The 71,801-nt window shown below is 46.5% G+C and overlaps 3 protein-coding genes, 1 long non-coding RNA gene and 1 pseudogene across 20 annotated transcripts; 2 read left to right on the top strand and 3 right to left on the bottom strand.

The window, feature by feature from the left end:
• Positions 1-23,534: 23,534 nt before the first annotated feature.
• Positions 23,535-29,270, bottom strand: LOC125543067 (putative pentatricopeptide repeat-containing protein At3g15930). Of its 2 annotated transcripts, none has more exons than XM_048706316.2 (3): positions 26,645-29,270; positions 26,346-26,439; positions 23,535-24,290 (listed from the first exon to the last, which is right to left on the bottom strand). In XM_048706316.2, exon 1 carries the CDS (start codon positions 28,816-28,818, stop codon positions 26,929-26,931), a length of 1,890 nt encoding a protein of 629 aa, XP_048562273.1. In that variant the 5' UTR covers positions 28,819-29,270; the 3' UTR covers positions 23,535-24,290; positions 26,346-26,439; positions 26,645-26,928. The 2 variants fall into 2 exon arrangements, with proteins under 2 accessions (XP_048562273.1, XP_048562274.1); XM_048706317.2 differs by having other exon boundaries at positions 26,346-26,418.
• Positions 23,820-26,437, top strand: LOC125543070 (UDP-glycosyltransferase 73D1-like). Its single transcript, XM_048706320.2, has 2 exons — positions 23,820-24,298; positions 24,452-26,437. The coding sequence occupies exons 1-2, from the start codon at positions 23,820-23,822 to the stop codon at positions 25,446-25,448; spliced, it is 1,476 nt and encodes a 491-aa protein (XP_048562277.1). The 3' UTR covers positions 25,449-26,437.
• A 3,894-nt stretch (positions 29,271-33,164) lies between the features above and the next one.
• On the top strand, positions 33,165-34,803 carry LOC125543069 (UDP-glycosyltransferase 73D1-like). Its single transcript, XM_048706318.2, has 2 exons — positions 33,165-33,646; positions 33,807-34,803. Exons 1-2 carry the CDS (start codon positions 33,165-33,167, stop codon positions 34,801-34,803), a joined length of 1,479 nt encoding a protein of 492 aa, XP_048562275.1.
• Positions 34,136-38,645, bottom strand: LOC125543068 (putative pentatricopeptide repeat-containing protein At3g15930 pseudogene; annotated as a pseudogene). Its single transcript, XR_015618273.1, has 2 exons — positions 36,044-38,645; positions 34,136-35,831 (listed from the first exon to the last, which is right to left on the bottom strand). The product of XR_015618273.1 is annotated as a putative pentatricopeptide repeat-containing protein At3g15930 pseudogene (transcript).
• A 357-nt stretch (positions 38,646-39,002) lies between these two features.
• On the bottom strand, positions 39,003-47,185 carry LOC125543066 (uncharacterized). Of its 15 annotated transcripts, none has more exons than XR_015618268.1 (12): positions 47,098-47,185; positions 46,661-46,729; positions 45,557-45,790; positions 44,885-44,994; positions 43,357-43,477; positions 43,054-43,263; positions 42,631-42,713; positions 42,319-42,530; positions 41,773-42,216; positions 40,799-40,866; positions 39,977-40,294; positions 39,003-39,885 (listed from the first exon to the last, which is right to left on the bottom strand). It is a non-coding gene; the product is annotated as an uncharacterized LOC125543066 (long non-coding RNA). The 15 variants fall into 15 exon arrangements; XR_015618264.1 differs by lacking the exon at positions 42,631-42,713 and adding an exon at positions 41,022-41,161; XR_015618265.1 differs by lacking the exon at positions 42,631-42,713 and adding an exon at positions 41,054-41,161.
• Positions 47,186-71,801: the final 24,616 nt, after the last annotated feature.

Genomic DNA, 71,801 nt, shown 5'->3' with positions numbered 1-71,801 from the left:
TTCCTCCATGGATGACTCCCACGAAGGCACGCTTCATGGCCGGTTTAACCCGGGTGGATTGCGCACGCTGAGCCGTCTCGACGAGGTCGGTGCAGATGTCCGGCTCAGGGCCCAGTTCACCGATCTTGCCAATGAAGATGTGAATGCTACCAAAGGGGACCCGGTACCCGTACTCAATTGAGCCGGCCTCGGGGCCCCAGCCTGCGTCGTCGATGTAGAGCCTGCCGCGACGACTCTTAGTCATCCGGCCTACAGCATAGCCCTCGAGTCCTTCAAAGCGGCCCTCTAAGAACCGGAAACCATTGTGCGATAGCCCCACGGTGGGCGCCAACTGTCGTGGTTTTGACACGGCAGATGTCCTAGAGAAAGGACTTAGTCGTGGAGCCATCGCAACGGATTAGCTTGAAGGGGTTAAAGCGGACACAAGGACGCAAGAGAGTTTATACTAGTTCGGCCCCTTCGAGGAAGGTAAAAGCCTACGTCTAGTTGTGATGGAATTTATGGGGTTTCGATGACTAGGGAGCAAGCAAGCTTCGCCTATGTCTCGAGTTGTTGTCTGTCTCCCTGAACCGCCGCCGGGTCGTCCCCTTATATACACGGGTGACGCCTGCCGGTTCAGAGAGTCCCAACACCAGTTCATACTTGTATCCGGGTTGGTCTCTCCTTGTTCCTAACTTATAGTACAAGTATATGCACAAAGCCGGTGTGCGGCTACAGGTTGTAAACCGACTACGGGCCCTGGGCCTTTATCTGCCTCTTTGGGCTTTAACACCTTTGAACTACTGATGAATTTAATCCGGCCCAGGTAGGCCGGTTTATGCCCAGTAGTAATATCCCCAACAGGCGTCCCATTCGAAAATATCAAACGCATGTCTTGCTAAAATCAATGAGCAAAATTTGACAAGGTTGTCCCATTCCAAAATATCAAATGCCTACGATTGTGGAATGGGCAGGGTTTGCCATCAGTTCGGACATTGACATGGCACCTCGTGCTAAATAAACCAGTTGTTCTTTTTGTGCAGTTCCACCAAAATCAACCAAATTCGCGCGTAGCTTGTATGATTTCGCCCTTATATGTTGCAACACCTTGAACTTATCGGCACCTCCTTTCTTGTGGTGGAAATGAATGATTCGATGTATTCATGAACATTTTGTGCAGTTCCCATTGAAATCAAGCTGAGCACCCCTGTTTGCACAAATACAAAAAAGTGATTAGTATAGAGCAAACTGTACTATGAATTGATAGTTTCAACAGGCACATACATGGTCCATGTACAGCACACTTTTAGAAAAATGGAACTCACCAGAAAGAATCCTAGAACAACATTGTACTCGCGCATCACAGCAAAAAATGGAGATTTTGTCAGTCCTTCTGAGCTGAAGTTAGTTTGGTCTTGTGGGGAGTAATGTAACCATCCTTCAACTGCTCCTTCTGATGATAAGATAGACAGGGCTTCTTCATCCTGGCATAATCGGAACTAGTCACTTCACGTACTCCATATTCTTCTTCAGAGGAAGATGATCTTGTTATGCAAAGACAAGAGGACTACTAAATGCTAGCATCACTGTTTGCTCGAAAAAAAGGAAAGGAAATATTTAAAACAGCACAGATGAGGCACTTGTCAAGGACAATACCACTTTTTCATGACAGTATCTAAACAGTAGGACAACACCAATAGAGATGACAAAGCTCAATCATATGGATGAAATCAGTGGGCGAGTACCAACCTTTGTCAGGAGGATTATTGTGTAGAGCATACAGATGAAGCAATTCTCCGGAATCATCTGTTGCAATCTACGATGGTGGCCATGCTTACTATATACTCCTCGATTAGTTTAATGTTTCCAACATCTTCTTGTGCAGTTCCACTAAAATATATGGTATCTTCAAAGAAGATCCCTGCTTGCACAAGTAGAGATAATTACATATTACATTAAGAGTGGCATCAAATTAGTGGCAAAACAATTGCTCGTTCCAGCCATAACAATAAATTAAGATGCAAAACTATATCATTACTTGTGTCATCACAGTTCCAGTGCTTCATTACAGCACCGAGAGTTGATTTTTGTTTTTCTTCCCCTTGTTCTTCCCCTTCATCACTTGGTTCAATAACAAACAAGCTTCGCCTTCAATGTAAGATTTGGCATGTCAATTAGGGAGCACAAGTATAGTACTAAACTTAATTTTCTGATGAAAGTGGCAAAATACAGGCCAGCAATTGTGAAATATCCTTATCTTACCTCAATGGGATATTACGGTGCACATACAGATTGGAAGTCTTGTCTCCATTTGTGCAGTTCACTAAAATCAAGCAACATTATCGTACAAGTAGCACAACATATGAATGCACACTGCAGAATCATGTGAAAGAAGGCTAGTACTGACCTCTCATGATGCGGAATTCAAACAACTCACAAGAAGAAGATCTGAACCAAATTCGCCTTAACGGATAGGAAGTAAGATCTCCTCTTGTGCAATTCCACTAAGATCAAGCAATCAAGCAACGTTGTCGGTGTGACATTTTGGTTGAACTGCACAAAACACTCTTAAAACAAAAGTGTTTTGTGCAGTGCAACAAAAGGTCACAATGGCAACGAGGTGAAGCAGATAACCCTGTTTACACAGAGGTGCAAAGGAAACAATTAGTGGTCAATAACGGTGGATGACATAGAAGCCAACAAAAAGAAGCATCTACCTTATCTAAATGGGAAAGAAAGCAAGACAGTGGCATTTCTCAAACGGTGGCATTGATTAATATTAACATAGAGATTATATTAACAATAAAATTCGTTAAACATGTAATTTGCTTTTAACTGTGGCATTGCATCAATTTTCTAGCGGCATTATTAGAGGGTGTTTGTTTACAGGGACATTTTGGTGTAGGGACTAAAAAAACTGCGTGTCAGTCCCATCTAAACCAAAGAGGAGGGACTTTTAGGGACTAAAAGTGGGCATTTGGGACTAAAGAAATAAGGCCCCGAGGGAGTCTTTTTGGGACTTTTTCCAACAGTTGCCCCTGCCACGCATCGCACCTTGTCTCTATTAGTTCATTACTAGGGGTAACATGGTCTTTTAGCATGTCATTTAATAACCTCTAGTCCATGTTTAGTCCCTGGAACCCAGCAGGTAGGGACTAGGGAGTTTTTAACCAAACAGGGCCTTAGATTAACAACGGCTAATGAGTTGCACGGGACGGTGGACGCACCAGCACCATGTGCATCTACAGATGTACTGTGGTCATGCACAGTCTGTTGCAACAAAGAACAAGCAACCAAGGAGCATATTTATGTTGGTCCCAGTTTTGTTATCTTTAGACGCCTTTCCCTATGTGAGCGTAGCAAATCTAGTCCTGCTCAAACTCTACAGCCTTGTCCCTTCCTTTCCTTTTTGAACTAGTACTTTCGCCCCTTCCTTTCCTCTTTGAACCACGTCCTAGATTTATGCGATACAACTTTCCCCACTACTTTCCCCCATTCCTTTCCTCTTTCAACCACGTCCTAGATTAATGCTATACAACTTTCCCCCTTCATTTCCTCTTTGAACCACGTCCTAGATTCATGCTATATACAACTTTTCCCACTACTTTCCCCCACTCCTTTCCTTTTTGAACCACGTCCTAGATTCATGCTATATACAACTTTTCCCACTACTTTCCCCCACTCCTTTCCTCTTTGAACCACGTCCTAGATTCATGGTATACATGCAGCTAGAGCAATGCATGTGGAGTAAGTAAATTATACCTTAAGGTTCTTGGGGCGTGGTTCGGTGGGCGACGGGACGGCGGCGAAGAAGAAGGGGTCGGAGGCCCTCCCGCGCCGCCGCTGGGTGGAAAGTGAACAGCTGCGCCGATAGTCCCTCGCCGACGGCGGCAGCGTTAAGCCTCCTTCCCTTCCCGGCGGACGGATCCTGCCGGCTCTTTGAGCAGCAGTGAGGGGAGAGAGAGGCCAATGAAGTCTTGTTTAGATCTGGAGAGGGCGAGAGAGTGTGAAGAGAGCAACTACAAGCGATGAGGCTCCAGCGGGAGAGGGCGAGAGAGTGAGCGAACAGGCTAACCAGCTACACAACCCTCCCATTATGTTCAACGAGAGGGAAATAACCTTTTATACATTCTTGCATTCGTGTGACAAGCATGCCGTGTTTTTTGTGTGTGTGTGTGGGAGTCATTGGGATTTCAATCATAATCGTGTCATGTGGCTTTGGTGGTAAGACTATCCACAGTGGTGTAGAAATAATGCAGCCTTAGTCACCTTACCTCTCTCCACGTAGTACGTTGGGTCCCACCAGTCAGAGGGTGAAACAAACAAATTAATAAGAAAAATTAAAAGCACCGGCGGTGTATCTTACCTCACACATCTCGCTACTGCTTGGGAACACTGTCCAATTGATCCCTTTGTTCGCTCACGTACTATTTTAAGTGAATCCTTATTATAACATGCACACAAATTTTGGCCACTTGTGTTCGACTTAAGTCAGTGTGCCACCGTATCTCGTATACTTACTACTCCCTCCGTCTAGGTGTAATAAGTCATGTTAGAAGGTGCAACGGGACCAAGGTGCGTGCGTGTGCGTGTGTGTGTGTGTGTGTTTAACACCATGTGTGTGTTAGAGAGAGCGACAGATCGACCTACTCCTACAGAGAGATGTTGTGTAGTGTACGATTTTAGCCGCGAGAGTCGGTGCATCCTCTCGTTTCCGGGCGTGTCCGGTAGGGACATGCGGACAGCTGCCACGCCCGCTCCTAACCAGCCTGGCCCACCCAAAGCCCCTCCATCGCCCACGCACGCTTCCCGCCCGAAACGGTCAGCGCCACTCCAAAGAATCGGTGCCGCATTCATGCCCGGGCAGAGCGAACGCGACCTATCACTGGCGCAAGAGTGATGGTTGCTTCGTCCGTCCAACTTACTGCTGGGTCTATGTGATTTGACGGCTCATTGGTCTTTATTACTGAGGTGGTAGGACTGCTGGATGTCCCATGCTTTCGGCGAAAGGAGGTATACTACTACTACTAGATTACAATTTTCTCCATTCTTACAGCGGAGGCGTGCAAGAGCAGTGAAAACACGCAGGCTCAGTGATTACATGGCCCACCTCACACTACTATCACCGTGCGACACCTAACTCTTTACATAGTACTCCCTTCGTTCCTAAATATTACTAGATGAGTCCCCGTGTGTTGGCGTGGAACAGCGGTATATCTCTCTGCGCAAAATTATCGATTTCATAGAACAAAAAAAAACTCTATAACCGCATGACAAATGTGGTAGCCAAACTAAATAAACTCCCATCATCATTTAGATCATCCCACGTAAGGAAAAAAGATTAGCCAACTCCTGAACTCCTACTGCATAATGGGATTATATTTTTCTTTTTGACATGTTAATGGGACTTAAAAGCTCACTTACATGCATGCTACCGGTGCATGCTTGCATGCAGACATGTTGATGTGATTTAAAACCAACTCACATGCATGTGGCACGGTATTTCTGCATGCTTGCATGTGGCTTTGTGTGGAGCCTCTCAACGTCAAGATCAGACGGCTATTATGGACTGATTTACTTCATCTAACGGCTACATCAATTTTGATGGCGTGGCTCAAGGAGAGGATAGAGAATTCCTAGTAGTGGGGGCTAGCTATTACTAGTAGATATAAGTATTTGTAGAGATTCCACTACATACGGAACAAAATGAATGAATCTACACTTAAAATGCATCTATATACATCCGCATGTGGTTCATGGTGAAATCTCTACAAAGACTTATATTTAGGAACGGATGAAGTACTAGTATAGTATGTACTGTAATTTATCAGCGAGATAAATTTGTACAATGCTATGAAGCTTACAGCTTCTGTTACATGTATCTTGCGTCCAAGGTTGCCTGTTGCAACATTTCATCAAATACAAAGGAGACTAACATGCATGCTATTGCATCTCAATGATTGACAGATCATAGCAAATATGTACTCCCTCCGTTCCAAAATAAGTTTCTCAACTTTGTGCAAACTTTAGTACAAAGTTGTACTACTACTAAAGTTGACACATATTTTGGAACAGAGGCGGCTAAAGAAAAAAACGATCCATGCAGTCCCTAGCCCTTGAACCGTGAACCTTGACCAGGCTTCAATTTGCTGGCAACGTTCGAGCTTCCTAATAAATGAAGTTTGCAACCTTTTGACCATCGGATCATTTTGTGCAGTTTCACCAAAATCGAGATGAGCATCCCTGTGGCAAAGAAATTGAACAAGCGTGATTAGAATAATATTACTGGGACTAGTTGATGAGACATAAACCCATCACAAATACACTACGTAGAAGCCAGTAGACGTATGTGCGGGGCAAAGAAGTAGAGAAATATCCACAGGGAGTGATGTGGGCAGCTGGAGCAGTGGTGCAAGCTGGCTGTAAAGGGAGTTGTACCTGAGGGACGTAGCTCAACCTTGAGGAGGGCGGCGGGAGGTGGCAACTGCCCACGTCGCGGCAGTGAGCAAGGGACGAAGGCAACCTCACCGGCTTTGTGAGAGAGAACGGCAGGGACCCCTGATCGGGACGTGCCGACAGTGGGTTTTCGCCGTCGGCGACGGCCACCGCATCTACACTAAGCATCCACCCCTTCCCCAAGCGGACGTGATCCGCCGGGATGTTAGAGATGTGGCCACAGTCGTTTTGTGCGTGAGAGTGTGAAGAGAGCAACCCCAGCAAGCAACCGTGTAGGCTGGCCCGTCCTGACTATGTACTCCTTTTCTCTCCATATGAACCTATCATATTGTGTACGTGCCACTGAAGAAAAAAAACTTTATTTATAAATGACGCGGCACCTACTACTCGTTCTCCTATAACCTTGCGCTTGGCATCTCCAAAATATTGACCTTGCGATTGGCTCTTCGCCTCTTCGGGAAGTCGAGCAATAATGGTAGTGCAGTATATATCGTTCTGGCTATATGAGACCGAATGAATTGCTGCACGTCCACCACGTGGGCGAGGGTCGAGGGGCGAGGGAGAGTGCTACATATGGAGCAAAATGAGTGAATCTACACTCTAAAATACGTCTATATACATCAGTGTTTGGAGTATGTACTAGTAGTTCATATTGAAATCTACTAAAGGACATATATATTCCAAACAATATGATATAATCTCTATAACCAAGGTAGTAGGGACGAGGAGTAAACGGAGGGAGTAGGAAATTTTTCTCCTCGTCCTGCGAGCCACCGCGCGCATGGGCGAGGGAGCGGGCGTAAGGCGTAGTAAGCAAGCTTCACCTCATCCTGCGAGCCACCGCGCCCGTGTGCGGGGGAGACGGCGTACTAAGCAAGCTTCTCCTCGTTCTGCGAGTTGACGGGACACATCAAAAGTACTCTAGTGTATAGAGCCTTGCCTCTAAGGTAGGCCCCACATGGTTTGCCTCTTTTTTTAACATAACACGTCAAGTCGCAATTTGTTTGTTCACCCGTGGTAGACGATCCTCCCTCCACCAAGTCGACAACCAGTACACGTGCCAAATTACCATGTGGGTTGCCTTTTTCATACAGAAATGAGCTCCACCGTGTACCCGCACGGGTGTGGTTGGGAAAGAGACGGGAGTACGTGCGCCGTGCATGCACCTCTTCTCTTCGTGCATGTTCCCCACCTACGTGGGTGTGTGTGAGAGATACAAACCGCGTTCGTGAGTGTTTTTTGTTTTTGGGTGGGGGTGGGGTGGGGGTTGATTTCGTGAATTATTGGTGGGAATATGTGTCCATGACATCTCAAACAAAATTTTGCATGCAATGTGTGTGAAATGGAGGCCTATCCATATCATACATAGAAGGTCGGGCAATCCACGAGAAGAGAGGGAGGGGTCATAGCTATCGATAGAGTCGAAGAGAGGATCAAGTGGGTGGGTGTGAGATCGATGAAGAGAGCCATCGAAATTGTGTGTGTGTACAAGTCAAAGATATAGGGCGACTGGCCTACCGGAACGTTAGAGGGCACACGTCAAGTTTGTGTGTGGCAGGGAGACATGACTAGAGCGCTCGATGTATCGGTGTGGGGGGGGAGGGGGTGGTGGGAGGGGTAGGCAGAGGCCTAACTATAGAGGTAGAACGACTCGTATATGTATTGAGAAGGAGAGACCCAGCTATGTCTTGAGGGAGATCGGTCGACATCCATACATAACTAAAGGACGGGAAATATGATGGGAGAGAGATAGAGGAGAGAGAGAGGGGGAGGGAGGGCGAGGGGTAGAGTGTTGGATGGGTGATGGAGTTGCTTCTCGAAGATGGTGGGAGAGGCCTACTAGACAAACTGAGGGTGGAACTGCAATGTTATCAATAAGAGTGGGGATGTGTTTCTGTGTGTGCCTGTGCGTGATAGATCTGTCGGGACGCATCCATGGATGATGAAGGGGAACCATGTGTTTGGTAAGCAAACCTAACTAGATCGGTAGATCAATTGTTGTTTGTCGGAGGAAGGGAGAGACACAACTAATGAGGTAGATTGATTGACGTGTGGGTAAAAACGAGTTATAAGGACCTAGCTAGCTATATGCATAGCGAGAGATCGGTCGGTGTACGTCCATTTGTTAGAGGCTAATAAGGCCTAGCGAGACGGATAGACAAAGAGAATGGAGCTAGGAGGTGGTGCGAGAGGCCCAACTACTAGCTAGATAGGGGGAGGAGTGTGCGGTTGTGAGAGAGCGATGAAAAGAGGGGCGAGAGTTTACACGTGTGTCTGACCGTATGAGAGACACGAGGCAAGGACGCATAAAGGAGGAGATTGAAGGTGTGTTTGTATGTTGTAGGCAGGCATCGCTGGAGAGGTTTATCGATCGGTGTGTGTCGGAAAGGAGTTGTGGAGACTCTGGGAGAACGACCTAAAGAAAAAAAATGAATGTGTTTCCGGTGGATAGAATGCTGAGGGAGGGGGAGGGGGAGGGTGAGGAGGGCGTGTGCATGCACGAGAGAAAGTTAGTGGTAGCTACAAAGGTTAGAGGATTGTGTGGGTGTAAGAGACTAACAGAGATCATAATTTGATATGAAAGCGGATTCATATATTTGAATAGGAGATCATAGTGTTTTAAACATTGCATGCATGAATATAGCGGTGATACACGTGCTGTGCACATGTTATACCATAATGTGATAATGCATGGTGTTTGCAACTCACAGCTAAATGCCGAACAATCTAAACCATACTATACATCAAACAATCTCACATTTTATTTGAATTTGTGATAATGTGTGGCGTTTGCAGCTTACAACTAAATATAGAACAATCTAAACAATACTATATATCGAACATTCTCACATTTTATTTGAATTTGTGGTAATGTGTGGTGTTTGCAACTCACATCTAAATACTTGTAGGCGTAGGGGGTGGGGCACCATACATAATGTGATAAACACATTATACATATGAGACATGGTTTAGATTATGAAGATCTAGCTAGAGCTAGAAATGTAATGTGATTTGAAATCAAAATAAAGTGGATTCAAAAAATCTAGTTCGAGTTCATATAGTACACATAGTTCATATGTAACTCGAGACTAATCATGTGGTGTGCTGTGAAGATAATACACAAACGATGGTTTAACTTGACAATAATGATGATTGTAGATCTTATTAAAACAGAGAAACGAATTCAAATGCTTTGACTTCACAACAATCATTACTGTAGATCTTATTCAAATAGAGAAACGAATTCAAATTTAGTTCATATTGAAGCGGTAGTATATACGTTTGGAATGCACTAAAACGTTCATTTGAGTAGTAGGTTGCATGCATTATACACATAGCAAAATATTTTAATTGAACATAACATGAATTCAAAGTTTTGAATGACATTTGTAGGGCGCATTGATTTGGTACAGTACACGTTAGGCTTCTCCGGAAATTTCAACCCGCGCCTTGTTAGCCCGAAATATTTAAGATATATCTTTGTCTCGTTGTGCTCCGACAACTCCCTCCATCTCAACCCGCGCTTTGCTATTCTGAAATTACAACGCGCGCGAAAACTCCCACCTCCTATGAAAGCCCAACACGCGAAATGCCCGTGGTACCCCTGAACCGAAAGAACCGCCTCAAATCGGTGGGGGTACTTTCATAACTTACCCCACATTTCAGACAAGCGCGTCTCTAAGACATGGTTCCCCACTGCCATCCCATCCGCCCACCCATTCGTACACCGAGGCCGCGAAAACCCGTGACGAAACCCCACACCCTGCTCCGTCCGCCACCCACCCGGAGCCTCTTCCCCGACGACGACGTCCACAGCAACACCTCGACGTCCCTCATCCACCGTACTGGATGAGGATCCGTCATCGATCTCATTGTCCCGCCGGTTCAGCCACCCCGTCCTCCACCTCCAAGGAGCTGCCCCGACGTTCCCCTCGTCTTTTGCGCCAGCTCCATTCCCACACCGCCATCTTCACCTGCACCACTGGAAGAGCATCATCATCACCATTTCCTCGGATGAAGCTGCGGCTTAATCGGCGCCACCAAAGAGGTTGTACACTAATCGCCGCATTTTCTTCTTGATTCAATCTCACGGTGCTGCCGGCGCTCGGTCCCGAGCCGACACGGCACGGCTCCATCCACGGTGGCGTCGCCGGCCACTTCCTCCATGACGTCGCCCCCTCAGCAGCGACGTCCACATCAGTAGGACCTGCTGCTGCTTTAGCTCTCGCTCGCGCTGCTGCTCTACTCTTGCTCTCGGTCCCCTGCCTGGTCTGCTCTTGCTATTGCTCTTGCTCGCGCTGCTGCTCTCGCTCTTGCTCTTGCTTGCGATGCTGCTCCGATTTAGCTACACTTCACTCCGATGCCGCCGGGGTGAAGGAAGAACCAGCCGCAGTGGGGAGGGGGCTCGCTGGAGAGGTACCCCACTATCTATCTTAGGGTTCAGGATGGGGGCGGTGGTCGCCAGCAATGGCGGGGCATTGGCCGGGCGGTGGCGTGGGGATCGCCAGAGAAAAAGCTCGGCACAGGGGGCCTAGAGGGATGGCCGGGGCGGCGGCGGACCGGCGGTGGGGAGTGTTTTCGGGGCGGGGTGGTGCACCACAGGCGGCGGGGGGCTGTTGTTTGGCCGGCTCAAGGGGGTGGAGGTTGAAGATGAACCGCGGGCCCTTGATTTCGTATCCAACGGCTGCTAAATCGACTGACCAGAGATGAAAAAGTCAGTCGACCGACGTGTAGCCTCACCTTTCTAGTGCGTCCAGTTTCGACAGCAAAATTCAGTTTCGGCAGCAAAATTCAGTTTCGATAGTTAAGTTCAGTTTCGACAGTTAAGTTCAGTTTCAACGGTTAAATTCAGTTTTGACAGTTAAGTTCAGAGATGAGCGGCTGATGTATTTTACATCTAGCACTTTGTGGTTATGTATTTTACGTCATGTATTGGATATGCTATAAGAATTCCACTCAGGTTAACGTTGTTCGTTGTCTCTCTTGTCCTGCTTCAGCCTCGGCGTCGTACAACTCACCGGAGCTGCTCCAATGACGAAACCCTCCATCACAGCGGAGCAGTACCTCGGGCTCCATCTCCAGACGCCTAAGATCTTCTTCCCCTCCTCCGACAGCCAAGTCAGCCGGAGCATCCTCACCGGCCAACCCAATCACGCTAAGATCGACATGGCTTCGCCAAAGAGGTTGTACACTTGTTGCATCTCTTTTTTACTCTACATGTTATATATATTGTCCACTGAGCACACGGATTTGTTCCTTTAGTGTCTCCTTGAAAGAAAAAACGTAGGAATTTTAATTTTCACTTGTCCTCCTTTTCAAATTCCTATTCATGAAGCACAAGACTAAGAGATAGTAGCATAATAGCATTATAACCGTACATTTTCTTGTGGTTTGACTTAATCTCACCATGCTTCTTTGCATCCTGTGATCTTCCAATTGTTGTGAATCAAACACCCAGATTGGCAGAAATCCTGTGTTTTTAAATTCTCTGTTTTGCACGTGCTTTCCTATCCTATTCCTGTCTATTTCCTATCCCTGCATTGTTGGAATCCTCCAATTCAAACGAGCCCTTACAGAATTATTTCTCTTACAGATAGTTGTCAAAGAAAACCTTGTGTGGTTTGTCCCGCTCCTGCTGCGCCGTCGTCCACCCCAGCTCAGCTGCTCCAACCACAGAAGGGTCCAGCACAGCAGGGATCCGGCCTCCAGACTGTCTTTCGCCGCCTCAGATCTTCTTCCCCGCCGCTGGCAGGCATGAAAACTGCACTACCATCATCAACCGAGCAGATGACCTCGAGGACTACACGGGTCTGCAAGAGAGGTCGCACTCTTTCATGTCTGCTTATGTTATGCATCGCTTAATATTACATGCTACTTTATCATCCTGTTCACCGATTAGACTCTGAGTCAGCTCCAAACTAATGGTCAAACTTGAGTTTTTAAATGGTTGTGGGGTACATATCGGGGCCGCTATCAATAGTATCTATCTACTATCTGGTTAATCTCCGGTGTCTACTATGAGTTTCATGTTGGGTGGGAAACAAACAGTAAAGAAGCCATTATCTGTATTTTTTAATAGAAGCCATTATCTGCCTGCTATTATTGGTTTTGGGTCTATCCACAGGTTGCTACCATCACTCTGGATTTCTGCATGCACTCCTTACATAATCTCACTATGTTTTATTCCTATGCATGACAGTTATTGTAAACAATGGAACTGAACATGTAGAGCAAAAGAGACGAGCCTTGTGTGGCAATAAAATTTCATGCAGACGTCGCTCCATGGTAGGCACAAAGGCAGCCCCCTCCACGCATTTCGGATTGTAATCGAGAGGAAGATATCTGTTCTAAGGGGGATTCAGAAGGAGAAGACAACTCCTATTTACCCCCTGAGGTCTTCGCTCTAACTTGGCATGCTGATGTTGGTTATATCATGCATATGGTGTCTTGCATTGCTTACTTTATACATCAAATATGTCATCTGCTTAGTTTAGACATCCTTTGTGCGAATGCCATCTGTTTAGTTTATTCATCGTTTATGTGAATTATGCAACGCCATCTTGTTTAGCCAGGCATCATATATGTGAATTTTGCAATGCCATCTTGCTTAGCCAGTCATCTTATATGTAAATTATATCAGGCCATCCTTTTTTCGTTACATATTACATTTGTCAACAATGTTATTACATTCAACTGCTCTTCGTGTGCATCAGCCATTTGACACGGTGATGGCAAATTCTAGAGTGAAAACAAGGTCTTCAGAGCAGACTATGCTATCTGACGAAGCGCATATCTCGCTGGTTACGGATAGCTCCTCGGAGGAGAATTCAGAGACAGATGACCAGTCCTATCCCCCCCCCCCCGAGGTGTATGCTCTAACTTGGCAGGGTTATGTTGCTCATATCATGCGTATGGTGTCTCGCATTGCTATGTCATTTGATTAGTTTAGACATGCTTTGTGTGAATGCCACCTGTTCAGTGTCTAATTACCATATATGTGAATTATGCATTGCCATCTTGTTGCAAGACATTATATATGTGAATTATACAATGCTATCTTGTTGCAAAGGCATTATATATGTGAATTATGCAATGCCATGTTGTTTAGCCAATCATCATGTATGTGAATTATATCATGCTATCATTTTTTTGTATTACGTGTTCCATTTGGCGACAACGTTTGTATATTCAACTACTCTTCCTGTGCATCAGCCATTTGAAGCGGTGATGGAAGTATCTGGAGTGAAAACAAGGTATTCAGAGCAGACAATTCTACCTGCTGAAGCAGACATCTTGCTGGTTACAGAGAGCTCCTCAGAGGAGGATTCAGAGACTGATGACCAGTCCTATTTTCCCCCTGAGGTCTATGCTCAAACTTGGCAGGGTTATATTACCCATGTCATGCATGTTGTCTTGCATTGCTTAGTTTTTACATCATATATGGATTGCCATTTGCTTACTTGCTTACTATATAAATCATATATTTGAATTATATCATGCCATCATGTTTACATAGTACATACACATCATCTATCTGAATTATGGCATGGCAACCCATTTAATAAAGACATCATATAGTTATATCATCTCATCATGTTTAGTGTTTACAGTCATCATATTTTAAATTATGGCATTCTATCCCTGAATGTATGTGAATTATGGCATGCCAACCTATTTAATAAACACATTATATAGTTATGTCATGTCATCCTGTTTACATAGTCTCATATTTTGAACTATGTCTTTCCATCTTTTTTAGTTAGCCATCATAATGTGAAATTGTGTCATGCTATCCTGTTTAGTTAGTCATCATATATGTGAAATTGTGTCATGCTATCCTGTTTGGTTAGACAACATAAATATGAATTATTTCATGCCCTCTTTTATTCCCCACTATCCATTGCACCTGTCTATCATACAATGTCTATACTTTCAATTACTTTTCTTGTTTATCAGCCATTTGAATTGGAGAGCGTGATGGCAGTATCTAAGGGAGTAACAACACGGTCTTCAGAAAAGATAGTGCTACCAGTTGATGCAGATAGAACCACGGTTGTACTTGCCCAAGGACCAGATCCACCACACATAACCCAGACTCTCGCAGATTGTATCCCTACCCAGTTGGACAGAGAACCAGCTACACCCCTTCTAACCCCCAACCTCGGCAGATAGTAACCCAGTTCCAGTTGACACAGCACCGTCTCCACCACAGAGCACCCAAACACGAGCAGTTAGTAAGGGAACTGCAGTGCCCAAAGCACGAGGACCACCATTCTGAATCCCAACTCAACGCTTAAAGGAGAAGAAGAATTGTTCTCAGGTCAGGTTCTGTAGCTATGGTTCATACTCCTTTACTCTTGCATGACTGTATTTACTCATACCAACTATTTTCAAATTTGAAGGATGGAATTGAAACTCCAATGGCGCAACAGGTATGTTTTAAACGTGTTTCTTTAACTGGTTTGCTGTTGTAACCTGCTCTATGTTAATTTCAGTTTCAATTAAATAAACAGTTATGTTCTCATGTCATGCACATTACAAGTGTTGTTATTGCTCTATAGTTACCCACACTTATATTCTGTCTATTCTGCTTTGTCTTGAACAAATATTATTTGAACTGTGTCTCTATCTTGATTTAGCAACAAAAACTAGAATGGTATAGACCATAAAGTGACCATGGTACATAGATATATGTTTGTTTCATGCTGTTATCCTGTCCACTTTACTACTGAACTCATTTACCAAAATGAGTTTCATATACAACATGGTAAACATGTGATGTGTCTACTTGTTTCTCTTTTGGAATGCGAACAAAATATTGGAGAACAGTATCGCGTTATCCAATGGTAAAGGAAGTAATGAAGATAAGGTTCAAGATAGTGAGACATCCCTGTTGGTCTCCAAGAAAGCTGATAAAAACTATCTTGGCGACAGTGAGGGAACCCAAAAGTCCTGTCTTGATGTAGTGTTCGAGTTACTGGCCACTACTGCTGGCACAAGCTCTTCGAACTCCCTGCCTGAATCAGTTCGTCTTCTTGAGTCTCAACTTCAAGTTGAAAGACATCGATCAGATGTGCTGTGATGGGAAGCTGAAGGACTGAGGAAGTCCCTGCAGAATTCAGATGCATATTTTCTGGTGCAACAGCAAGTGCTGGAGGATTTAAGCGCCAAACAAGAGAAAGTTAATAAGCTTGCTAAGCATCTTGCCAGCATTATGGGTACCCAGGATATTGTTTCTTGAGATCTTCTGAAGTGGTTTCAGTTCTGGATTTGTTTTGCTGCGGCGTTTATTTGCGCTGCTCGCCAACTTTGACAACCAGTGTATATGATATGCTGCTTTGTTCCCTATATTTGCACTGGTGGCGAACTTTGATGCCCAATGGATGTAATATGTGTAATAGCCGTGATAGCCTAGCGTTAGTTGCTTGCTTATTTATTTCCTTGTTGTCTTGTTTATTTGTTTGCTTGTAGTCATTGCAGTTCTTTTTCCGCGGTTAGCTAGTGGCTGCAATAACCTATTTTTTAAAACTAGGCCACAATAACCATGGGCTAATATTTACTGTAGTGACACTGGGCCTCCTACTGGCCGTAGAAACAGTGGGCCTTCTACGGGTCGTAGAAACAATGGGCCTTCTACGGGCCGTAGAAACAATGGGCCTTCTGCGGGCCGTATTATCAATGGGCCTTATACGGGCCGTATAATCGATTGGCCAAACATGGGCCAAACAGACCGCATTATGGCCATAAACGGGCTAGAGTTGGAATCGTTCATTCATGGGCCGACCATAACGGGCCATCGTTAATAGGCCGTATTTGATGACGCTATGAAATTGGCCCAACGTATTAGCGGACCACAAACGGGCCGACTGTAACCACGGGCTGAATTTGGCCCACAAGCAGAAAATGACAGTAACGGGCCGTAAGTAAACGAATGCTGGAAATGAGCCCAAGAATAAATGGGCTCTGAGAAGGCCGAAAGATAACATGGGCTGGAAACGGCCCAACGGAATAACGGGCCGTTAACGGGTATAAAGTGATATGCTGTTCATTACGGGCCGGTTTCACCATGGGCCATTAATGGGTGTAAAGTGATACACTGTTCATTACGGTCCAGTTTCACCACGGGCCGTTAGTAGGCCAAGAGTTACATAGGGCCTCATATGGGCCGAAAGACGTCATGGGCCATACATGGGCCAGAAGTGAAAATGGGCTGGAATCATATTGGATGGCCCAGATGACGCTACTGGGCCTAATTCGGATAGGGTGTAACGGGCCTTGGGTTAGCAGGATGTAAATGGGCTATATTCGAACAGGCCGTTAACAGGCTTTCCATGGGCCGGCCCGCCAGCTTTTGACCAAGTCAAACGGGCCGGCCTTTTCACAGGAATGGGCCTCTGTTGGGCCATGCCACATGTCGACGTATCATAGGCGCCTTCCGTCCAATGAGTGGTTGACATCTGTCCCAACGATGAGCCGACACGTGTTTCCTCCAGCCAATGATGATTTTACACGTGGAAAATCCCCATTGGTCGGGGCTGTTAACGGGTTATCGGATCCAAAACCCGACCCGATAGCTTAACGGCGTTCCGTTACGGTGGATGCCACATGTCGGTCACCCTTGACGAAAGCACTTCTGTGACGCGTGATTTATCGTCATGGAAGTGGACACTTCCGTGATGATAATTTTGGTAATGTTATGGAACACTTCTACAACAGCACAGGTATGACTATCTTGATTCTGTCATAAATTTGTCATGGATGTACATGCATGACAAAAAAAGCGACCTACTGTGACAAACACGTATCATCACGGAAGTGTATTTTTTTTGTAGTGTGCTTTGATGTATATTTGAGTGTTCTTGTGTTCCTGAACTAGCTGTGATGTCTCTCTAGTCCAAAAGATCTGAATCCCTCTCCAGTATGTCTCGGGCCTCCTTTTATAGACAAAAAGGGGTCGCCACAGTGGCACACAGGAGGTGGAAAGGTGTACAGGGGTTGAGTCTATCCCCTGGCATCGTCGGACAAACGCATTTAATGCGCTGCCGACGTGCCCCTCTTGCTTTATTGGGGTCGGCAAAGAAGCTCGTCCCAGCTGTCGTTGCCTCGCCTGGCTCCGATGCGCGTCCAAGCTGATGAGGCGTTGTAGCGCCACGTTGGCTGGCTGCTGGGCTAGCGCGGTGGTGGAGCCTTCACGAAGATCTGCATGCCACCACGCAGGTGCTTGCTGAGTTGGTGTGGAGGTCGCGCGCTGCCACGCAGATGCCTGCCCAGCTGGTCGAGCTGGCAGCTGCATGGGAGTGGCGGTGGAGTCTTGGCAGACGCGGGCCTGGCCGCGGCCCCGCAGGCGTCCTCGGCAAGGGTCTCGCTGCGGCACCGCGGTCGTCCCCAGCAAGGATCTTGCCGGGGTCTCGTGGATCTCCTTGGCAAGGATCTCGCCAAGGATCGTCGTCTTCTGGTTCTCATCTGATCTTGTGTATTTATGATCTCTACAAAGATCTGCATGCCACCACGGAGGTGCCTCCCGAGCCTTGGTTCCAACGTGGTTGGTGGCGTCAGAAACCCTTGGGCTCAAGGGTGGTGCGCTCCGCTGGCGTCAGGCAAGTTGCCCCGGCAAGGATCTTGCCGGGGCTGCGGAAGCCACCCCGGCAAGGGTCTTGCCGGGGGAGTCCACCTCGCCCTCTTTCTCTCTTTGAGTCCCTAGTCTTGGCGTTGCTTTGGCTGTCTTGTGCTCCGGCATCCCTCTTCTGCCCTGCTCAGTGTGGCCGTGGGCGCGGCTCTGACTGCCCGTACACAAGTAAAGGGGTGCAAAAGGAGAGCCCCTACTTTTGTACACCAACATTTGTGAGTAGTTACGTTTGTTCCCGAGGACATGGGAGAAGTCTTGTTATAAGTAATCATGTGAATTTGGTATTCGTTCGATATTTTGATGAGATGTATGTTGTCTTTCCTCTAGTGGTGTTATGTGAATGTCGACTACATGACACTTCACCATGATTTGGACCTAGGGGAAGGCATTGGTAAGTAATAAGTAGATGATGGGTTGCTAGAGTGCCAGAAGCTTAAACCCTAGTTTATGCGTTGCTTCGTAAAGGGCTGATTTGGACCCACGTGTCTCATGCTATGGTTAGATTTATTTTAATTCTTCTTTCGTAGTTGCCGATGCTTGTGAGAGGGGTTAATCATAAGTGGGAGGCTTGTCCAAGTAAGGACAACATCCAAGCACCGGTCCACCCACATATCAAATTATCAAAATAACGAACGTGAATCATATGAGCATGATGAAAACTAACTTGACAGTAATTCCCATGTGTCCTCGGGAGCATTTTGCTTTATATAAGAGTTTGTCCAGGCTTGTCCTTTGCTACAAAAAGGATTGGGCCACCTTGCTGCACTTTAGTTACACTTGTTACTTGTTACCCGTTACGAATTATCGTATCACAAAACTATCTGTTACCAATAATTTCAGTGTTTGTAGAAAATACCTTGCTGAAAACCGCTTGTCATTTCCTTCTACTCCTTGTTGGGTTCGACACTCTTACTTATCGAAAGGATTGCGATAGATCCCCTATACTTGTGGATCATCAACTGCACAACCCATAACTAATGGGCAAGAACGCTTCACTCGGAAGTGGTGACCACTGAGGCACTGACCAAGTTGATGACCTTGGTTCTTCTTCCAACACAGATCGTGTCATCTTGTGTGTGTTCAGCTTGATTGAATACGATCCACGATTCCCTGCCGAAGCCATGACCTCAGTATTCAAGTAGTGCATTCAACTAGTATTTATATTTTATATCACCAGCAAAAGAGCCCGTGTGTTGCAATGAAAAAATAATAATACCACATGCCTCTACTCAATAGTTATGGTTGAAGACCACAATAGGTTCATATCCTTCATTTCAACATGAAATCCCATCTGTTTTGCTGCTTATCCTCCTTCTCACCATCGCCGACGGTGTCCTTCGTGCTCACACAATCGCAACGCGTTTGAATATGATTAATCTTAAGGTGTCTCTTGAAGGAAATATGCCCTAGAGGCGATAATAAAGTTGTTATTTATATTTCCTTATATCATGATAAATGTTTATTATTCATACTAGAATTGTATTAACCGGAAACTTAGTACATGTGTGAATACATAGACAAACAGAGTGTCACTAATTTGCCTCTACTTGACTAGCTCGTTGAATCAATGATGGTTATGTTTCCTAACTATAGACATGAGTTGTCATTTTATTAAACAGGATCACATCATTAGAGAATGATGTGATTGGCTTGACCCATCTGTTAGCTTAGCACGATGACCGTTTAGTCTGTTGCTATTGCTTTCTCCATAACTTATACATATTCCTATGACTATGAGATCCTGCAACTCCCGAATACCAGAGGAACACTTTGTGTGCTACCAAACGTCACAACGTAACTAGGTGATTATAAAGGTGCTCTACAGGTGTCTCCGATGGTGTTTGTTGAGTTGGCATAGATCGAGATTAGGATTTATCACTCCGATTGTCGGAGAGGTATCTTTGGGCCCTCTCGGTAATGTACATCACTATAAGCCTTGCAAGCAATGTAAGCTAATGAGTTAGTTACGGGATGTAGCATTATGGAACGAGTAAAGAGACTTGCCGGTAACGAGATTGAACTAGGTATTGAGATACCGACGATCAAATCTCGGGCAAGTAACATACCGATGACAAAGGGAACAACGTATATCGTTATGCGGTTTGACCGATAAAGATCTTCGTAGAATATGTAGGAACCAATATGAGAATCCAGGTTCCGCTATTGGTTATTGACCGGAGATGTGTCTCGGTCATGTCTACATAGTTCTCGAACCCGTAGGGTCCGCACGCTTAACGTTCGGTGACGACCGTATTATGTGTTTATGTGTTTTGATGTACCGAAGGTAGTTCAGAGTCCCGGATATGATCACGGACATGACGAGGAGTCTTGAAATGGTCGAGACATAAAGATCAATATATTGGATGACTATATTTGGACATCGGAATGGTTCCGGGTGAGAACGGGCATTTACCGATGTACCGAGAGGTTACCGGAACCCCCCGGGAGGTATATGGGCCTTATTGGGCCATAGTGGGAGAGAGGAGAAGGGAGCAAAGGAGGCCCCCCAAGCCCAATCTGAATTGGTAGGGGGGCCGCCCCCCTCCCCCCCCCCCTTCCTTCCTCCTTCCTTCCCCTTCCTTCTCTCCTAATCCAACTAGGGAAAGGAGGGAATCCTACTCCCGGTGGGAGTAGGACTCCCCTTGGGGCATGCCTAGGAGGCCGGCCCCCTCCCCCTCCTTCACTCCTTTATATATGGGGGAGGGGGGCACCCCATAGACACACAACTTGATCATTGATCTCTTAGCCATGTGCGGTGCCCCCCTCCACCATAATCCACCTCGGTCATAGCGTAGCGGTGCTTAGGCGAAGCCCTGTTCCGGTAGAATCATCATCACCGTCATTACGCTGTCGTGCTGACGAAGCTCTCCCTCGACACTCTACTAGATTGTGAGTTCGTGGGACGTCACCGAGCCAAACGTGTGCAGATCGCGGAGGTGTCGTACCTTCGGTGCTAGCATCGGTCGATCGTGAAGACGTACGACTACATCAACCGCGTTGTCATAACGCGTTCGCTTACGGTCTACGAGGGTACGTGGACAACACTTTTCCCTCTTGTTTCTATGCATCATCATGATCTTGCGTGTGCGTAGGAAATTTTTTGAAATTACTGCGTTCCCCAACATCTCTTTCGCGGTATTAGATGAGAAATTGGTTTTCTTTTTCCCCTTTGAGATTTTGACGAGGCATGCGTGTGTGGTTCTGTTTTCTTTTTCCCTGTGAGATTTTGATGAGGCATGCATGCGTGATTATAGATGGTTTTTTCCGTCTCCAATCTGTTTTGTTGAGGTGTTTATTTCCACAGTCTGAATCGACGCCGGCACGAAAGGAAGACAGGTTGTGCTAATTAAGTTGCATCATAAATAGTTAGTAGAATTTTTAAAAATGGCTAACGGATAAAAATAACATCTTATTCACATTCTACACATTTTTTGAATCAAAATTCATATATAACATGTTAAATTTGGACTTAAGATTTAAAGATGTGACTTTTTTGGGAAAAAAACACTTGATATGAATTGTGGGTTGATTAACTCAAATGTCAGGGGTGATTTTGCACCAAAAATCAAAAGGTTTTTCTCGATGACTTAAACCCGTACCACCGATTGATTTCTAGTAACCACACAGGTTTCTACAAAAAGCAAAATGTTTTTCTCGATGACTTAAACATGGACCGTGGATTAATTTCAAGAATAGCAGAGGCTTTTCTGAAAAAGAGTGTGACGGAAGCCAAAATACTAATTTCTTTATTAGTAGGTATAGATATAGACTAGAACAAATGCTCGTGCGTGGTAACGGGAGAAACAAACTCTCGCACACCCATACCATCACATCTGTGTTGTTACTTCTCCTCTTCGTCATCATCTTCCGTGATGGTCACTTGCCCACCTATTTCATCCGATGTGATCAGTCCAAAGGCGATGATCTTGGTCATCACACTCATCATGCATATTTCTCGAGTCCCTACCTGCACCAGCTTGTAATTCCTTGTGTGCTGCAACTGCATATACATGTTCATGTGGTTGAACACCAATCATGTCTTAATATACCAGGCGATGCATTTCTTTATTGAGCACTCACAATAATAATTATTAATGCAAAAATAAATTAAGGTGTGTGGTCATCAACTTGTTGACTCAACTTAAACCGCATACACTTCACTATCACCACCGTCCACCTTCTTCATCTCTAACATGAACTTGGGCATGTTTTTGGCAGTGAACCATGTTGTGTTGTTCTGCCATGCCATCGAACCATGCATTTGGATGTTTGTATACAAGCTCCAAACCATGATTTGGTATTTGAGCAGGTCCGATTTAACTATTTGGATTTGTTCTGCCTTAACTCCCAAAAATAAATCGAATATGGCTCAACCCTTGCCAATGCGTGCGTGACCTTCCGCAATATAGAGCACCGGTGCAACGATTTGGGGTGACTTCATTCTTTTGCCTCCACTGCCGCAAAACTTGCAAATAAATTCATAGTTGGGAAGTGACCGGATCACCTATAATAGTAGAAGGTAGATTGACTTTGACATATACCTATTGTCAGCTCTCACGTACATCATATGAGATTCAGCAAAAACAACATCATCAGGAGATTCAAAAGTAACATGGCCACTTTTGACAAGCTCCTCCAGGAGTCTCTTTTCGATGTAATTAGTGTGATCCCATATACTCGTAGGTAGAGTCACAATGGGACTTCTTTTATGCATGCACAGCCGATGATATATATAATCGGTCCACAACGGAATTTATTTTGTTCTGTTAATTTCTTAACAGTGAAATTTTTATTTCTTATTTTAGTTCCTAGCGAATTTCATTTCATCTTTAATTCCTTCCCTTCATGCCTCATGTAATTATACCAAAATTTATTCTGTCTTTTATTCTTTCCTTATGAAATTTCTTTCTTCTTTAATTCCTTTCTTCATGCTTCGTATATGATAGGGAAATTTATTTATTCCTTCTTTCATTCTTTCCTTTAATTCCTTCCTTCCTGCCTTATCATAAAGGATGAAATTTATTTCATCTTTTATTCTTTCCTTTAATTCCTTCCATTTCCGCCTCATCATAAGGATGAAATTTATTCCTTATTTTTTCTTCTTTCCTTCCATGCTCATAACGGCGGAACTTACTCCTCCATTTAATTCATTTCCTTCATTGAATATTTTTTTAACAAAATTCGTTTAACCCGTATAAAAGGATATCTTCTTCTTCATTCTCAAATAACATGATAGGTAGGTTGGCGGGGAGCGTACAGAGAGGGAAAAAACAGGACGATGTGTGGGCGGGCTGGGCACGTACGAAGGAAAAATAAATAAGGCGACGTACAAAACAATTGATTGGACCAAAAAAGGTGGAGAAACAATCCTCCCTTTAATATTAGATTAGAAATTAGAAATTAGAATTAGAATTATAGAATTAGAAATAGAGATGGAGATAGAGATATGAAGTAGTAGGTATAGATATAGATATAGATTGGTGCTATACGAAAGATTGAACATTTATAATAGAAAATACATGATCAGATCATTGGTGATATACGAAAGATCGAGCATTTATAACAGCAAATATACGAAATAACCGAGAAATACAGCCCAAAGCATTTTCCGCCAGGACCAGATGCTATTTATACACCACAGTTACCATCCCATTGCGTTGCTTCCAACAGATCGTGCCATGCATCTTGCCGGACGGTAGCGTTGCTTCCTCCCAGCTTGATTGACTCCACCAACTTCGCTGACAAAGCCAATTTAGCCATGTCCGGCGATGGCCAGAGCGGCTCCGCAAGGGCGCACTTCGTGCTGGTCCCCATGATGGCGCAGGGTCACATCATTCCCATGACCGACATGGCGCGCCTGCTGGCCGAGAACGGCGTGCAGGTCACCTTCATCACCACGCCAGTGAACGCGTCCAGGCTGGCGAGCTTCGCCGCCCACGTGGAGACAGGCCTGGCGGTCCGGCTCGTGGAGCTCCATTTCCCGGCAGCCGAGTTTGGTCTACCGGACATGTGTGAGAACGTCGACATGATCCAATCCAAGGATCTGGTGTTAAACTTCTTGGAGGCATGCGCCGCGCTTCGGGAGCCGCTCAAGGCGCACCTCCGTGAGCAGCAGCAGTCGCCTCCGAGCTGCATCATATCTGACACGATGCATTGGTGGACCGGTGACGTCGCAAGAGAGCTTGGTATCCCGAGGCTCGCCTTTAGTGGCTTCTGTGGCTTCTCGTCCCTTGTCAGGTACAATCATAAAAGGGAAATCCCATGAGTAGTTAATTTTGTACTGGGCAAATTAACTGCTATTACTATCTTTTGTTTTGCAGATCAATTGCAGTTTGTTGACGTTTAAGCCTGCAGTTTTATGTGATTTTAACAACTATTACCACCTTGCAGTTACATCATTTGCCACGACAACTTATTGAAACACGTCACAGATGAGAATGAGCTCATTACGATCTCAGGGTTCCCTACACCACTGGAGTTGGCAAAGGCTAAATGCCCTGGACGCATTCCCATTCCAGGTATGGAGCAAATTCGTGAGAAGATCTATCAAGAGGAGCTGAGATGCGATGGCGTAGTCCTTAACAGCTTCAAAGAGCTGGAGACATTGTATATCGAATCCTTTGAGCAGGTGACAAGGAAGAAAGTATGGACGGTCGGGCCAATGTGCCTCTGCCACCAAAACAGCAACACAATCGCCGCAAGAGGAAACAAGGCGCCAATAGATGAGGCAGAGTGCTTGCAGTGGCTTGATTCAATGAAGCCAGGCTCAGTGATCTTTGTCAGCTTTGGCAGCCTCGCCTGCACTGCACCTCAGCAACTTATTGAGCTCGGCCTGGGACTTGAAGCCACCAAGAAACCATTCATTTGGGTGATCAAAGCAGGAGATAAGTTTCCAGAAGTTGAGGAATGGCTCTCAGATGGCTTCGAGGAACGCGTCAAAGACAGAGGCATGATCATAAGGGGCTGGGCGCCACAGGTGATGATCCTGTGGCACCAAGCCGTTGGAGGATTTATGACGCACTGTGGGTGGAACTCAACAATAGAGGGCATCTGTGCAGGCGTGCCCATGATCACTTGGCCGCACTTTGCCGAGCAGTTTTCAAATGAGAAGCTGGTGGTGGAGGTGCTGAACATTGGGGTGGAGGTTGGAGTGGAAGGAGTTACACGGTGGGGACATGAACACAAAGAGGCTATGGTTACAAGAAATGATGTGGAGAGAGCAGTGTACGCCCTGATGGATGAGGGGAAAGCTGAAGAGCAGTTCCGGGTGAGAGCAAGAGACTGTGCCATTAAGGCAAGGAGGGCTTTCGATGAGGAAGGTTCTTCATATAACAACATAAAGCTACTGATTCAAGAAATGGGAAACAAGACAAATGCATGTGGTTGATGCACATGGTGTAAACTTAATAAAAAGATTTATTTTCCAAATAACCAGTAGCTTGTATCAGGGTCACTGGTGGTGGCCTAATTGTTTAGAGATTAGGCATGGTCCAAATGAGTTGACAGCAATATCGATTATCCATACTGTTATACAGGTTCCATGGCAGTCAACATAATGTTACACACAGTCTGATTTTCCAGATGTTATGTTCTCCCTTCCCTTTGTCTCCCGCTAGCTCATCAGAGTTAATAAGAGTTGGAAAAGGGCAAAATATAAAATAAAATGTATCCACACAATCAAAAACTGACACTGAAAGAACGAGGTAATTCGAGGTGAATAATCGAAAGAAAAGAAGGAATTAGAAGCAGCATAAAGTGCACAAGAAATTAGAAGCTTATGTTTGACTGAGTAGTGTGACGAACATTAAGTTTCAAGGATCTCTTCAATCCTAATCCTAAAAAATGGTTTGAGGAGGGCCAACTCAAGATTAATGAAGAAAACATTTACTTCAGGTGCCACATTCCTGCTAAATATGCACTTTAACCTTCTAAATATATTTTTTTGGATAAAAGTATGTATTTTCTCCCTCCATACCAAAAAATAATACGTTTTTGCACTTCAATTTGAACTACAAAAACGTCTTATATTTTGATATAGAGGTATCTAATAACTGTGGGCACAGAGATGTGTGAATAACTTATACTATGGTATAAATAAATGCATCTAAATAGAGTGGCTATTCCACAAAATGTTTCAAGATTTACTGAGCAACTATGAACAAGCATGGTGAAATATTCTACAATCAAAGCAGGTCAATGTTTTGAGTTCATTACAAATTCAACTACCAACTAGGCAACGGGATTGAACATATGAAAGCTGCAGATTGGTGGAAATAGAACGAACCTGGTTTCACTAAGCACCAAACAGTAAAGCTTCAGCAGACACCCAGATTTGCTACCAAGTGAATGGCAGAACGCTGTTGCACCATGATCATCAGCTTCAGGCCAGAAGTTCATGTATCACATGTTGGTGAAAGAAAATTAAGAAGACCAGACAAATTCCTTTGGACTAATAAATATAAGAATTGCATTGGAACCTCTCTCAAATACAGTCTAAGAACAAATTACCGAGAGGAGCAGAGCAAAACTTACTAGTATCTAACCAGCAAAAGAATACAGATTGCATGGCATGCAATAACTCACCTTTCTTTTAATAGAAGTTGCGCCAAACTGTCAATATAACAATCATCATTCAGCAACAGAGAAGATTAGGCCAAGATGTTTGGGGATGATCCCAAATGATAACTTAACATGTATGGCTTCCATTGGTGTGAGAATATTGTCTTAATTATCACTTCGTCTTCTGAAGTACAGATTTGCAACCAGTGCATCATTTGAAACAAAAAATGCTTGTTAATCACTGAGTGATCACTCAGACTTTAGGACAACTGATATTAACTTGTTTTACATCATCGATGCATGATGAGTTACCAATAGTCCTTACAAGAACAGAGTCCATGTCTAAAATGATGGAAGCGTGTCCTGTCCCTCACAACAATCTCTCTCATATATAACTTGGTGATCAATTTAATTGCATTGTGGCAGTCTAAACACATCCTCAAGTTTTTCACGATCCTTATTGTCACACTGGATTCTGATACGAGTAATGCAAAAGCGACAGCCAACTTTTCGCTGTGCCAATAAAGAACTTTTTGTTTTTCTTCTTCTGTGACTTGAACAAAGACCTCGGTTACATCAGGTACATATCCATCATTCTTCAAATCCGTGAGTACCTTGTCCAATTTAGAATAGATTTCTTCGCTCATAGGATGAGATCTATCGCCAGCTACAAATTCGTGAATTGTGCCATTCATTTCAATAAGGCTGCAACCAGGCTCTTTCTTGATTCCTTTCTCCATCATTACCTGCCTAAGCCACCGGACATCTCCCCATCTATTAGATTTTGCATACAGATTGGACAAAAGGACGTAAGCCATGCTGTTCTCTGGATCCAACTCAAGGAGACGTTCTGCTGCCAATTCACCTATCTCTGAGTTACCATGGACCCTACAAGCTGCCAGCAGGGTCCCCCAGATTGCAGAGCTGGGTTTCATGGGCATTTTACCTATTGTCTCCAATGCTTCTCTTAGTTTCCCAGCTCGCCCAAGGAGGTCGATCATGCATCCATAATGCATCACATTAGGAGCAATCCTGTAGGTCACAGTCATGCTGAGAAAGAAGTCTCGTCCTTTGTCAACCAAGCCAGCATGAGTACAGGCAGTGAGAACGCCAATGAAGGTCACCTCGTCTGGAGCTTCAAACGCCCTAAGCATCCTGTCAAACATATTGATAGCCTCCTCACCATGGCCATTCACTGCAAGACCAAGTATAATAGCGGTCCAAGTAAACTTATCTCTACTGTGCATCTCATTGAACACGTCCATTGCCCTCTCGATGCTCCCACACTTTGAATACATGTCTATGAGCGCATTCCCAACAAAAGTATCCATCTTGATCCCATGTCTGTTCATGTAAATTCTAGCCCACTCCCCTGTCTCTAAAGCACCAAGCTGCGCGCATGCCGTGACTATGCTGACCATGGTGAACTCATCTGCCCTCACCTTGCTAAGTTGCATCTCACGAAACATCTCCAATGCCTCTCGGAACTGGCCAGCTTGTACATAACCATCAATCATCGCAGTCCATGAGACGGTGTCCCTCTCAGGCATACGATCAAAGAGTACCCTGGCTCGATCAACCTGGCCTAGTCTTACACACCCAGAGATTACCGACGTCCAGGACACAATGTTCCTCACCTGCATGACCTCAAACAAATCCCAAGCTGCTTCCATCTCGCCACACTCGGCATACATACCAACAAGCGCATTCTCCACCTTGAGGTCAGGCAACACCCCGCTCTCAATGACGCGCTTGTGCAGCTGCATTCCGAGCAGGACGTCGTTGCCTTTGCCACATGCCGACAGCACTGTGATGTAGGTGACCGGCGTGGGCACAACGCCAGCCCTCACCATATCCAGGAATGAGCAGCATGACAGCCTGAACTGCCTGCTTCTCTTGTGGCCGGACATAAGTGCATTCCACACAACGGGCGTGCCGCCACCTCCGGCAGGCTGCACGTCCAGCAGCGCACGCGCCATCACGCCGTCGCCCCTGGTAGCGTACATGAGCACCAGCGAGCTCGCCACGTGGGCGTTGAGCTCCAGCCCAAACTTAACCACATGCGCGTGGACAGAGTCTCCGACGGACGGCGCCACAGCACCCCGCTCCGCCGCCACCGCCTTGAGCAACGGCGGGAACGTGTATGCGTCAGGCCTGGCTCCGCGTGCCAGCATGCCCACGTACGCCCGCAAGGGCATCCTCGGCCCTGGCAGCCAAACCAGCACCGTGGGCTGGGAATTCCGTCGAACAGGCCGCGGGCGCAGAGCAATGCGGGTGCCAGCCTTCCCCGCGCACCCCTCACCGCACCGTCGTCGCGTTAAACGCGGGTAGATTGATTTACCGCGGCATCGTCGCGTTAACCGCGGGTAGATTGATTTACCGCAGCAGGGAAAGGAAGGATGAGCCGACGAGATGGACTGCACTGGGGGGTGGCGCACCGAGCACGTCTGGTCTACGAACGACAGCGGCAGCAGATTAGAAAACACGGGCGAGCGAGGAGGTCCCGGCGCATCACGACGGCGGGACCTATCGCTGGACGTGCTCACGTGGAGCTGCGCTCCGGCGAGCAGGGTCGGCAACCAACAGCAGCGGTGGCCTTCCGGCCGCGGGATAGCGGTGGCCTTCGAGCGGGGAATGAAGACTTCGCTCGCCTTCCGCTCTGTTTTTCTTTTTCTTTTCTCTCTATATAAGAGGCTGTTTGGAATCGGTGTAAAATTTGTGTGGCCACCAATATTTAGCTCAAACTTTAATTAAATATCAGTGTGCACAAAACAACACATCCACATTTCAAACGGGGTCTCAGGTTTCAATTCTACATATGTGTGTATGATTTTGTAGATCTCCAACCCGCATGGATAGAATATGTGTACTAGGAATCCATCTGATTTTCTTTTACAAAGTAGTATATTTTACAAATGTACTAGATCACTGATTGCGTGCATTGTCGCACCCATCTATTTTCAGAAAAAGATAGTAAAAATATTATAAAAACTGCATGCGCCATAAATTTGTTATTTTTTTCAAAAATTCACTTTATGGTCCCTTGATATAGACAAGCAATATTGCCAAACAAGCTCAAGGTAATCGGAGATTTTAAAAAATCATTAACATCAAATGGCTTTGGTTTTTTCCAATGTTCAAGAAAGCGTTTTTAAGCGCCGCTGAGCGACAGCTAAACGCTTCGCTTTTGGCTTAGGCGCAACTTTTAGCGTTGAGCAGAAAAAGCGTGACTTAGCGATCGGTTAAGCGCTAAGCGCTGGCTGAGCGTTCGCTGCGCGTTCTTAAGCGGCAGAAAAGCGAAGAAGGCATGCCCAAAAGTCAGACCGGAGTTGAAATAGCCCACAGGCGGGAGGGGAAAGGGGGGGGGGGTATAAGGCCTGGCCCAAAAGAGGCCCGTTCGGCTAGGGTTACTGGGTTTACAGGAGGGGAAAGAAGAGAGCATTGTGGCTCCTCTGGCGTTCTTCCTCCTTCTCAGCAGCTACTGGATCTGGACACCGGCATCTCCTCCTCCTCTTCCTGGTCATCCACTACTACCAGTTCAGCTCCTCCTCCTCCTGGCTGCTGCTGCAGCTGCCTGAGCTGCTGCCATTTATCTTATATGCTCATTATAAGACAATATTATGCATTTTTGCTTGCTGCGTGAACCACTGAACCTCAACATTATATTCTATTTCAGATTTGTAGTTACTTATGTGCTATGTTACCTGTTTTCTTCTGCATATTATTGAAAACAACCAAATTCTGGCCTATTTAAAAAAGTGTTTAATCCCGGTTAAGCTATGCTTAAGCGGCCATTGCTCTAAGCTGTGGCCTTCCGCTCCGCTTACGCTTACCGCTTTCTTGAACATTGGTTTTTTCATCCAGAAGTTAATAAGATGGGTACTAAGAAAACAGATTGGCACGTAAACATGTTTAAAGAATATACTGGATATGCCAATTAGAGCATTTCTAGCAAACCCTGTAAAACGCCGATCCACAAAACTCGTTTACAGTTAGCGAAAACCCCAGATTAGCCAATTTGACAGCGATTCCGACGATTGAGTTCAAATTCGAAGAATAAAACATAGTTCGCGCGTAAATAAAAGCATAGTTTTCTACGACAAATGCAAAAGGACTTCATGCAAAAGCAACGGCCACATCCATCATCACCTTGGTCGCTTTTCACCCATCGTCATGATCTTCACTCCGCACCACCACCATTGATGCCATCGCCGCTTTCGAGTCCATCACCGGCACTTGTTCCAACTCCGGTACTGAAAGCATCGACATGCACACTGAAAGCATCAACGGCACTGGTTCCAACTCCTGATGGGAAAACATCACCGGCACCAAAACACTCACCGGCCGCCGCTAGCATCCTCCTCTTCAAGATGTCTCTTCTTGCCATATCATGCATTCTTTGGTGATGTCGTCCATGTCACCAAATTATTTATTTTTGGAACTTTTAAAAGTCCCAAATTATTTAAAGTACAAAAAACGAAACAAAAAGAAAAAATAAAAAATAAAAATAAAAACAGGCGGCATGGACATGGGCCAGCCCAAACGGGCGCACTGCATCTTCTCCCAGTGTGCAGGGTGCAGTATATGAGGTTCCTACTTCATGAGCCGGCCCAGGTGGGGGATTCTTCTGTGTGAAACGTCTTTTTATCACTTATAGATGATGTTGGTGGTAATATTTTGCAACATTGAGGGCAATTTTCGTGATGTACCGCAATTTCCTATTTATTATTACTAGCAAACATGCCGGGCATTGCAATGGGAGAAAAAATCACCCCCTTGTACACACAAGAAAAAATGGGGTATAAAACATATGTAAATAGGATCTTCCAAAATACCTCATATAGAGAGGGTATTAATTAAGGTTTCACCATCAACTTAATTCTACAGATGATTAACATGCAAGATAATAGCATATTTGAAATCTACACATTTTTTTGAGGGATTTTCATATATAACATGTTAGTTTTGGAGTTAGGATTTGAAAGATATGAATATTTTAAAAAGCATTTGAATTTGCACCGAAAAGAGAAGTGAAAAAAGAAAAAGAAAGGTCTCCTGGTTTGTTGAGTGAGGTGTTAGCCACTGAGCTAGCTATGTGGATGTGAGAAGTTAGGGATCACACTATATATAACCCAAAGAAAACGGTCTATCCCAAAGAAAACGGTCTATCTAGTGAAATGAATCGTTTCCAGTGGGTAACTATTGGCAACTTTAAGGGTGAATCCGCCAGAAACAATAGCACTTTTAGTATTAGGTATAGACTAGCAAAATGGCCTGTGCGTTATAATGAGAGAAAAAAATTCATAATCTCTACTAACCATGATCAAATTTTGCTGCATCACCGAAATACACTATCACTCTCAATTTCGTGAAATCATGAATACTTTTTCTAAACTCATGAATATATTTGAAATTGTGAATATTTTTCAAATTCATGAACAACTTTACATTTTTTTCAACATTTTCTAACCAAGAACATTTATTGAATTCATGTATATTTTATACTATTTGCAACCACTTCTTAAATTGTGAACATTTAAAAACAATCTTGAAACGGCAAACATTTCTAGAATGGGGGAACATTGTTTTGGAAATTGGTGGAATAATTTTTGAATTTCATGAATATTTTTTTGATTTAACGAACATTTTTTTGAATTAGCAAACATTTTATGATTGAATAAGCTATTTTGTAAGTCACGACAATTTTTGAATTTTTAGGATATTTTTTCATTCATAAACATTTTTTGAATTGACGATTTTTTTTCAATTTCATTAACATTTTTAAATACACAAACTTTTAAAAATCATGAACATTTTTTGATTTCCCAAACATTTGAATAAGCAAATAATTTTTTTATAAAATCGCGAACATTTTCAGGAACTTTTTTTAAGTCTCATTATTTAAAGTAGAAAAAAACAATAAATAAATACTAGTAAGCGAAATTCGAAAAACAGGCAGCCCAGACATGGGTCGGCCCAATCGGGCGCGCCGTGTCTTCTCCCAGCATGCAGAGCATAATATAGGAGGTCCCTACTGCATGGGCCGGTCCAAACGGGAGAATTCCCCTATGTGAAACTTTTTTATCACTTAGGTAGCATTAGTGGGTAATATTTTGCAATTTTGGGGTAATTTTCGTGACGCACAGGAAGAAGCGATAGCCCTTTTATAGCCCCTTTATTTATTTATTTATAGAGATAGGTATAGATTAGGTATATAGATACAGTAATAGATATGAATTAGTAGGTGTAGATATAGTTATAGATTGGTGCGATACGAAAGATTGAACATTTATAACAGCAAATATATGATCAAATCATCGGTGTTATACGACAGATTGAGCATTTATAACAGCAAATATACGAAATAACCGAGAAATACAGCCCAAAGCATTTTCCGCCAGTACCAGATGCTATTTATACGCCACGGTTACCATCCCATTGCGTTGCTTCCAACAGATCGTGGCATGCATCTTGCCGGGCGATAGTGTTGCTTCCTCCCAGCTTGACTGACTCCACCAACTTCGCTGACAAAGCCGATTCAGCCATGTCCGGCGATGGCCAGAGCGGCTCCGCAAGGGTGCACTTCGTGCTGGTCCCGATGATGGCGCAGGGTCACATCATCCCCATGACCGACATGGCGAGCCTGCTGGCCGAGCACGGCGCGCAGGTCACCTTCATCACCACGCCAGTGAACGCGTCCAGGTTGGCGAGCTTTGCCGCCCACATGGAGGAGACAGGCCTGGCGGTCCGGCTCGTGGAGCTCCATTTCCCGGCAGCCAAGTTTGGCCTACCGGACGGGTGCGAGAACATAGACATGATCCAATCCAAGGATCTGCTGTCGAACTTCTTGGAGGCATGCGCCGCGCTTCGGGAGCCGCTCAAGGCACACCTCAGTGAGCAGCAGCTGCCGCCTCCGAGCTGCATCATATCTGACACGATGCATTGGTGGACCGGTGATGTCGCAAGAGAGCTTGGTATCCCGAGGCTCACCTTTAGAGGCTTCTGTGGCTTCTCGTCCCTTGTCAGGTACAATCATAACTCATAAGAGGGAAATCCCGCGAATAGTTAATTTTGTACCGGGCAAATTAGCTGCTATTACCATCTTTAGTTTTGCAGATCAATTGCAGTTTGTTGACGTTTAAGCCTGCATTTTTATGCAATTTTAACAACTATTGCCATCTTGCAGTTACATCATTTGCCGCGACAACTTATTGAAACACGTCACAGATGAGAATGAGCTCATTACGATCCCAGGGTTCCCTACACCACTGGAGTTGGCAAAGGCTAAATGCCCTGGAGGCATTCCCATTCCAGGTATGGAGCAAATTCGTGAGAAGATCTATCAAGAGGAGCTGAGATGCGATGGCGTGGTCCTTAACAGCTTCAAAGAGCTGGAGACATTGCATATCGAATCCTTTGAGCAGGTGACAAGGAAGAAAGTATGGACGGTCGGGCCAATGTGCCTCTGCCACCAAAACAGCAGCACAATCGCCGCAAGAGGAAACAAGGCGCCAATAGATGAGGCAGAGTGCTTGCAGTGGCTTGATTCAATGAAGCCAGGCTCAGTGATCTTTGTCAGCTTTGGCAGCCTCACCTGCACTGCACCTCAGCAACTTATTGAGCTCGGCCTGGGACTTGAAGCCACCAAGAAACCATTCATTTGGGTGATCAAAGCGGGAGATAAGTTTCCAGAAGTTGAGGAATGGCTCTCAGATGGCTTCGAGGAACGCGTCAAAGAGAGAGGCATGATCATAAGGGGCTGGGCACCACAGGTGATGATCCTGTGGCACCAAGCCATTGGAGGATTCATGACACACTGTGGGTGGAACTCAACAATAGAGAGCATCTGTGCTGGTGTGCCCATGATCACATGGCCACACTTCGCGGAGCAGTTTTCAAACGAGAAGTTGGTGGTGGATGTGCTGAACATTGGGGTGGAGGTTGGAGTGGAAGGAGTTACACGGTGGGGACATGAACACAAAGAGGCTATGGTTACAAGAAATGATGTGGAGAGAGCAGTGTACGCCCTGATGGATGAGGGGAAAGCTCAAGAGCAGTTCCGGGTGAGAGCAAAAGACTGTGCCATCAAGGCAAGGAGGGCTTTCGATGAGGAAGGTTCTTCATATAACAACATAAAGCTACTGATTCAAGAAATGGGAAACAAGACGAATGCATGTGGTTGATGCACATGGTGTAAACTTAATAAAGAAATTTATTTTCCAAATAACCAGTAGCTTGTATCAGGGTCACTGGTGGTGGCCTAATTGTTTAGAGATTAGGCATGGTCCAAATGAGTTGACAGCAATATCGATTATCCATACTGTTACACAGGTTCCCTGGCAGTCAATATAATGTTACACACAGTCTGATTTTCCAGATGTTATGTTCTCCCTTCCCTTTGTTTCCCACTAGCTCATCAGAGTTAATAAGAGTTGGAAAAGGGCAAAAAATAAAATAAAATGTATGCACACAGTCAAAACTGACACTGAAAACAAGAGGTAATTCAAGGTGAATAATCGAAAGAAAAGAAGGAATTAGAACCAGCATAAAGTGCACAAGAAATTAGAAGCTTATGTTTGACTTAGTGTGGCGAACATTAAGTTTCAAGGATCTCTCCCATCCTAATCCTAAAAAAAGGTTTGGGGAGGGCCAAACTCAAGATTAATGAGGAAAGCAATTACTTCAGGTGCCACATTCCTGCTAAATATGCACTTTAACCTTCTAAATATTTTTTTCGGATAAAAGTATGTATTTACTCCCTCCGTACCAAAATATAAGACGTTTTTGCACTTCAATGTGAACTGCAAAAACGTCCTATACTTTGATACGGCGGTATCTAACAGCTGTGGGCACAAAGATGTGTGAATAACTTATACTGAGCGTCTAAATAGAGAGGCTGTTCCACAAAATGTTTCAAGATTTACTGAGCAACTATGAACAAGAATGGTGAAATATTCTACAATCAAAGCAGGTCAATGTTTTGAGTTCATTACAAATTCAACTACCAACTAGGCAACGGGATTGAACATATGAAAGCTGCAGATTGGTGGAAATAGAACGAACCTGGTTTCACTAAGCACCAAACAGTAAAGCTTCAGCAAACACCCAGATTTGCTACCAAGTGAATGGCAGAACGCTGTTGCACAATGATCATCAGCTTCAGGCCAGAAGTTAAATAATGTTACTCAAAGAATTTCCCCACTGAAACTTTCTGCAGAGCCAGTGAGTCATGTATAACATGTTGGTGAAAGAAAATTGAGAAGACCAGACAAATTCCTTTGGACTAATAAAATATAAGAATTGAATTGGAACCCCTCTCAAATAACAGTCTAAGAACAACAAATTACTCAGAGGAGCAGAGCAAAACTTACTAGTATCTAACCAACAAAAAGAATACAGATTGCATGACATGCAATAACTCACCTTTCTTTTAATAGAAGTTGTGCCAAACTGTCAATATAACAATCATCATTCAGCAACAGAGAAGATTAGACCAAGATGTTTGGGGATGATCCCAAATGAGAACTTCACATGTATGGCCTCCATTGGTGTGAGAATACTGTCATAATTATCACTTCGTCCTCAGAAGTACAGATTTGCAGCCAGTGCATCATTTGAAATGAAAAATGCTTGTTAATCATTGAGTGACTTTAGGACAACTGATATTGCCTTGTTTTACATCATCGATGCATGATGAGTTACCAATAGTCCTTACAAGAGCAGAGTCCATGTCTAAAATGTTGGAAGCGTGTCCTGTCTCTCACAACAATCTCTCTCATATATAACTTGGTGATCAACTTAATTGCATTGTGGCAATCCAAACACATCCTCAAGTTTTTCACGATCCTTATTGTCACGCTGGATTTTGATACGAGTAATGCAAAAGCGACAGCCAACTTTTCGCTGTGCCAATAAAGAACTTTTTGTTTTTCTTCTTCTGTGACTTGAACAAAGACCTCGGTTACATCAGGTACATACCCATCATTCTTCAAATCCGTGAGTACCTTGTCCAATTTAGAATAGATTTCTTCACTCATAGGATGAGATCTATCGCCAGCTACAAATTCGTGAATTGTGCCGTTCATTTCAACAAGACTGCAACCAGGCTCTTTCTTGATTCCTTTCTCCATCATTAATTGCCTAAGCCACCGAACATCTCCCCATCTATTTGATTTTGCATACAGATTGGACAAAAGGACGTAAGACATGCTGTTCTCAGGATCCAACTCAAGGAGACGTTCTGCTGCCAATTCACCCATCTCTGAGTTACCATGGACCCTACAAGCTGCCAGCAGGGCCCCCCAAATTGCAGAGTTGGGTTTCATGGGCATTTTACCTATTGTCTCCAATGCTTCTCTTGGTTTTCCAGCTCGCCCAAGGAGGTCGATTATGCATCCATAGTGCATCACATTAGGAGCAATCCTGTAGGTCCCAGTCATGCTGAGAAAGAAGTCTCGTCCTTTGTCAATCAAACCAGAATGAGTACACGCAGTGAGAATGCCAATGAAGGTCACCTCGTCTGGAACTTCAAACACCCTAAGCATCCTGTCAAACATATCGATAGCCTCCTCACCATGGCCATTCACTGCAAGACCAAGTATAACAGCGGTCCAAGTAAATTTATCTCTACTGTGCATCTCATTGAACACGTCCATTGCCCTCCCGATGCTCCCACACTTTGAATACATGTCTATGAGCGCATTCCCAACAAAAGTATCCATCTTGATCCCATGTCTGTTCATGTAAAGTCTAGCCCACTCCCCTGTCTCTAAAGCACCAAGCTGCGCGCATGCCGTGACTATGCTGACCATGGTGAACTCATCTGCCCTCACCTTGCTAAGTTGCATCTCACGAAACATCTCCAATGCCTCTCGGAACTGCCAGCTTGTACATAACCATCAATCATTGCAGTCCATGAGACGGTGTCCCTCTCAGGCATACGATCAAACAGTACTCTGGCTCGATCAACCTGGCCTAGTCTTACACACCCAGAGATCACCGATGTCCACGACACAATGTTCCTCACCTGCATGCTGTCAAACAAATCCCAAGCTGCTTCCATCTCTCCACACTCGGCATACATATCAACGAGCGCATTCTCCACCTTGAGGTCAGGCAACACCCCACTCTCAATGACGCGCTTGTGCAGCTGCATTCCGAGCAGGACGTCGTTGCCTTTGCCGCATGCTGACAGCACCGTGATGTAGGTGACCAGCGTGGCCACAACGCCAGCCTTCACCATATCCAGGAAAGAGCAGCATGACAGCCTGAACTGCCTGCTTCTCTTGTGACCGGACATAAGCGCATTCCACATGACGGGCGTGCCGCCACCTCTGGCGGGCTGCACATCCAGCAGTGCGCGCGCCGTCACGCCGTCGCCCCTGGCCGCGTACATGAGGACCAGCGAGCTCGCCACGTGGGCGTTGAGCTGCAGCCCAAACTTAACCACATGCGCGTGGACAGAGTCTCCGGCGGCCGACGCCACGGCGCCCCGCTCTGCCACCACCGCCTTGAGCAACGGCGGAAACGTGTACGCGCCAGGCCTGGCTCCGCGTGCCAGCATGCCCACGTACGCCCGCAAGGGCATCCTCGGCCCTGGCAGCCGAACCAGCACCGCGAGGCGCCCCGGCTGGGAATTCCGTCGAACAAGCCGTGGGCGCAGAGCAATGCGGGTGCCAGCCTTCCCCGGGCGCTCCTCACCGCGGCATCGTCGCGTTAACCGCGGGTAGATTGATTTACCACTGCAGGGAAAGAAAGGATGAGCCGACGAGATGGACTGCACTGGGGGGTGGCGCACCGCGCACGTCTGGTCTACGAACGACAGCGGCAGCGGACTAGAAGACACGGGCGAGCGAGGAGGTCCCGGCGCGTCACGACGGCGGGAGCGGTGGAGGAAGAGTGGAGCCTATCGCTGGACGTGCTCACGTGGAGCTGCGCTCCGGCGAGCAGGGTCGGCAACCGACAGCGGCGGTGGCCTTCGAGCGGGGAATGAAGACTTCGCTCGCCTTCCGCTCTGTTTTTCTTTTTCTTTATATAAGAGGCTGTTTGGAATCGGTGTAAAATTTGTGTGGCCACAGATATTTAGCTCAAGCTTGAATTAAATATCAGTGTGCACAAAACAACACATCCATTCTCAAAAAAAAAAAAGCACATCCATTTCAAACGGGATCTCAGGATTCAGTGAGATGTCAATTTTACATATGTGTGTGATTTTGGAGATATCCGACCCGCATGAATAGAAACTAGATAGGAAGTGCGGCCTGCCGCACCCACCTGGTTTCATTTTAACTAACCCGGCAGAAAAATTAAAGACAGTATGACGATGCAAAGGAAAACATATACTTCGCAAAATCTGAACTTGATTGAATTATATTCAGCCAGGTAAATCAGAATATATGTTACACATGATACAAAGGTACAAAGTGGATACAACAATTTATATATGCATATGAAGCCATGACATGTACGCACAGCGACTCGACATCATCGATACAACAGTTCATACACCCAAATACATACTGGAATATGTTCTCTGTACACCAGTAAAAGGATAGCACATATAACTTGGTCCACTAATTTTGATTTGTTCTCATTCACTATGCCAGGCGAAAGAGAGTACTCAGCGTACATAAAGTTCCTGTCGCTTTTGACCTAATCAAATACCTGCAAAGAAACACACCTCAGGGCGCAGCTGGTAGCAGGAGGCATCCATTTCCCATGGTCGTACACACTTTCACCAATTTTCCACCCAGGATCCTGTCTTCCTCCTAGGGATACTTCTTCCCGTCTTTGACAAATCCGCACCACAATCAAAGATCTTGTGTTTTATGGCAGCTCACGTTACGACAACTATTAAACATTCAATACAACTTAGTCTTATATGCTAACCACAATATTTGCTTGTCCTTGGACAGTACAACAGAATAAAATAGGAGGTACAAATCCAGAACAATGTATGTTGGGTGACAGGGCATAATAATAACAAATCCATTGAGAACAAAGGACCAACTCAAGCTAGCATATGTTGATATGCCCCTACAGCCGAGCCATCATTTCTTTGCACGGTCATGACCAAAATGATAAGGTCATGCATAGCCAATCCTCAAATGCATGTAAGAGGAATGTATAGCATATGGGTTAACTAACTAACGAATATGAGGATCACACGAAACACACCAAAAGTATGATTACTTTAAGAGATACCCAGTCTAGAGCCTAGGCTTCATGTTCGGAGGGCAAAGCTTCTTTTCCCGTCAGTGTCTCATCTTGTCCATTTTAAGAGAAAAGCAATGAAATAAGTAGACACGACAAAGATAGACACTGTTATAAACTTATGGGGCAAGCGAAAGTACATACCTTGAAATACAATCGATCTCATCTGCTAAGGTAGAAGAATATCCACCCAGCGTTGTACTCTTCTAGAAGAACAAAGCATAAAAGGCACATTAAATCAGCATTCAAATAATGGTCTTTTCTCAAATGAGATATGCAAAAGACCTCAACATTATTAACCCATGGCGGACTCCACATGGCCCCGTTTTAACTAACCCCGGCAATAGACAATATATCTATATTACTCAATATATCTCATAATGGAAATGTCGAGAGGCGGCAGAGAGATGAAATAATATAACACTTTTTCATAGCTTGCATAATTCCAAGAGCACGTATAGCCTTCTCAAAGAAGAAAACAAAATGGGTAAGAAAACATCCAGCCAATAAGTAGATACAGATGTATAGTAAAAGGAAAAACATTCAGCATCTCAATAGAGGAAACAATAGCACAGGTGCATCAGAAAAGCCACAGTTCAAATAAATATATATGTATAAAAGCAAAATCATGCAAGACGACCCAAGAACTGTTAGCAAACCTACAACTGCAAGAAAATTCAGAAGGGTATGTTAATAATAAAGGGCATAGTTTAGGATCTAAATAGCGACATTAGTGTTGTACCCGACGATAGCTAGTTGTGTGCAAATGAAACAATATTGACAGACGCGGCATTTAACAAAAAAATGTAGGTAGAGCAATACAAAATAAACATTAATACAATTTGACAGGCACAAGCATAATTAGAAAATATCTACCAAGAGCATAACGAATGCATGCCTGTTATTGTTTCATTCACAGGTCCATCCATGACTATTTCAAGTTCTCTATGAGCAACACAAACTCACCAGGAAATGATCATCATCAGGCATCTATGGGCAAACATCACCCTTTTTGCTTTGTGCTCAACTACATTCTGAAATAGAAATATAGAAGTTTCAGCAGCAAGCAGCCAAGTAAAGTGACACATCAGTAAGGCTGCTATTTATATCCCATCATAGCAAATCAATCTAAGATACAATTCCAACTTCCAAATGCAATAGTGAGCCATGGGGAGCAGGATTTAACAACCATGACACCGCATAGGTTATATGAGCGCACACCTTAATCTTGATTCTGAGCTCTGGTTAACCAAAAAGCAAAAGAATTAAAATCAGACATGAGAAGTTGAGAACAGAAAACCCATGTGTCTCAGATCGTGCTGGACCTCTCTGCACATGACGCACGAAATTAAATTGTTAAATTGCATAGCAGAAAAAAATTCAGAACCAAATGACACAGGCTAGGAAGGCAAATTAAAGAGGCTGCACATGATTAATAAGAGGAAGGGTTGATTCTATTTTTTCCATGGTGGAGACAGAAAGAGATCCTTTATTCCAACTGTTCATCCAAGTCTTGGAACGTTTGAGCAAACATGTATCACATCCTATCCTCTTATGAGCATGTCCTGAGACATCTTGTGGGCTACTAAAAGGATCACATATATGAAGTACCAGAGAGCTCTGTTCCTTGATAATCTCTCATTATTATCCCATTAAAACTTTGTGGGCATTAATTAGTCATATATATTAGTAGTGACAAAATAGCTATGCACCTTTATGTCCTCTGCTCCTCTACCTATAGAGTTCACGGTCACCAAACAAAAAACAATGAAATAAAGAATAATAAAGTACACCAGTAGACATTTGATCAATATGTTCAGCTAGCCTTCTACCTCAATCATCACATCAAATCTCTTTATTTGGGTCAAGAGGAGAAAAACTATCAAACAAGGATAATAAAAATGGATTCACCATGAAAGAGTAAAGAAAAGAGTTGGTACCTCCAGTTCATTATTGATCAAGATGAGGGCGGGGATGCATTGGTGAGGGAGATGGAACTGCTCCTGCTCTACCTAGTCCAAGGCCTGGCCTCTCGTGTGTGCTTGTGGGGGAAGAGGCAGACATCGAGCGCGTTGCAGAATCAGAGGCGACTCGCCTCGGCTCGAGCTCCTCCTTCCAAGCGGTTCTCCTCACCTCGAGTTGTCCTCTTCACGGAAGTGCACAAACGCGACGAAGACAGTCCTTCTCCTCCCGTCGATGGCGATGTCTCCAGGCTTTGCATATGCGCCAGCGGCAACCGCCGCTCCTCCCAGTGGTGGACATGAAATGGTGGATAAGGGGGAGGCGAGGGGGAGGGGGATCCTGCCGGTGGGTGCTAACGGAGGTGACCATAGTTGACCGGGGGCGGCGACCACTCCCGTGAGGGCCGTCTCAAGATCCTATCACTTGGCAACAAATAAAGAATTTAGTAAACAACACAACACTCGCAGAGTATCAAAATAATGCTAAATTTGTAGAGTAAGGTTATTATTACTTGAAATGAATACCTGATATTCAAGAATAATTCTAGTAAAATCAACATTGATAAATCATTTAACTCTCCACTTGACATTCATATAGTTTCCACATCCATTATTTGCATCACCAGTCATACGTATGGATACTACTTCAGTGATTAAAAGCCCTTGATCTACCATTTATCCATATGAGATCATCCCAACATACGCCAATCCAAGCCTTGCAGCAGATACCTAGAAACCTGGAAGACAAAATATCATACATTACCAACGCAAATATGATTGGTGATGCAGACAAAACCGGTAAATGAACACACGTTTTTTATTTCTCATCAACATTACCAACTTTTAGTCTTGGACCCAAGAAAGAACATGATCCTCTGTTTCTCTCTTTCTTTCAGAACCAAAATATTGACCCTAATCCACTGCACATAATACATATTTGCTTAAGGGGACACCCGACTTTCACATTATAGTCTGCACAACAATCCTATCACTCAAATATTTGCTACAGGGCTACGACACAACTATGAAACAAATAAATAATTCTAATAGGCATGTCGTTGATGATTCTACTCCCAAATCAAACCAGATAAATAAGAGACAAAGGGGCAGCAAGGCTTGACTATAGATTTTCCAAACTCATTATCCCGGGCTCCGTTGACTAATTTTCTTGCTACAAATCCACGTCTGATGGGGGTATATCCTTGATGTAAAAGCATGAACATGTAATGCCAAATAGTAGAAGCTGGAAAATATAAATACCTGCACAGAGCTACAGCCAAAGCAGTAGCAACGACCCAACCTAGAGGAGCAGCAACTACATATAGTGTTTGTTCCAAGTAGAAGAGCGCCACTGGCCATCAATCAGCAACAAAGAACCTAGCTAAAATTAACAAACCCTAACCACATCCCTGATTGCATTGCCTAGGCTTCGTCGTCAAATATTTGAAGGACATCCGGTGGCCCACCATTCTGTAACAATAATCTCCAATTCATTAATGCTGAAACCAAATCATCCTACAGGGAAAACAACTGTTCATGCTTTGTTTGCTTCAGACTACTCACAGCTCTCTCAAACAGCTCCGCCCTTTCCTTAGCTTCCCAAATTCGCTCTCATTGGCGCAATAAGTGCTTGTCGAGGGTTTCCTTCAATGAATCAACCTCCTCAGATAGCTGCTCCACTTTCCTGCCAGGATGTAACATAAAAGAACATTAAACACTTAGAAGATTGGCCCACATAACTCATATTGAGCTCCATTTCAAGTCGAAATTTTGAATGCAACAGGACAATTTTTTCACAAAAGGAAAATGCATACCCTACAACAATTCTCGAGAGTTGCTATAGCAGCCACAAATATCTATACACAATTTCATTTTTACAAAACAGATGAAACTTAGCATCCTCAGCCAATAGGATGAACCAAGCATGAGCGTCTATCTATCTCAGGATGACGCATGTGGTGTCCTATCTTGAGTGTATTTTATCAGTAGGCTTGCAAAGATAAGATGACTTGCATGAGAACATCAATGCCAAAATCGTCTGCAGCTCACAAAAATGACAGGTCATAGCAAAAGTAAAGTGTCCTGGTGCAAAGCTATATACATTCATGCATTTTTTTCTTCTTATAATTATAGGCAGATTATTAACAAAAGTTCATAGAAAGGTGTAGCGGGCAATAGGTAACTTCCGGTGCAGAGTATATGTCCAGGAAAGAAGAGAAAAGGAGGTGCAGCACCACAATACATAATGCTAAAGAGCGCTACAATATCACAATAATTTGAAGGAGCAATTGTATGCCTAATCATGATCTAAACAGATGTGACTTTGGTACATGTATTTCTTTGATCATTTTTCATCTGAATAATCACGATCTTAAAATTATGACGGTCCAATTTGATTATAATCAAATAAATCAACCAGCTACGCAAGCATGATAGTTATTAACATAGAGACACATCACGCCAGTTCTAAATTTCATGACAGGTGCTTACTGTATTTTCAAAGATTGACTGCATCTTATTAGAATCAAGAAATACATGTATACACGAGCAACTAGTGCTCCCAGGGAACTTAATTAAGCTTATGCAGCGCCATGAATATCTAAATATACATTATACTGAATATATACGATGGATTTACTTTGGTTTTTCAGCTGTCGTGGTCAAAAGTTCTAAACCTGACTTATATTCTACAAAAATATTTACCTGGCATGATCCATTGTGTTGTTGCAAATATAAATATATATTTTTAATCAATCATTTGTACATCTCTAACCTCTACGATCTAGCCATGATTACTATGTAATTACAAAGTTCTTAACTTTCTCTTCATTTATAATTAGAACATGACACACTACTTTATAATGCTCTAGTTATCTATGTATAGAAAGCTTATATGCGTGTAGTAAATTTATAATTGTCCACCTCAATCAGTGTTATACAGAAGCATATATGATCCAAGCAGGATAAAGCATCAACAAAAAGAGATGGAATTACCTACATGATTATGCATAGCAATCAAGGTGCATATTTGTATGTAACTAAAAAATGGGCAATCTTGAATAGACTTGAGGGATTAGAAACCAAACTCAACTCATTCTTGCAAGGAAGTAATTAACAAATTTACTGGGCAGATCCACTTGTGGCATCACTCTTGCTAGCTAATAACCATGATAGATAGTACAGGACGATCCTTCCCAATTGCTGCAACAAACCAAGAGGAAAATAGCTCAATTAGCCAATTCGCTCACCAAAAAGAAGAAACAAGAAATAAAAATCCAAGAACTTGAATTTACATTGCAATGGGTGAATGGATAAAAAAACACAAATGTGTAGCCGCACAATATGCCTCTAAAGTACAGAAGGCGGCTCAATGGTGACCTTAATGAACCATTACAAATGCAGGCCCCATAAAAACAGAACCATCTTCTGATAATTAAATGTGTGCCTTGGCGTGTCCGTCAGGCCAGTGGATTGTTGGGACGATAAAAATGCACGTATGAAGAAACAAAAAATACTAAAGACGACAAAACAGGGAAAGACAAAACAGGGAAAGAAACAAAAAATACTGAAGATACCTTAATGAACCATTACAAATGCAGGCCCCATAACAAACCACAAGTTTTAGTTAAATTATGTGCTTGATGAAGTGCATAGAAAGAAATTATACAATCGTTCCTGTATCAAGTGGGGAGAAAAGCGCCACGATGTACAAACACCAACCTAGGGAAAAAGAGGAGTAAGGAGGAGGAGAAGAGTGGTCGACCTGAAGATCCGTTCACGAAGCCGCGACATGGAGATGATATCCAGGCACAGATCGAGCAAGCGATCAACCGGAAGAACGTGAAACAAGAGGCAACAAACAAATCTGCAGCAAATCAAAGGTAAAATCAAATATATGCGGTAGACGGCGGCCTAGAAAGGGAGCAGAATGGATGCATACCTATATATTGGCGAAAACAGCATCAGATCCGACGTAGCAGCTAAACTAACGACAGACCTGCAAACAAACAAGATCCAAATCAAGGAAGAACAGACAAACGTACAGGAAGAAAGAACAGGCGACAAGGCAAATCAGCTTAACCTACTGAGAGAATGAAACTATATAAATCCTAGAGGAGCCTATCTCCTAAAGTTTCATGTAAAGGCAACGTGCAAAAATATCAAGGCATGTATGACGTGTTTATCCATAAGTCATAACAACCTCATGCGCACTTCTTTAAACCATCGAAATTTAATTCAAAACCAACACTCAATTCCATATTGTGCTAATACTAATCATGAACTTATGCATTTCACTTCAGTAGAAGAGCTTTATTATACCGCAGCAACTGTAAATGCCTGAAATAATAGGATATCTAAATGTAAAAATGTGGTTACACCAAAAGTAACTCACAATCCTGCACATTTAACATGGCAAAGAAGAAGAACCTCATTGCCTGCACCAACAGTCTTGATACTAACAGTTTGGATTTCGTTATGTTTTGCCCATAGGATTTTTTCACTGTTGTTGTCCATGCTAGCAACTGGAACTTCACGGCCAATTTTTATCATAATTTTCCCTAAATCATATCCAATCACAATCCTATAAAAATTAAAATATCATATATCACTACCTTAACTTGAAAGGAAAGAACAATAAATAAAAGCATGAACTATGCATTTTTAGTGAAGATTTTTTTGGGAGAAACAGTTTAGCAGATACACAATGTTGTCACAATATAGGAAATTGTGTCATAGAAAAAGAAAATGGATTGTTAGTGCGTGTGGAGCTTCAGTAGCAGATGAGAAGACATATTCGTGTATTGGCCCTTCACATTGACCATATTACCATAGAACTGAAATAGAGGAAGAGCAAAATATTCATTACCTTCTTGACCCCTTCATGTATCCTAAAGCCCAAACTCGCTCAAGACCATAATGAAGAGTGTTCTCAAGCCTGTAAGTGCATCAAGCAAAGTGTTATTCACTTGTTCTACAAGAAAAGAAATAATTAAATGCTTGGGAGAAATGGAAGAATTAAGAATAGACCACATTCTTGCTCATGATTCATGAACAAGGCACTATCTACACTACCAATTTAAAGAAATAAACTGGCATGAGTTGGGAAATAACGAATGTGTATAGTCCAGTGCAGAAGATATTACTATTATTGCAAACAAAAACATGTAGAAGAAAAAAACTTCGGCCAGTAACTGTATTTGCGTGTAACTAAATAGATTTTAGTAAAACAAAGCTGGTTTTCGGAGAGCGCACTGTTAGTATCATCTCCAAGCAATATCATAGTATGAGAGAGAGAGAGAGTACCTGTAGGTTGTAGAGTGCCACAAGCGAACTGTGCCATCCTCTGAGCCAGTAATTATAATAGGTAGTTCTAGATGGAAATAGACAGCAGACACATTGTGTGCATGTCCTTCAAGTGTTTGAACACATCTCTTGGTTTGGTAATCTCAAACCTGATCCAACAAATTGAGTAATAAGTTAGATCAATCCCAATATACCCTCACAATAGCACAATATAGTAGGTTTAACACTAATATAAATAAATAATGAGTTCATTACAGTACCTTGAAGTGGTCTTTTGTTTTCTTTCGCTAACGGAGCTCACGAGATTTTCTACTTTAAGTTTTGTGTTGTGAAGTTTTCAAGTTTTGGGTAAAGATTTGATGGATTATGGAACAAGGAGTGGCAAGAGCCTAAGCTTGGGGATGCCCATGGCACCCCCAAGATAATCTAAGGACACCTAAAGTCCAAAGCTTGGGGATGCTCCGGAAGGCATCCCCTCTTTTCGTCTACTTCTATCGATAACTTTACTTGGAGCTATATTTTTATTCACCACATGATATGTGTTTTGCTTGGAGCGTCTTGTATGATTTGAGTCTTTGCTTTTTAGTTTACCACAATCATCCTTGCTGTACACACCTTTTGAGAGAGCCATACATGATTTGGAATTTGTTAGAATACTCTATGTGCTTTGCTTATATCATTTGAGTTATATAGTTTTGCTCTAGTACTTCACTTATATCTTTTAGAGCATGGTGGTGGATTTTTTTTATAGAAACTATTGATCTCTCATGCTTCACTTAGATTATTTTGAGAGTCTTAAATAGCATGGTAATTTGCTTAAATAATCCTAATATGCTAGGTGTTCAAGATTAATAATTTTTTTTCTTATGAGTGTTTTGAATACTAAGAGAAGCTTTATGATTCACTACTAGGAAAAGGCATGCTAGTGGCGCACCGAATTTGCCTTCTAATGGCGCACTACCGGTGCGCCACTGGCATCACGCCATTAGAATTAAATTCTAATGGCGCACCACCGGTGCGCCATTAGTATCTGGTGTTCTAATGGCGCACCATGTAGTGCGCCATTAGTATAGCCTGCAGTGCGCCATTAGAATGCCTCCCATGGGGCCATATGTACCCATGTGCTTTGGCATTCTAATGGCGCACTAGCAGTTAATGCGCCATTATTGTGATGATCACAGTGCGCCATTAGTGTCTTGTGTGGTGCGCCATTAGTATGAATATTAGGTTTTATTTTTATTTTTTGCTTTTCTGATTTTTGCACAGGTTATAAAATATATTATTGGACAGAATATAGACAGCAGCACACAGCAACATCAGATTCATCGAATACAATATAAGATTAGTCTCCGAATACAATTCATCATATTAGTCTCCGAATTCAAAAGACCGAACAAAGATAAAACATTACAAGTCTCAAGACCGCGAGTATCGAGTTTGCCTTCACATTACAAGTCGATATCGATCATCTAAACTACCATCACATAGAAAGAGAGCTGTGGTCATCACGATGATCATCATCGCGATCAAACTGGTCTTCATCCGGTTCCTCCAACGCTCCCTCCTCTCTCCCTCTAGATAGCGGGCGTATCTACATTCGGCCTCCGCCCTAGTGGTGTACCCTTTGTAACTGTTACCGCTGAAACGGTGAACCTATCTCCGACACTCCTCCCAGTCGTCGTAGACTCCGGGAACCTTACCCTTGTACACGACATACGACGGCATCTCTATGCACAAGCCAAACAACAGACAATACATAAGCAATATGTAAGTATGCAACAAAAGGATCGGAAGAGAAAAGCAATACATTAATAGCACGATTCATGGTCCTACTAATAAATAGCATCGATTACATCTAAGTTGAACGACTATCCAAACCAAAGAGACATACGAATTCATTAAAGTATAATTACAACATGAGCCAATCAATGTTTCAGAACTACACATCACTACTTTCGACTCGACTCATCGGACAGGAACGTGGATGAAGCCGCCGTCTGTCGTGATGGTCATGAAATCACGGTCGTTGTCACCCTGCATTTGTAGCATTTCATCTATCTCACTGTTGGACGGTTGATATCTGAGGAAGAACTGCCCCAAGGTATGAAGGACATCTTGATGGATGATGTCCGCAAACTCCGACTGGATGCGAAAGAATTCTTGTCTGAGGTCCGCGTCCTGGACTGCCGACAAGCTCGCGGCCCAATCTTTGAGATTATCTGGTAGCAGAAGTTGATGATGGTCCCTTACGATCGCCCGCATGTGATGAAGGGCGTAGTAGGCATCCTTCTGACCGCCAGGCGGCTGCTTGACGCAGCAGAACTTCGTATTGTGTGAGAACATGTGCTTGCCGTACTTACAAACTGCCCTGGTGAAGGTGCCTCCAGATTTGGCGTAGGCGGGGAGAACATCATCAAGAACTTTCTTGACATTTGTGTAGTCTATCTTGGAGTTACGGTTCGGGTCTAAATACGTGGCCATGGAATATTTTAGGCTTAAGAGGATGAGTGTGCAATGTGTGTCACTGCACAGAACACGGAATGCTAGAAAAAAAAAGAACGATCGAAATCTAAGAAATCATATGTTACGGGGCGGTTAAGGGATGAATTACTCGGGAAAGTAAGCCACAAGGAAGTTATCCTTATCTGGGTTTGCCAGAATGACGCCTTCGAGGTGTGAACTCGCAACTTGGCGGTCCCCAGCGCTACTCAAGTGCTTGGCACGCATGTAGAAGGGGTCGACTATCACGATGTCCGGGGTCTTGTCTCTAATGATCCGCATCTCCATACTCAGCGAAAATAGCCGAACGAAGGTGTAGTGCAGCGGATGAAGGTTAAACATAGCAAAGATGTCATCAAACCGCAGGACGATCGTACCCCCGATGTCGCCATCCATAAAGCCCTTGCCCTCTGGCACCTTGGCCATGAAAACCGGGTATGCCACATCCTTCTCTTTGAGACGCCGCTTCTCCAAAGAAAGAACACTGTCGTGCAGACTCCGCATAGCACCGGTTGCAGCATTCAGCATATTTGGCGGTAGCATCGCCCTACCCGCCACATGCACCCTCCTCGAGATATCCTTAGGTGAAGGTGGCCCGTCCTGATCACGGATCGAACTCGGTGCCGGCTGGCTCGCACCGGCGCCCTTGCTAGTCTTTCGTTTCCATCCCTTCTTCTTGATCTCCTGTAATGGGACCGAGTTCTGCTCACAGACCGCCTTCTTGAGCGTGTTGGGGCTGATAATATTTCGCACCTCAGCTATTTGAGGCTCGGTGAAGGCGGGAGCTGGAGGCGTGTCCTGAGAACTGAACGCCAGACGACGCCTGTTGCAATTGGATTTCTCCGCCATACCAGCTAGATCGCGGTCGTCTTGGTTGGGTTCTTGAGAAAGAGGCCCGTAGAACTCGTCAGCGTACCCATGTTCAGCAAAGTACTTATCAACTTTGGTAAATGTACCGTCGTCGTTGTCATCGCCGTCCGGATCCTGTGCCATAGGGCTGTCCAGATCCTGTGCCATAGGGATGTCCGACAGGTCCGGTAGCGTTGCGGTGTTCTTGCCATGGCTTGGCGCCGGCACGACTGGCGGTCTTGTCTGTGGGGTGGTGTCCCCCGCCCCCAAACGAATCTGGCTCTTTGGCCAAAGCAGGGGCCAGTTTACGCAGGTGCTGAGGGTCATCTCATCTTCTTCGTCGGCCCCAGCGGGTTGAATCAGAGGCAACAGCTCGTCGCAGCCTGGCAGCACCCGAACCACTTCAACCCTATACATTGTGGGTGGCATCGGATTACCGTGGAACATGGGGTTGCCCAGTTGAACGATTCCGCCCTTGGCGACATCGACCAACTCGGCGCCCACGAAGTGCAGAAGAGTGCAAGGAACGTCGGCGGTGCCCTGCGAAAACATGTACAGGTCGTCAGGGATGCCCAGTCAAAGGCAAGGAGATGAAGTCATCGACCGAGAGGCTTAGTTACCGTGATGCCGTCGAGCTCGGCTAATGTTGAGGCACCGCCAACGGCGGGCGTGCAACTGACGGAGGGGGCGCTTGCTGGCGAGGTGCCGGCCGGCGTACACCCGGGTGCATTAAGCTCCAATGCCCGTGCCGGCGCCGGAGACACGAATACCGCCTCCGCCGGAGACACCAATGGCGCCGCCGGAGACACCAATGGAGCCGCCTGCGCGCTGTGCGAGTTGCTGGCCGTGAAGCTGGGAACCGGGGGAGGCCCCTGTTGGCCGCCCGCAATCCACGTCGTCAGCCCATGAATCAACGTAGGCACCATGGCATTGAGCGTCGTTCCAAGTTGTTGTTGCACTTGCTCTTGGACAAGCTCCAGAATCCGCGCCACTTGTGCCTTGAGTTCTTCAACCTCGCGCGTCTGGCTTTCCGAGCTGGTCTTTTTCTCCTTCCACACACCAGCGGTATAGTATGACCCCCATTTTGTGGACAAGCCTTTGCCAGCCACACGACCAGCTGACGTCGACTTAGTGAGCTTATCCTTGTTTTTCATTACGTTCAACGCCCTATTTAAAGGGGTGTCGAAAGGGGAGCTCTTAGATGACCCGGCGCTACTGCTTTTAGTGTCCTGCGAAAGGAACGTGAACCATTTAGAAATATTGGGGATTAATTAGAGTGTAACCATATGGAGCTAATTACGCGGGGGTGTATTCCTTACCAGAAGAAGCTCAAGCGCCCTGGTCTTCGGATCCATGGTAAGCTCCTTTGTTATCGGGTCCTCCTTGTACCGGGCCCTAACATAGTTCCTGGTCTGCTTATCACCGCTGTATTTCTCGAAGCGGGGCGGTAGGCCTTGCTCGGCATGCTCCGCGTCCTCCTTGTCCCATATAGGCTCCGCCACTCTGTAACCGCCAGGACCGAGTTTGTGTTCCCCTAAGTTCAACTCCCGCATTTCTTTCCCCCACTGACTTGATTCGGAGGTTGCACTGCTCTCGCACTTGATCTTGAACTCCTTGTACTCATCTTCGCTCATCAAAGGATATTTCGCCTTGATCTTCTCATAACTATCACCTTTATCAATCATTCTCTTCACCGTGCTTTTCCAAGTAGACAGGGCCGTGCTCATCTTCGTGAGGGCGACACTGTTCACTTTATTCCCTGAGAGGCGTGTGTTTTCAAATTCGGCGGGGAACTTGTATCGTTCATGCAGCTTCGTGAAGAGGAGGTTGCGCAAATTCCCTCGGTCCTTATGCCTAAGGTTCTCGGTGTTGATCGAGACGGTGCTCCGGAGAGTGCACCCGAGCTGAACCGAGTACCCCTTGACTATATGTTTGGGCTCCGTTGGATTCCCGTCGGAGTCCACTTGAGTGAATTCCTCCTTGACGGTGCGGAGCGCATTCGGGCGCCGGTCCTTCCTTTGCTTCTTCGGTTGGCTGCCATCTGTGTGTGCACCGCCATCATCAGTGGTGGCATCCTCGGCGGCACCATCAGTGGTGTCATCCCCGACGCCACTAGGGGTTGTGTAATCAGGATCGGTGTCTTCCGCGGCGTCCTCATAGTGGTGAGGTTGTTCCTCCATCTCCTGGGATAGCTCCCAGAATTGCTTGCCGCCCGAACCACTGGCCTCATCGTTGTGGGCCATGTTTCGCTCTAAATAGGAAAAAAGTTTGGTCAAAAAGTTGGTTATTGTCAAGGAACAAGATCATGGTCTTATCATTTAGGGTTTGTCGACACCGAGGCACCCTAAAAGCCTAAGCTTTCATCATTTAGGGTTTGTCGACACCGAGGCACCCTAAAAGCCTAAGCGTACATCATTTAGGTTCTCATCGACACCGAGGCATCCGGGGCAGCCAAGTTAAGTTTTCATCATTTAGGGTTTATCGATGCCGAGGCACCCTAGGTTGGGCCTAATCACTTGGCACTAATCACTTGGCTCTATTACCACCTATGGTTTAATACAGCAAGAATAAAGGGGCAGTTGATCCTACTTAATTAAGTACTAAGATACCCCGGCCCATGCATTAGTAGCAAGTACCTCATATGTCCGATTTTTAGCAAATTCATGCTAAAATTCACGGAAAATTTCAGCATGACCTTTGCTGAAAATAGGACATATGGAGTACCCGAATTTGCTGGAACGGAAGTTAATCGACATTCCGGCAAACTCAAGGGCCTCTCGGGGTACCTGCAAAATCATCACGACACGAAGGGCCTCTCAAGGGCCTCAAGCAGCAGCGGCGTCTCCCAGGACCCCATTTGTTTGCTAAATTTCTTTGAGCAACAATCAGAGCAGAAAATTCAGCATATTTCTATACAACAGCACTGTAAAGATGAAGAACAGTTCTACAGCAGCCCATCTTTGATCATCATCTTTGCATCTCTTTCTCAATGTGATCACAAGTAATTTAGAGGCATCACAAGTAATTCAGAGCATCACAAGGCATTAGTAGTTCAGTACATGAACAAGTTTTACAAAGCACATCAATATGTTACAGCAAACAAAAGTTCTGAAATTTGTGTGCCTAACTGAATTTTTAGTAACCGAATAAACTGAATTTTCAAAACTGCAAGAAGCAATTTAAAAAAAATCCTCTCCTCTCATATGAGGAGTGTTAATCCTAAGACTAATAGTTTGTTGTCCCTGTCCATTTGTCCCTCCCCAACTAGATACTAGAGTAGCACTGTTGATGCCCTGTTCTTGCTGAACTTTATGACAGTATATACAACAACTTATCCTAAATGTGGCTAGAACTGCAGATTTACAAATTAAAGGACACAAACTCAAGCAAGCTTCCTGAACAATACCCTGACAGAAAACATAGGACAATCAATGAATTTATATAACCAGTAAGAACAAGGGGATGATTTTAGCAAGTTAAGTGCAACTCTAGCACCTATGCATGAAATGTATCATGTATCAAACCATCAATTAGCTGCTGAAAAACATAAATGTACCATGTGAACATATAATACCTTCACGAGCGAACTCAATGAGTGTGAACCAACAGAGTGTGGGTCACCACAGATTGTGTAGTCAAAAACCTTCAGGACAGAGTGAAAATAGTTACAATATGCTTGCAAGTAATTTGAGGAGGGAACTACACTACACAAGAACTAAACATTGGTTAACTGAATGCATTAGCTACTAAGATGTCCAGATTAACAAACTACAGTGCACAAATCTCCTGTCATCATCAGTAAGTTCACAAATCTGATTAGGTAATGTTCCACTGTGTAGTTCACAAACTATAGTTCACAAATCTGATTAGGTAATTTGATTAGGCCCCCCACGCTTCTGCAAACCAGCCCAGTGTTCCAACCAGTGAGAGACTTGAGTAATAACTTAGTCAATAATATACTATTCTTAAACATCAACCACAAGATAACTGTAATCTTAAGAGGTACTTTAATAAACCATAATTTTCTAAAATGACATCTAACTTGCAAAGCTTTGATCATCAGGTACATTGATCTAATGGTAAATTCACCACATGTAGTTAAAGTGCACGCGCACTTATCTCTCTCCTCACTTTGAACCACGTCCTCACAGAGATATTGCAACTGCTGCTCAGCCAAATCACCCAACCTCCTCCTAATTTTGACATTATCCCAACAACCCCCAATCACCTCTGCTACAGTAATATTAAAACTGGTGTTAGCATTATACAAACTATGGAACTTACTACACAGTGGAACATTACCTAATCCATCATGGAGATTTGTGCACTGTAGTTTGTGCACAAATCTCCTGTCATCATCAGTAAGTTCACAAATCTGTCATCATCAGTAAGTTCACAGTGGAACATCATCTACAGTGCACAAATCTAAACCTAGGAACCTAGGAACACAGGAGAGGGAGGAAGGAGGAAGGAGGAGAGGTACCTGGGCGGGAGGACGGCGGCAGCGGCTGGAGGACGGCGTCGTCGACGAACTTGAGGGCGGGGGCACCGGATGCTCCTCTCGTTGATGGGGGAAGGGAGGGGCTGGAGGCAAACCCTAGCCGCCAAGCGCACGAGTGCTGCAGCTAGGTGGAGTAACCTCTGCCGGAGATGACGGAGCAGGTGGCCGGCGTCGTGGTTGGTGAGGAGCAGGTGGCCGGCGTCGTGGTTGGTGAGGAGAGCGCGAGGAAGAGCGCCCCGTGCGCGATGAGGAGGCGCGGCGTCGGCGTCATGGGTCGGGAGGCGGTGCACATAGGGGGAGGCGGCGCTCGAGGGGGAGGAAGGGGAGAGGGAGACGGCGGGGGCGCGTGGGCGGCTGCGGCACCGTGGGTCGGGGCAGCGGCGGCGGCGCGGTGGAGGGAGGGACGAGGGAGGGAGCGGCGCGATGGAGGGATAGGAAGGACGAAGTGTCTGGCGAGGGCAGTAGGTGGAGTGGGGGGAGGGTTCTAATGGCGCACCTCCCCTCGGTGCGCCATAAGTATGACTATTCTAATAGCGCACCTCCCCTCGGTGCACCATTAGAATTTTGTTTTAATCTAGCCCACTAACCATATCTACAGCCTAACCCTATCTATAACAGAACCCACCCACTAGCCTGACTGGTTAGCACGCAGCACACACACCAGGAGGTCCTGGGTCCAATTCCCAGGCTCCCCAATATTTTTTATGCATTTTAAATGCTGTTTTTGATATTTATTTGTGTTTAAATATGTTCAAACTTGTTTAAATCATAACAGTAATATTTTTTTATAAAAAGAGTAATAATTTTTTAAAAAAAATATGTTCAAATTTGTTACTTGAAAATATCATCGGCGGCGACGGTGGAGCGCGGGAGGGCGCGGGGGGCCGGGTGCTCGTCAGCGGCGGTGGAGCGGGGGAGGGTTGCGGTGGGTCGTCGGCGGCGGTGGAGCTAGCGTGGGAGGGTGCGGGTGGGATCGAGATGGAGGGGGATCGAGATCGAGATGGAGGGGGAATCGAGATCAAGATGGAGGGGGATCGAGATCAAGTGTCCTCATGAATTCAAAAAGTGCCCATGAAATTTAAAAATATTCATGATATCAAAAAGTGCCCATGAAATACAATCGAGAAATGAAGACTACGATTTAAATACAATCGATCTTAGCTAGCTATCTGTTCACAATCTTCTTGCCCTTCTTTTTCGCAAATGGAGTTCTTCTGTGGAACGGACGTCCTTTAGGTAGGGTGGTCCTGCTTCTTCTTGTGGTGTGTGCTGCTAATTCATCGTCGTCGTCATGTTCGATCTTCGGGTCACCGTACTTGTCGAAGTCTTGCTCATTGGCTACTCCATCCATTCCGATGATCTTCCTTTTGCCTCTCCTCACGACAACACGACTGGGCTTTGACGGGTCGGTAATGAAGAAGCATTGGTCCACTTGGGAAGCCAGTACCCATGGCTCATTTTTTGCGGTGACGTTTGCGCCCGCGGTCTTGGATTTGGCTTCGGGTATAACCATGGTGGTGAAATACCGGTCTTCTTTTAGGACGCTCTTGGCCCATCTGACACGGAACATCGGGACCTTCTCTCCAGCGTAGCTCAGCTCCCAGATCTCCTCGATCCTTCCGTAGTATCTGTCCTTGTCGTTACCGGTGTAGGATTCCATCGTTACCCCGGAGTTCTGATAACCATCGCTCTTCATGTCCTTGTCCTCGGTGTAGAATGTGTAGCCGTTGATATCATACGCCTCATAGGTCATCAGGTTGTGCTCGGCGCCCTGTGACAAGGCGAATATGAGTTGTTCTTCCGCGGAAGAATCTTCATGTAAAGGGTACGACAGAAGCTTCTGCTTGAACCAACGCGTGAAACATGAGTTGTGCTCTTTGAGTATATCTCCGTCCGTCCTCTGTTGGCCTCGGTCATTGTACGTCTTCTCAATAAAGGTTTTGTGCTCTACCACCCAAGGATCGACCACGTCTATGTGTTGTAGCGCGACTAGGTTTGCTCTTTCAAAGTCGGCGAGTCGACCCTCGAAGTCGACATGCATTTCGCGGCGACCCTCACGGTGACCCCATCCAGCGAGCCTGCCGAGGTGCCTGTTGACGAGCAGACCAACGGGGTTCTTGATGCCTATATAATTCATGCAGTAGGAGATGCACTCTTCGGTCAGAAAGCCCCTGGCTATACTTCCCTCTGGACGTGACATGTTGCGAACGTATCCTTTGATGACACCATTCATCCTTTCGAACGGCATCATGTTGTGCAGGAACGTCGGCCCGAGTTGGATGATATCCTCCACGATATGGACCAGCAGATGCACCATAACGTCGAAGAATGCGGGCGGGAAGTACATCTCAAGCTCGCATAGTATCACCACGATCTCTTCCTGTAGCCTTCTGAGTTGCCTCACGCCAATCGACTTCCAAGAGATGACGTCGAAAAAGTTGCATAGGCCAAATAGCGTTTCACGGATGTGCGCGTCCATGATCCCACGGATTGCAACTGGAAGTATCTGCGTCATCAGCATGTGACAGTCGTGAGACTTCATCCCGCTGAACTTCTGCTTCACTGGGTCTAGGTATCTTCTTATCTTCCCCGCGTAACCGTAAGGAAGTTTTACTCCTAGGAGGCAGGTGAAAAACTGCTCGATCTCCTCCTAACTTAGAGTGAAGCATGCGGGAGGGTAGTCATTTCCGGTCTTCTTGGCCTTTTTGCCTTTGCGACGACTTTCTGTGTCCTGCTTCGCCTCATCATCATCATCATCATCATCATCATCATTAGCGTGAAGCTCCTACCTGATGCCCATTGATTTCAAGTCTGCCCTTGCTTTTGGCCCATCTTTGGTCCTCTCTGGCATGTTGAGCAGGGTACCAAGCAGACTCTCACACACGTTCTTCGTGATATGCATGACATCAAGGCTGTGAGGCACACGGTGGATCTTCCAGTACGGCAAGTCCCAGAAAACAGACCTCGTTTTCCATACCTTCAGCAGCGGCTCTGGCGCCTTTCGCTTCTTTCCCGGCTCTGGCGCCTTTTGCTTCTTTCCCGGCAGTGGGCAGTCTTTCCAATTTTTCAACAGCTCGTCTATTTCCTCGCCGCTCCTCGTACACGGGCGTTTTCGGGGTTCGGTTTCACCATCGAACAGATCCTTGCATTTCCTCCATGGGTCATCGTCGCGAAGCCACCTTCGATGTCCCATGAACACGGTTTTCGAAGACCCGGGATCTCTATCTAGCTGGCGATACGTTGTGTCATCCATGCACCTTACGCATCCAGAAAATCCGTGGACTACCTGCCCCGCGAGATATCCGTAACCGAGATAGTCGTGCACCGTCGTGAGCAGTGCGGCTCTCATAGGGAAATATTCTTTCTCTGCGGCGTCCCACATATTGGCTGGCATTTTCCACAGCGTGTCTAGCTCCTCCTTCAGCAGCCCCAGATACAGATTGATGTCGTTCCCTGGTTGTTTCGGCCCTTCAATTAGCATACTCATGTGAATGTACTTCCTCTTCATGCACAACCAGGGGGGAAGGTTGTACATCCACACAAACACATGCCAGGTGCTATGTGTGCTTCTCTGGCTACCAAACGGATTGACTCCATCGGTGCTCGCGCCCAGCACGATGTTCCTTGGATCCTTTCCAAATTCTGGGTATTCAAAGTTCAACGCTTGCCACTGGCTCGCATCCTTAGGGTGACTCAGCATCTTGTCTTTTTTATTTATCTCCGGATCATTTTCGTCATCTTCCCACTTCTTCTCCTCCCTATTCGCGTGCCAACGCAGGAGCTTTGCTACCTTAGGGTCCGCGAAATACCGCTGCGGACAAGGAGTGATCAGAAAGTACCACACCGATTTTCGAGGAGCTTTCTTCCTCTTCTTGTATCGAGTGACGCCGCACACCGGACATATGGTAGACTCCGCATGCTCGTCCCGATAAATGATACAATTGTTCATGCACACATGGTATTTCACGTGTGGTAAATCCAGAGGACACACGATTTTCTTTGCCTCCTCGAAACTGGTCAGGCACTTGTTCCCCTTGGAAAGACGTTCGTGCCAGAATGACATGTTCTCGTCGAAGCATGCGTCGGTCATTTTGTGTTTTACCTTCATCTCTAGAGCCATGAGCGTTACTTTTAGGCGGGTATCCTCGGGCCTGCATCCTTCATACAATGGAGTAACCGCGTCTATCTCCAGTTGATCCAACTTGGCTTTCTCTCGGGCGGCAACTCTTGCGTTATCCGTCTGCTTGAGAAGCAGCTCTTGAATATGAGGGTCCTGCACCCAGCCTCCATCGTCGTCTGCTCCGGCATCTTCATCTTCATGATCATGCCCTTCGTCTTGATCTTCCTCATCATCATGTACGACATCTTCTACATGATGACTGTGTACAGCATCACCGTCGTGATCATGTCCTGGAGATTCTTCATCTTCTCGCCCGCCCTCGCCGCGGTGGTACTTGTCTTGTTGCCCTTCCTCATTTCTTGCCCAGCCCCCATGGACGACTTCATAGTCATCTTCATCACCTTGCCACTGATAGCCATCCATGAAACCACGCAAGAGCAGGTGGTCCCGCACCTGCCCGGAATCCGGGTCTGCAATAAGGCGCTTCAGCTTGCATCTTCGACATGGACATCTTATCTCCGTCTCGTTCTTTTGAAGCATCTCGGCCTTCGTGGAGCTCAAAAACCTATTCACGATGCCTTCAGTCATCGTGCGGACCATGGTCGCCTGCGGGGTAGAGCAAAACGATATTTTAGAACCAAGAAAAAATTTGGCATGACCTTCCCTAAAAATAGGACCAAAAAGAATGCATAGTGCCAAAATTCTCGCCGAAACGGAAATGAATCAAAACATTCCGGCAAAATATTGGCAACTATCGCATTTCAAATACCGGTACCTTCAAACACGAACATATATGCAACACCACAAACATACATATATCTAGCTAGGCCACAAAAAGTGCATGTGAACGTTGTTGGAGCGAGCTAGGGAGAAAAAAGTAGATCTACATCATGAAGATAGCTTTCCCCTTACTTACCTATCAAAAAAGGTAATTTCACCACTTAATTTTGATGAATCTATGGTGGAAATGAGGTGAGGAGGAGGAGATGGCTGAAAGCTTGGAGAAGGAGGTGGAGGGAATTAAGTGGGGAAAGTGAGTGGGTAGGTGTGGGGCTGTCCAAAATATCTTGTTGGGGTCCCAGGTTACTAATGGCGCACCACCAGCAAATGCGCCATTAGTAACCCTGGTTACTAATGGCGCACCTGCAGGTGGTGCACCATTAGTAGTTTTGCAAAAAAGTAAAAAAAAATATACTAATGGCACACCGGGTAATAGTGCGCCATTACTAGTTTAAACTAGTAATGGCGCACTGTGAAACGATGCGCAATTAGTAGTTTTGCAAAAAAAAGAATAAATCATTTTTTACAGTAATGGCGCACTGTCTGCTTGGTGCGCCATTACTACTTAGAACTAGTAATGGCGCACTTCGACCTGATGCGCCATTAGTATGTATGGAAAATGAAAAAATAATAATTTATTACTAGTGGCGCACCCTGTTTCTGGTGCGCCATTAGTGTCTTCCACACTAATGGCGCATCACCAACCGGTGCGCCATTAGTATATAGTAGTGGCGCACTGCTTCCATGGTGCGCCATTAGTATCAATCCTATCTATAGCCCTTTTCCTAGTAGTGATTGTTTTGAGATATGGAGGTAATAATATCAAAGTCGTGCTAGTTGAGTAGTTGTGAATTTGACAAATGCTTGTGTTGAAGTTTGCAAGTCCCGTAGCATGCACGTATGGTAAACGTTATGTAACAAATTTGAAACATGAGGTGTTATTTGATTGTCTTCCTTATGAGTGGCGGTCGGGGACGAGTGATGGTCTTTTCCTACCAATCTACCCTCCTAGGAGCATGCGCGTAGTGCTTGGTTTTTGATGACTTGTAGATTTTTGCAATAGGTATGTGAGTTCTTTATGACTAATGTTGAGTCCATGGATTATACGCACTCTCACCCTTCCATCATTGCTAGCCTCTTCGGTACCATGCATTTCCCTTTCTCACATTGAGAGTTGGTGCAAACTTCGCCGGTGCATCCAAACCTTGTGATATGATACGCTCTTTCACACATAAACCTCCTTATATCTTCCTCAAAACAGCCACCATACCTACCTATTATGGCATTTCCATAGCCATTCCGAGATATATTGCCATGCAACTTTCCACCATTCTGTTTATCATGACACATTCATCATTGTCATATTGCTTAGCATGATCATGTATTTGACATAGTATTCGTGGCAAAGCCACCGTTCATAATTCTTTCATACATGTCACTCTTGGTTCATTGCATATCCCGGTACACCGCCGGAGGCATTCATATAGAGTCATATCTTGTTCTAAGTATGGAGTTGTAATTCTTGAGTTCTAAGTAAATAGAAGTGTGATGACCATCATTCATAGAGCATTGTCCAAAAAAAGAAATTCCAAAAAGGCCAAATACAAAAAAATAAAGAAGGGACAATGCTACTATCCTTTTTTCCACACTTGTGCTTCAAAGTAGCACCATAATCTTCATGATAGAGAGTCTTTTGTTTTGTCACTTTCATATACTAGTGGGAATTTTTCATTATAGAACTTGGCTTGTATATTCCAACAACGGGCCTTCTCAAGTGCCCTAGGTCTTCGTGAGCAAGCAAGTTGGATGCACACCCACTTAGTTTCTTTTGTTGAGCTTTCATACATTTATAGCTCTAGTGCATCCGTTGCATGGCAATCCCTACTCCTTGCATTAACATCAATCGATGGGCATCTCCATAGCCCATTGATTAGCCTCGTTGATGTGAGACTATCTCCTTTTTTGTCTTCTCCACATAACCCCCATCATCATATTCTATTCCACCCATAGTGCTATATCCATGGCTCGCGCTCATATATTGCGTGAAAGTTTATAGGTTTGAGATTACTAAAGTATGAAACAATTGCTTGGCTTGTCATCGGGGTGTGCATGATGAGAGCATTCTTGTGTGACGAAAATGAAGCATGACTAAACTATATGATTTTGTAGGGATGAGCTTTCTTTGGCCATGTTATTTTGAGAGGACATAATTGCTTAGTTAGTATGCTTGAAGTATTATTATTTTTATGTCAGTATGAACTTTTATCTTGAATCTTTCGGATCTGAATATTCATACCACAATTAAGAAGAATTACATTAAAATTATGCCAAGTAGCACTCCGCATCAAAAATTATGTTTTTATCATTTACCTACTCGAGGACGAGCAGGAATTAAGCTTGGGGATGCTTGATACGTCTCCAACGTATCTATAATTTTTTATTGCTCCATGCTATATTATCTACTATTTTGGACATTATTGGGCTTTATTATCCACTTTTATATTATTTTTGGGACTAACCTATTAACCGGAGGCCTAGCCCAGAATTGCTGTTTTTTTGCCTATTTTAGGGTTTCGAAGAAAAGGAATATCAAACAGAGTCCAAACGGAATGAAACCTTCAGGAACATGATTTTTCTCACCGAACATGATCCAGGGGACTTGGACCCTACGTCAAGAAACAAAGGAGGAGGCCACGAGGTAAGGGGGCGCGCCTACCCCCCCAGGCGCGCCCTCCACCCTCGTGGGCCCCCTGTTGCTCCACCGACGTACTCCTTCCTCCTATATATACCTACGTACCCCCAAACGATCAGATACGGAGCCAAAACCCTAATTCCACCGCCGCAACTTTCTGTATCCACGAGATCCCATCTTGGGGCCTGTTTCGGAGCTCTGCCGGAGGGGGTATCCATCACGGAGGGCTTCCACATCATCACCATAGCCCCTCCGATGAAGTGTGAGTAGTACACCTCAGACCTACGGGTCCATAGTTATTAGCTAGATGGCTTCTTCTCTCCTTTTGGATCTCAATACAATGTTCTCCCCCTCTCTTGTGGAGATCTATTCGATGTAATCTTCTTTTTGCGGTGTGTTTGTTGAGACCGATGAATTGTGGGTTTATGATCAAGTCTATCTATGAACAATATTTGAATCTTCTATGAATTCTTTTATGTATGATTGGTTATCTTTGCAAGTCTCTTCGAATTATCAGTTTGTTTGGCCTACTAGATTGATCTTTATTGCAATGGGAGAAGTGCTTAGCTTTGGGTTTAATCTTGCCGTGTCCTTTCCCAGTGACAGTAGGGGCAGCAAGGCACATATTGTATTGTTGCCATCGAGGATAACAAGATGGGGTTTTCATCATATTGCATGAGTTTATCCCTCTACATCATGTCATCTTGCTTAAGGTGTTACTTTGTTTTCATTAACTTAATACTCTAGATGCATGTTGGATAGCGGTCGATGAGTGGAGTAATAGTAGTACATGCAGGCAGGAGTCGGTCTACTTGTCTCAGACGTGAGGCCTATATACATGATCATACCTAGATATTCTCATAACTATGCTCAATTCTGTCAATTGCTAACAGTAATTCGTTCACCCACCATAGAATGCTCTTGAGAGAAGCCACTAGTGAAACCTATGGCCCCCGGGTCTATCTTCATCATATTAATCTCCCAATACTTAGTTATTTCATTTGCTTTTTACTTTGCTTTTATTTTACTTTGCATATTTATCATAAAAATACCAAAAATATTATCTTATCATATCTATCAGATCTCACTCTCATAAGTGGTCGTGTATTCACAACCCCTTATCACGTTGGTTGCGAGGATTTATTTGTTTTGTGCAGGTACGGGGGACTCGCGCGTAGCCTCCTACTGGATTGATACCTTGGTTCTCAAAAACTTAGAGAAATACTTACACTACTTTGCTGCATCATCCCTTCCTCTTCGGGGAAAAACCAACGCAGTGCTCAAGAGGTAGCAAGGACGCCATCGATCTCGACGCCGCCACCGGCCTCACCTCCCTCGCCTCGTCCGATGCCCCCGCCCCCGCCGGGAAAGGCAAGCCTCGTGCCCCGCGCAAGACCGCTGTCGTGACAAAGCCAAAGAAGCCGTTGATGCCCGCACAGCGGGCAAAGGAGTCGACCAAGAGGAAGGACCGGAGGCACGCCGCGGACACGAGGGATGAGGCCGCCGCGCAGACCGCTGTCGCCGCCGCCGCGCAGCAGGAGGTCACCAACGCCCGCGTCACGACGGCAATGAGGGAGGCGCTCTACATCCTAGTGTTAAACCCTGGCCAACGCGGCCTCCTCAACGCCGTCTGTCGGATTTCGGGTTCCGGTAGACCCTTGAGGTTCGAACACTGGGGTGTGCGCGAAGATCTCTGCCCTACTGATCTACATCCAATCTCCTCGCGTTATTTGAGCTGGAAACAACGAACAACACAAGGGATGCAAGGTTTATACTGGTTCGGGCCACCGTTGTGGTGTAATACCCTACTCCAGTGTGTGGTGTGGTGGATTGCCTTAGGGGCTGATGATGATTAGTACAAGGGAAGAACAGCCTCGCGAGAGGTGTTCTTGAGCTGGTGCGATGAACTACTTGGGCGAGTTCAGTCGCCTCTCTCTCTCTCTCTTGTCCTTCTTTCTACTCTGTGGTGGCTAGCTCTATTTATAGAGGCCCTGGGCCTCTCCCCAAATAATAAGCGGGAAGGGCGCCAACAATTGTCCATTTTGAAGGGGAACATCTAGTACAGGTTATCCTGAACAAAGGTGGTCTTCGGCTGCCAAAAGTACTGGTGATGACGCCGTCTTGGGCTCCACGGTGACCTCCGTCCTACCGCTCTGTTGGTCTTGGTCTCGTTGCACCGGAATGGTAACCTTTGCCCGGTGCCTTGGCATGTGCTTGCCCCCTTTGCACCAAAGGGGAAACAAGGACACTGCGCAGGCTGGCGCCCGCCTGGCGCCCACCTGGTCTCGATCGTCATGGCTTGCGTCACGGTCTCCTCGCGAGGTACCCCTGCCTTGATCTCTCCGCCTCCTCACGAGCCTGCCTGATGAGGCTGCCTCTGAGGAAGCTTCCGGTTGTTCGCCCCACGAGGCTTGGCCCCTCGCGAGGGTCTTGAGCTTGAGCTGATGAAGATGGGCCGCACTGGGCCCCCCACTTGGGCCATGCCACAGGCAGGCAAGTCTGGGGACCCCCATTCCCAGAACGCCGACAATAGCCCCCGGGCCCAAGGCACGCCCGGGCTTGGCCTAGCAGGGAAGCGAAGGGGCAAGCGTGAAGCGCCGCGAGCCCCAACAGCCTGTGGCCTTGGGCGCCGCGTGGCGATTGATTGGACGTGGGCGTCTGCGCTTCCCCATGATGCCTCGGCAACCGCATGACTTGACATGTCCCTGCATGCAGAGAAACCGGTCATGATTACCTGCGATTGTGGTGCTCGACGGTTGGCCTCCTCCGGCTATAAGTATGGGGCTGCGCGAGTCCCTTGAGTCCATCCCTTGCTGCCGCTCCTTTCCTTCTTCTTCTTCGTTCTTGCTTCTCCTTACGCCAATGGCACCAATCCGCCGGTTTTCTGCAGAAGAGAAGGGAAAGGCCCCCCGAGAGGGTCCTGACCCATAGGGATGGAAAAAAAGTTCGAAGCTCGTGAGCTGAACGAGTAGCCCGTGACTCGGCTCGAATCGACTCGAACTCGAAGAATAACGAGTCGAGCCAAGCTTTAGTTTAAGATTGTTTATAGACCAAGTTAAACGAGCCAATCTCACGAGTACTCGTGTAACTCGTTAGGCTCGGTACAAAAGATTAGCCACTCCCAATACAAAATAGATCAGCCACTTAGCATCCTATGTCCTAGGCGCACAACACAAGGCCTAGCCGTTGAAGGCCCAACCGCCTAGGAGACTCATGCGTTACAAGGAAATTACTATTGTTAGTGATATATATGTTTAATATATACATAATCATTTTTATAATATTTGAGGGTTTTATGTTCATATCTTTAACGAGTTTAACAAGCTAAACGAGCCAGCTCGCGAGTTATATGAGTCGAGCCAATCTTGGATTTGTGCTCGTTATAATAACGAGTCAAGCTAGCTCGTTAACGAAACGAGCTCTAGCGAGTCGAGCCGAGCTGGCTCGACTCGGCTTGAATTCCAGCCCTACTGACCCACTTCCGCCGAAGAAGCGGCTGGTCCTCTGCCATCGAGAAGAGGGTGCTCAGCAGGAGGCACCGAGGCCCTGGTACGAGCGGCCGCCGCCTGGGTATCCGCTACCCTTGTACGCCCACGTCGTGGGTCCTGGGGGAGAAGGCGTCGAGCGACATCGACGGTGCTGCCGTCGACGTCGGCGAGTCACGGTGGTGCGTGTCGTTCCTCCTGGAGTCCATGCCGAGCGCTCCTCTCGCGAGCTCGTGCTCCACGCCGCCATGCCTCTGAGCTCTTAGATTTTCCTTCCCCCCTCCTTCGCCTTCGAGATGCCGCCGAGCGGGGCTCTGGAGCTCTGGCTGCAGCACGCTGACTGCGGTACCCTTGCGACCGGAGCGGAGGTTGCGGTCGTCGCTCCGGGCAAGGTCTTCATGACCCGGGGCTGGGGCGAAATCGCCCGGGTCTGCCGGACGGTAGGTGCCCTCGTGATTCATCTTGAATACGACGGCGCCTCCCTGATGTTCTTCAAGGTCTTCGATGCTGAAGGACGCCGGCTGGAGTGCTTCCCCAGGGAGAGCGGCAGGGGCGACGAACCAGCGAGGACCTGGCCCGCCCATCGGCCCTCCGGCAGCTCCTCAGGCGGCAGCGGAGGAGCTGGGGAATCCAGCGGCTCCCCCGAGCTCCTCGCGACTCCGGAGACGAGCGACGACAGCTACGAGCCCCCGAGCTCGCGCCGTGCTCGGAGCGGGGCAGCTACGTCCAGCCGCCGGCGCCACTGATCTGGATGGGGTTGGCGTCGACGTTGGGCAGCCCACTGTTGATGACGGCGTCCCTTGCGGAGGTGCGGGCAATTAGCGTTCCTTAGGATTAGTACTCTTGTTCCCTGCGAGGAATCGAAGCAACACCCCGCGGGGGTATGTAAGGCGTCTGCCATGTCTTTTACGAATATTATATCCTTAATATGAATCAAAGCGAGGTGCTTGCTCTGTCCTGGCTCGGCTCCACCTTTCTATCCTCACGAGGACTTGGCGCTCTACGCTGACAGGTCCCAGTCCCCAGGCAGGCTTTAGCCGTCGCTGGTATGCCAGGTGGCGATGCCGTGGTCAAGGCCAGGAGGTGAGCGGCCTGAGGTCCCGTAAGATCCCTCGAGTTGCGATGCTCGGGAGGTCCCCTTTAGCGCTCAAGCAGCCCTCGCTGGGCGAGAAAGGAAGGCAACGTTGCCATGACAGAGCCGCACTGGGCGAGGGTTTTTGTGCTGCGTTGGTTCAACTCCTGTAAGGGCGTGACTTATCTCTTGAGTCTGGTGTAGTTCCTCGATGAAGCGCCTGGCCCGAGCAGTGACAGCTGAGGTGCTGCTAGGTTAGGTTCTCGCGAGCTTCTTCCCACTCCCCCGCACTTTCCTTAATGCTCTACGTCCTCAGGTCCCGGCCCTCGAGCGAGCTCAGCCGCTGCTGGTATGACAGGTCGCGATGCCGTGGGTCAAGGCCAGGGGGTGAGGGCTGGAGAGCCAGTAGGAGCCCATGAGTTGCGATGCTCAGGCGCCCCCCTTTTAACGTGCAAGCGGTCCGTGCCGGAGAAAGGGCGAGACAGCTCGCGATGTCCCTAGCATTGCTCCTGGAGTAGGTCCTGCACACCAATCATGAAGAGAAACAAGACCTGTCATTACGGTTGCTAGCCAACCTTTGTTGCTTCGGGGAAGTGATTGGGGCACTGAGGCCTTGGTGAGGTGGCGCCTTGCGGGGCTGCCGCGGCCAGAGCTCGACCACTCAGATTTATCAGCCTTGCAGGGAAGGACCCGTGCGCAGATGTCGTGCCAGAGCGAGCAGCTCCATAGGTAGGCGTCAATCGAGCGGGTGATTAGGTCGGGTGTGTTAACAACGCAGGAGGAAATTCATTTAAATATACGCAAGAAAAGCAAACACCGCTGGGCCAGCCCGAGCAGCTCGGGGATGATGCAGCTCGAGGGGCGCCCCCAACAAGGTAAGTAAAGAGCATAAGTAAAACAGATACATCCCGCAGGGACGGACCCACACGGTCTGGGAATGATGCGGCCCTATGGGCGCTCCCAGCTAAGAATGGAACTTAGAAAGATGTCACCTGGTGCCGTTGAAGATGGAGTGATGTTGAAGAAGCGGGCGATGTGCGATGAAGATGTCGATTCTCACGAGCCCCCAGGCCCAGGAGCCTCGGGAGGCTCCGGGGGCACAGGTGGGTCTCCGAGAGCCATCTCCATCTCCGCCAGGACCGCATGATGCCTAACCTCCTGAGCCTCCAGAATGCTCCTCAGCAGGCGCTGATGAGCGGCGACCGCGTTCGGCAGGCCGAAAGGCATGCAAAACGTAGCTGTGAGGTGGACCCTCGCAATGCCCCACGCGTGAAGGCCAGAGGCGCTCCTAAGACGCGGCTCGGTTGAGCCCTGGCACGTCGATGCAGGCGCGCAGCCCACCATCCTCACCTGGATGTGGGGCTACGGTGGGCAAGCGGTGGCTGCCGCGCATGACTCTCGACTCCTGTAGCTCATGGCTGTTTCTTGCGATGAACTCCTGAGGGTTTGGTCTTCCTTGCCTTGTATCTTCCTGAGGGAAATGTACCTGGAAGCACCCCTCCAAGTGGTGCCCGAGCGCCTCCCTCGCGACCTTGGCAAAGTCGGTGGCTCTCCAAGAAAGAGCCCCCGAGCCCTGCCTGAGGAGGGCGCCGGGCGCACCTTCCTATGCGAGAGAGGGCGGCGCTCCCTGATTGGGCGCAGATCCTGACGCAACACCTCCGGAGGCGCCTGCCTCCTGATGGCTTGGGCCAGGCGAAACCTTCTTCTTCTTAAGTGTCGCCTCGGGAAGCCTTCCGTTCCTGTGGTCCGGGTCTTCGATTGCCGCGGCTTGGAATGCGCGCTCAAGTGAACACACCGCGTCCCTTTCTTCACAGGGTACGGTGATGACTCCACCGCTTCCTGTCATCTTGAGGACATTGTACCCATGGTGAGTCACTGCCATGAACTTGGCCAGGGTCGGGTACCCGAGAATGGCGTTGTATGGCAGACGGATGTGAGCGACGTCGAAGTCAATGAGCTCGGTGCGGTAGTTGTTGCGCTGTCCGAAGGTGACTGGAAGGCGAACCTGCCCTAGGGGAACAGTGGAACCATCAGTGACTCCTGAGAAGGGCTTGGTCGGCTGGAGCTAATCGTACGGCACTTGGAGATTGTCGAATGTCTTGACGGACAAGACATTGAGTCCCGCTCCGCCGTCAATGAGGGTCCTGGTGACCTGCACGTTGCTGATGACTGGGGAGCAAAGCATCGGGAGGACTCCGGCCGTTGCCGTGCACTTGAGCTGATCCACTGAGCTGAACGTGATAGCACACGCAGACCACCTGAGAGGGCGCGTGGCCTCAAACTTGGGGAGGACTTCATTCACCTTGCAAGCAAACTTCTTGAAAATGCGCTGTGAGGCTAGGGCCTGTGCGCCAGCCAAGATGCAAGCGATTGCAAGCGGCTCCTGGAAGCCCCTAGCCCCCTCATCTTGATGTTGGTCTTCATTCCTCCTTGGCGATGGCGGCAGAGGAGGAAGGCCTGCGTTGCCGTACGGGCGATCCTCACGAGGCTGATCTTTCCAGCCTCCCTCGCGAGGCTGGTCCTGCCAGCGATCCTCGCGAGGTCGGTCACACCACCCTTGCCGAGGGCCACGGTCTTCCCATCGTCCACCACCTCTTCCTCCTCCTCGGCCATAGCCCCTGTCGTTGCGCTCGGGGCATCGGCCGACATGTCCATCTCTCACGACCCTGAGCTCTTGACATTCGTTGGTGTTGTGGGTGTGGAAGTCGTGGTACACGCAGTACCGGCTGCCCTTGGATGACTCAGGCTGATCCCTGCCTCGCTTGGTGTCTGGCTCCGCTGCAAGCATGGCAGCCCCCTTGCGCTTCACGTCCTTGGCCTTGGGCTTATTCTTTTCTGGGTCGGTAGCCGGGAGTTCGAGGAGGGAAAGGCGCCCTTCCTCAGCCCTGGCGCATTTGGTCGCCAAGTTGAACAGCTCTAGGGATGTGCACAGGTCTTCATGGATTGCTAGCTCCTCCTTCATCTTGATGTCGCGTACGCCATCGGAGAAGGCCGAGATGATGGCTTCTTCAGTCACCTTGGGGATCTTGAGGCGAGCGTTGTTGAAGCGCTGGATGTATTTCTGCGGGGTTTCCCCTTGCTGCTGCTTGATGCGGCGCAGACCGCTCACGGCCGGGGGCCGGTCGCAAGTGCCCTGGAAGTTGGCGATGAAGCGAGTGCGCATCTCGTCCCAGGAGGAGATTGTGTCAGGAGCCAGGTGCAGGCCCCATCCTTGAGCTCCATGGGAAACCAGTTCGCCATGACCCTTTTGTCTCCGTTGGCGGCTTCGATGCATAGCTCGTAGAGCTGTAGGAATTCCGCGGGGTCCGTCGTGCCATCGTAGCGAGGGGGCAGGCTAGGCTTGAATTTGCCTGGCCATGCGACGCCGCATAGCTCGGGGGTGAGGGCGTGGTAGCCTGCCGTGGCCACCGGTGCCTTTTGCTGGTGCTGGGCTTGTTCCTGGGGATTACCGCGCGCCGCCGCTTGGAGCAGCGCGGGGTCTTGGCGTGGAGGTGTAGGGACGCGATCTTGGCGCGCCGGCGCTGGGAGCGCGCGAGCACCTTCTTGGGGACGAGGGATCTCTTGGCAGCTCCTTTCTTGTTGCGCAGGCGCCGTACGCGGAGGGTCTCACCCTGGGGATGCGCGCCTTGGAGTCAGGGCGCCTTCTTGGGGAGGAGGTGGTGGAGGCGTCTCCTGATCCCCGCCTCCTGCGCGGAATGGAGGGTGAGGCAGCGAGAGGGACGGCAAGGGGGAGCCCCCTGCGGCTCTGACGAGCTCGGTGATGCGGGCGAGCCAGTCCTCGTAGGGGTCGTCGACGGGGCGGTAGTGCAAGAGCTCTCTTGCCAGGAGCAGCCGGCGTGCGCGTCCGTGGGGGCGCGACGGGCGCGGGACGACGAAGCGGCTGGAGTCAGCGACGGTGTGGCGGTGTGGCCCTCCCGCCGCACCAAAGGATGCTGGGAGGAGGCCTGCTGCTCGTTCCCCACCGGGCCGGTGGCGTCTTTGGCGGCAGGCGACGGGGAACGACGAGGACATCCACCGACGGGCGCCGTCTAGGCGACACGGGTGGCGAGAGCAGCCCGGCGCTTGGCGCGAGCCCGACGAGTGTCAGCCATGGACACGACGGAAGATCGTACGCGAACAGCGGAAGAAAGATTCCGGCGCACCCCTACCTGGCGCGCCAAATGTCGGATTTCGGGTTTCGGCAGACCCTTGAGGTTCGAACACTGGAGTGCGCGCGGAGATCTCTCCCCTACCTATCTACGTCCAATCTCCTCGCGTGATTTGAGCTGGAAACAACGAACAACACAAGGGACACAAGGTTTATACTGGTTCGGGCCACCGTTGTGGTGTAATACCCTACTCCAGTGTGTGGTGTGGTGGATTGCCTCAGGGGCTGATGATGATTAGTACAAGGGAAGAACAGCCTCGCGAGAGGTGTTCTTGAGCTAGTGCGATGAACTGCTTGGGCGAGTTCAGTCGCCTCTCTCTCTCTCTCTCTCTCTTTTCGGTTCCTCCTTGTCCTTCTTTCTACTCTGTGGTGGCTAGCTCTATTTATAGAGGCCCTGAGCCTCTCCCCAAATAATGAGCGGGAAGGGCGCCAACAATTGGCCATTTTGAAGGGGAACATCTAGTACAAGTTATCCTGACCAAAGGCGGTCTTCGGCTGCCAAAAGTACTTGTGATGACGCCGTCTTGGGCTCCACAGTGACCTCCGTCATGCCGCTCTG

Source organism: Triticum urartu, chromosome 3A, assembly GCF_056163025.1.
Source record: "Triticum urartu cultivar PI428250 chromosome 3A, HENAU_Tu73, whole genome shotgun sequence".
NCBI lineage: Eukaryota > Viridiplantae > Streptophyta > Magnoliopsida > Poales > Poaceae > Triticum > Triticum urartu.
This window is presented reverse-complemented; position numbering and strand designations above follow the sequence as displayed.

Coding starts and splice junctions, on each gene's coding strand:
- LOC125543070 (XM_048706320.2), top strand. CDS start 23,820: ATGTCCGGCGATGGCCAGAGCGGCTCCGCAAGGGCGCACTTCGTGCTG. Junction 24,299..24,451: donor GGCTTCTCGTCCCTTGTCAG/GTACAATCATAA, acceptor ACCACCTTGCAG/TTACATCATTTGCCACGACA.
- LOC125543067 (XM_048706316.2), bottom strand. CDS start 28,818: ATGCCCTTGCGGGCGTACGTGGGCATGCTGGCACGCGGAGCCAGGCCT.
- LOC125543069 (XM_048706318.2), top strand. CDS start 33,165: ATGTCCGGCGATGGCCAGAGCGGCTCCGCAAGGGTGCACTTCGTGCTG. Junction 33,647..33,806: donor GGCTTCTCGTCCCTTGTCAG/GTACAATCATAA, acceptor GCCATCTTGCAG/TTACATCATTTGCCGCGACA.